General features: G+C 32.3%; 4 protein-coding genes across 7 annotated transcripts in view; all 4 read right to left on the bottom strand.

Annotated features, from left to right (window-relative positions):
- Nucleotides 1-3,035: 3,035 nt before the first annotated feature.
- Nucleotides 3,036-7,847, bottom strand: LOC127735137 (uncharacterized). The gene is made up of 3 exons (XM_052245226.1): nucleotides 7,183-7,847; nucleotides 5,363-5,463; nucleotides 3,036-3,383 (listed from the first exon to the last, which is right to left on the bottom strand). The coding sequence occupies exons 1-3, from the start codon at nucleotides 7,801-7,803 to the stop codon at nucleotides 3,170-3,172; spliced, it is 936 nt and encodes a 311-aa protein (XP_052101186.1). The 5' UTR covers nucleotides 7,804-7,847; the 3' UTR covers nucleotides 3,036-3,169.
- Nucleotides 7,848-14,925: 7,078 nt separating this feature from the next.
- Nucleotides 14,926-16,357, bottom strand: LOC127735141 (uncharacterized). The gene is made up of 2 exons (XM_052245229.1): nucleotides 15,792-16,357; nucleotides 14,926-15,068 (listed from the first exon to the last, which is right to left on the bottom strand). Exons 1-2 carry the CDS (start codon nucleotides 16,317-16,319, stop codon nucleotides 14,985-14,987), a joined length of 612 nt encoding a protein of 203 aa, XP_052101189.1. The 5' UTR covers nucleotides 16,320-16,357; the 3' UTR covers nucleotides 14,926-14,984.
- Nucleotides 16,358-21,725: 5,368 nt separating this feature from the next.
- On the bottom strand, nucleotides 21,726-65,081 carry LOC127735131 (uncharacterized). 4 transcript variants are annotated; one of them, XM_052245211.1, is made up of 16 exons: nucleotides 65,003-65,075; nucleotides 59,713-59,777; nucleotides 54,495-54,573; nucleotides 53,750-53,835; nucleotides 49,218-49,288; nucleotides 44,474-45,305; nucleotides 43,207-43,310; nucleotides 41,574-41,641; nucleotides 41,047-41,129; nucleotides 36,414-36,480; nucleotides 35,787-35,928; nucleotides 35,349-35,505; nucleotides 30,995-31,058; nucleotides 30,456-30,584; nucleotides 29,075-29,173; nucleotides 21,726-26,539 (listed from the first exon to the last, which is right to left on the bottom strand). In XM_052245211.1, exons 3-16 carry the CDS (start codon nucleotides 54,561-54,563, stop codon nucleotides 26,324-26,326), a joined length of 2,187 nt encoding a protein of 728 aa, XP_052101171.1. In that variant the 5' UTR covers nucleotides 54,564-54,573; nucleotides 59,713-59,777; nucleotides 65,003-65,075; the 3' UTR covers nucleotides 21,726-26,323. The 4 variants fall into 4 exon arrangements, with proteins under 4 accessions (XP_052101171.1, XP_052101170.1, XP_052101173.1 ...); XM_052245210.1 differs by lacking the exon at nucleotides 59,713-59,777 and having other exon boundaries at nucleotides 65,003-65,081; XM_052245213.1 differs by lacking the exons at nucleotides 49,218-49,288; nucleotides 53,750-53,835; nucleotides 54,495-54,573; nucleotides 59,713-59,777; nucleotides 65,003-65,075 and adding an exon at nucleotides 46,689-46,773.
- Nucleotides 65,082-70,195: 5,114 nt separating this feature from the next.
- LOC127733655 (solute carrier family 22 member 15-like) overlaps nucleotides 70,196-72,089 on the bottom strand; it is a 14,275-nt gene continuing 12,381 nt past the window's right edge. The window contains exons 7-8 of the mRNA XM_052242971.1: nucleotides 71,882-72,026; nucleotides 70,196-70,459 (exon numbers count right to left, since the gene is read on the bottom strand). Of these exons, the coding sequence (XP_052098931.1) occupies nucleotides 70,256-70,459; nucleotides 71,882-72,026 (349 nt within the window). The 3' untranslated portion in view covers nucleotides 70,196-70,255. The remainder of the gene's footprint in view (nucleotides 70,460-71,881; nucleotides 72,027-72,089) is intronic.

The raw sequence follows: 72,089 nt of genomic DNA, 5'->3' as shown, positions 1-72,089 counted from the left end.
TACATCAAACAATTTAACAGCTCTTCTAATATCCCAAACAATAAATTCCGCGATAAAATTATTGAAAAGATAAATGCCTTATTTAAAAAAGACACTAAATACATGCAACTTCGACAACGAATTTAATCAACCAATTCAGCCAGTTGAAATTCTAAAGGCAGTTAAAACACTTAAAAATGGTAAATCACCAGGTGGTGACTTAATTTCTAATGAAATGATAAAATGTGGTATGCCAGTATTATTAGAACCCTTATCAAAACTTTTCAACCTGGTATTTATGAAAGGCAGCTTCCCAAAATTATGGAATAAAAGTCTGATCACATTAATTCATAAAAAGGGAAACAAATCTGACCCCTCAAATTATTCAATAAAATCATACACACCAGACTTATAAAGTTTATTAACACCAATAATTTGACAGCAGATCATATCTTCTCATTAAAGTTAATTGTTGATAAATATAAGACACAAAAAAAAAGTTTTTGCAGCATGTATTGATCTACGAAAGGCCTTTGATACTGACTGGAGGGAGGGTTTATTTTATATTCTACTCCAAAACAGACTTTCAGGCAAGCTTTATAATGTCATTCAATCAATGTATAATGAAAATAAATGTAGAATTAAATTTCAAAATGGTATTAGCCATGAATTTATATCAACTTGTGGAGTAAAACAAGGTGATGTACTTAACCAGACTTTGTTTAATCTCTATGTAAATGGCCTAGTAAATGACCTTGATCATACAAACACTCAGCCAATTGTAATAGGGGATGTTAAACTAACATAATTATTATATGCAGATGACATTATTTTATTATCAGAAACCCAAGAAGGGCTACAGAATACACTTAATGAGTTAACTAAATATTGTTCCCTCTGGAAACTTGATGTAAACAAACAAAAATAATAATATTCAATTCTAATGGGAAATCACATTGTAATTATTTTAACGTAGAAAATAAGCACCTTTGAGACCGTTAAATCTTATTGTTACCTTGGAATAACAATAAATTATTCAGGCAATTTAAGTCCTTCCAAAAAAAATCTTATGGAAAAAGGAAGACTGAAGGCTTGGTTTAAAATTTAAAAAAAAACAGTATCTTTTATTATAGATAATTCTTGCAGTATGCTTGAAAAATTATTTGATACTTTAGTTGTCCCAATCACTCTTTATGGAAGTGAAGTATGGGGTGTAAGCAAAGTGTTCAAAGATTCAGATCCATTTGAACATTTACATATAAAATGTCCTAAGGAAATTTAAGGGGTACAGTGCAAAACAACAAATGTAGCTTGTCTAGCTGAGATAAACAGAACTCCTTTGCACTTAAAGATTCAGCTTTTAGCTATAAAATTTCTAAACCATATTGTAAAGAAAACAAGTAAATGGGTTAATATTGTAAAAGACTGGTTAAATAAATTAGGATTTGGGCATCTTACTTTTGACCCAATGAATATAAAATATTATATAAATACTGTCCAACAAAGAGTCGTTGACCAGGCTTATCATATTATGAACTGTTCTATCCTTAAATGTGAAAAACTAAATTTCTTTTGTAAGACTCAAAAAATTGGAAAAAGGCCCCCGTATATCGATATACGGGGGCCTTTTTCCAATTTTTTGAGTCTTACAAAAGAAATTTAGTTTTTCACATTTATTTATGTAAATTATAAACTGACAGATCAGTTTTCAGTAAATTTAAACTCAGTGTCCATTCAATTGAAAGGGGGCGTTATATCAATATTGAAAGAAAACAACGCATTTGCCTATCCTGTAATAGGCAAGAAATTGAGGATGAATACCATTTCTTCTTAGTCTGTCTATCAGCTATATATCATTGAGGGATACCTATATACAAAAAATCAATACACACATTTTTGTAGTCTTCTTTTTCATGTGAAAATCACTGTCACTCTAATTTAATTATTGTCAGTTTATTATTTCAATTGTACTATACTGTATGCCATAACTATTTAATGTAAATGTGTTTGTGCTAATAAATATTGTCTATTGTCTGTTATCTATATAAAAGCGCTCAAACAACCAGTCTCATATAGGTGGCGTATTTATTAATATTAGAAAATGATTTTTTAAATATTAGAAAATAAGACCATTTATTAATATTAGAAAATGATTTTTTAATATTAAAAAGGACCTAATCAAAATTGTTCAGGTTTATAAGTAACATTGTGTCTGATCCTGTTTATATCACTGATCTCAAATAAAAGAATCATACTAAACCAAGTTACTGAAATAAAATCAAGTGAAACACCCCTAATATCCAGATTTAAACTAGGTGTAAGCTGGGACATAATATATTATTATAGTCCAAGGTGCGAGTGCTCTTATGATCAGATAGCCGTGTTTACAGAAAAAAGGGTAATCATTTTTTTAATTTTTGTAATAAATCATATTTTCACTGATTTTACATACACTCTACAGATTGTGCATAGATATTTGGAAAAATTAATTTAAAAAAAGAAATCTTTTAGTCTTTGATAAGGTCAAATATGACTAATGAAGCAACTTTTTATGTTGGATTTTTTTGTGTGTTAAATTCATTGCAATTTAGATATAAAAGAAATTGTATACAGAAAAGGATTATATGTTTTGAAAGAAAAGAAATCCTTTTAATAACACAACAGTAGAATTTACCACAAAAATGTTCGTTGACATAAATTAAAAGTAATTTTTACATAAACAAGTTTTGTATTTCAAAACTACCAGGAAATGTTAGTACTGATATACATAAGACTAACTAAAAGTTTGCAAACCTTCTTTCTAAAATTTTAACTGCTTAATTTTTTTACAAATAAAATCATGTTACAAAATATTGTCATGCAACTTACACACACAGATGCAACTCACAGACACACAAACATACACACATGTAAATATTAAAGATCAATGTACAAATGCTACACCATCAGTAGATTTCCTGGGTTGTATCACACACAGTGTTGCATTTTTACATCTCCTTCATTTAAGGTCCTAAAATTAAAATAAATGGTACAAAATACACACAAATAAACACACATTTTTGTCATCAAATTTTTCCATTCTAACATGCCCTGAACAAATGAACATTAAAGTAGATAACATTTATGTTAAAAAAAATCACAATTCATCTTAACCCACTCTAAAAAGACATTTATATATTTTGTGTAAGTGTTATTTACTCTTGTTTTTACTGCTAGTGGCCGTTTCTTTAGATGACTCTACTGAACAGTTGAGTAATATACTATCCTCTAAAGAGAGGGAAGTCCATGGTGATCCACATGGTGTAATGTCTAATTCTGAAAATGAATCATGGACACTTGGTGTAGAATCCCACGATGATCTGCTATTGTCACTGTATTCTGTAATTATTTCATGCGTTTTCGATCTAAAAAGAGGATTGAAAATTGCATGTAATACGTAAAGAGCTAAAAATTTAACATGTAATGTTGAACGTAAACTTAAGTGGTTAATCCCTTTGTACCAACTAAGTTGATCATAAATCTACAATTTTCACTTCTCAATTAATGCAGGGATATATATATTTTAAACCTGTCCTGCTAATATGCATGAAATATTTGCAGCTGAACATTAGGCAAACACCAATCAATAAACTGTATTGTAGATATCGAATTCCAATTCCAACATTTATAAAAAAAATCTTTGGACAGATACTTCACTGATCAAGTCTTAAGAAATCAATCACAATTTAAAGTGGCATCATGCATCTCAGCAAAGAAAGTTCCAAGATATAAAATCTAACACCACACTGAATAATCTGGTTTATGGTTTACATATTTCCCTGGGTTTTTAACTTTATTTGGACTCTTGAAAGAAAACTTTGGAGATTAGTACATTGTTATTTTTTTTTTATATCTTATTACATATAAATTTCATATCAAACATCCTATCTCGTGAAACCACATCAGACAATCGTCACCTGACACCACAGCAGACATTTCACCAACTGAACCCACGCCTGACATCCAATTATCTGATATCCAATCCTAAATTTCACCACCAGAAATCCCAACAGACATTTCACTTCCCGAGATATCGTATCACATGAGAATACATCAGCCACACAATTGCCTAATTAAGAACGCATCATACATTTCACCAGCTGAGTTCCTATTAGACATCTCACAATCAGAGTCCTGGGATCACATCATATATCTCATCACTTCACACTACGTCACACATTGCACTACACGAGACCCTATCACACATCCGTTCACCTGACACTACACCAGACATCTCATCACTTGACACTACATCAGATATTTCACTATCCGAGATAATCTCAGACATCCTATCACCTGATCAGGTCACAGCAGATATCTCATTACCTAAGACCACACAAGATATCTCATCACTTGACACTACATCACACATTTCACTGCCCGATATAATCTCAGACAATTTATCACTTGACACTGCATCAGATATTTCACTACCCGAGTTAATCTCAGACATCCAATCGCCTGAGGTCACACCAGATATCTCATTAGGCTAGCTAAGACCACACAAGATATCTCATCACTTGACACTACATCACACATTTCACTGCCCGATATAATCTCATACATTTTCTACATTTGAAAATGCCTGTACCAAGTCAGGAATATGACAGTTGTTGTCCATTCGTTTGATGTGTTTTGTCATTTGATTTTGCCATGTGATTAGGGACTTTCCGATTGAATTTTCCTCGGAGTTCAGTATTTTTGTGATTTTACTTTATACATCTTATCACTTGCGACCACTTCAGTCATTTCTTTCCCTGAGATCACATCATACATCTCATCATTTGACACTACATCAGATATTTCATTACCAGAGACCCTATCAGACATCCGATACATGACATCACATAAGACATCAAGAGATGATCTCTTGACACTACGTATGTATCAGATCAGTATTTTACTACCAGAGATAATATGGGAATCTTGTAACCTGAAACCACATCAGCCATCTTATTTCCGGATACCACACCAGACATATTGGGTCAAAATAAACATCTGACCAGACTACTACAGATCACATTTTCAGAGATAAAAACGCGAATCTCTGAACCTGCCATGATTATGAGATAACATTAAGCATTATAATCAGGTGTCTACCTCTAAGATCATATAGCTGACCTGAGACTACTATAACACACATGTGTTATAGTAGCATCAGAGCTGACATTTAACAAGTTAACAAGTTGAGATAACGTTAGATTTCTGACCTGAGTCACCTCATATATGAGAATATATCTCATCTACCACGATAGAAAACCACAGACTTTAACCGATTTACTGAATTAGATCAAACCATTCGCCCTTTCATAAGTATTCAAGCACAAGTCTTATCTTAAGGTACCTCTTTATTGGAATACACGGAGGAGCCAAACTTTCAGAGGCCGGTGTTGTAGTTGAGCCATCTGATAAAACGAATTTTCCATGCCTCCAGATGCTGTTGTCCTAAAAATAAATCAGAAATGACACCTTTATTACAATTCTTTCGTAAAATTGGGCACTGATAAAAGTGAAAAATCCATAAGGAACTCGGAATGCCGAATGTGGAGAAATGTTGTTCATTGGTAATTGTACACTTAACTTGTAAAGAATGCACTGTAAGCCACCGAGTAAGGGATACACCGCATTTAAAACATTACTTAATTTAATGGCATTAACATAAAAAAAGATCTACGAGGTACACGATTTCGTGCAGGAAAAGTGCCATGTTTGCATGTTAAACAACCATTGCGACAACTCTTTGATGTTTGTTAAGTGGCCTGTTGCAAGGCAAAATTTCTGCCCGTATCCGACACGCCCTTATTTTCCAGAGGCAATCGACATTTCTCCCCCTTCATCTCTGCCGACCAAGTTTGCATTGAATATGCATGAACTATTTTCCACTTGACGTCAGGCAACTGGCAAACATCAATCGAGATGGAAGGTCTACACCATACATGCTGTCTACGAATAAGGATACTGTTATAACTTATCATTATTAACATAATTATTATGATTAGTTTTATTAAGATCTGAAACTTTAGATATAAAAGTCTTTCTCACTGGACATATTCAGTTGCAATATCAATGTTCTATGATGAAGTCTTTTCTTTACTCGCTTAGAATTAGAATTAAGCGTAATTGGTAGTGTTTGAATAAGTTCACAATATAATTACTTTTATCGTGCAGTATAAGCAACTTTAATTTTTTTTAAAGAATGGTATAAATCAAAGAAAGACTTATTCCAATGCAGAAAACAAAATTGGAAATACAAAAATTCCTTTCGAATCCTGCGTTGAAGATTTACGGACGCCATCATAATTTGGATGACCGTCATGAGGGTCTAGGTGGGGGCCTTCATGTCTGTATTCTTTAATTTTTTAGGCCATTATTCTCGTTAAGTAATCTCTATTCTTTTTTTGGGGGTCTATTTTTTTCTATTCTTTATATTTTTTGCCCACTATTCTTTATATTTTTTGACCATTATTCTCTATTCTTTATATTTTTGCCCATTATTCTCTATTCTGTAAACCCCCATCCACACCCTCCGTTGTGGAATATCTGTGTCACTTATGACAACGGATAGGTTAGACTTGTCGTTCCGCTTTTGTTCTTGCCTAACTTACATTTCAATAGTGGAACAGAAACTGCACACCCTCTTGAAACACCCGAATTCACCCCTGATTTTGGTCGGGCTCATGTTGCTCAATATTTAATTTTTCATTTGTGAAGTGTTTTGTGGACTGTTAAAATTGTTTGTCTTTTCTTCTGGCATTTTTTATTTTGGCCATGGTGTTATAAAAATAAGAAAATGTGAAATGATTGCCAATGAGACAACTCTCCATAAGAGAACAAACGACTAGAAATTAACTATAGGTCACCGTACGACCTTCAACAATGAGCAAAACCCGTACCGCATAGTTAGATATAAAAGGTCCAGAAAATGTAACTTGTAAATGCTGTATATACAGCAGTAGTGGATTCAGTTTGGGGGGGGGGGGGGGGAGGGAGGGCGTAGATGTCTATACCCCCTTTGATTGAAAAATATATGATTTTTTGCATAAAATCGTTCACAAATATCTTCATCTCGCTCCACTAGGCAGTTTGTAAACCGTTTTATGGATTTAAGGCCCCCTTTTGGACAATCCTGGATCCGCCCCTGTACTGTTATTATCATATAACTACCTCACTATTCCATGCTAAGTTAGTAATAGTATTGGTGCCTGTGTATTCGGCATCTGAAAAGTTAGAAACACCACCGTTACTTTCACCATTTGTACTATGACAAGACGAATATTCTGATTGCGAAACTGGTCTGAAACTATGGCTCATTTGTATAAAATGTCTTAGTTTATTTTCCACCGAATCGTTGAAGCGGGCAATATGTTGTTTTCCAGTTGACGGGGATACCAGTCTTCGTTTATTTTTACGCCTGAACATCTCCGGACCATGAGCATTTTCTTCTACGTTTCGTATGCAACATTTAATTGGTTTGGTCTGCGTATCCTTTGGATAATCCATCTCTAGAAATGACTTTAAAAATGACACAGACTTGCGATGGTTTGTTCCATTACAGCTGTCGGGTACATCATTTCGTTTAACGATTGCTTCAATTGGTTTTTCTGTAGTTTCTAAACCTTCATCTGGTTCATTTTTGTTCGTTGACTTGTGAAGCCATTTACGGGAATCTTTTTTGAATCGTCTACCATTGGATATGATTGGATACTTTTCACATGGCAATTCCTCAGTTTGTTCTTCTTTTATTGTTTTACATCCAAAATCATCAAGATTCGGGAATTTAAACATTGTCGCTTTGCATCTTTGCCGGTGCACATAACGTTACTTTTAGAATGGCTTTAATTGACGTGCGTTGTCAATGCGACGGGGAAACGTCATAAATAACTTTTACATCGGGATAGTCTATATGGGATCAGTCATGATTTGATTCAAGTTTTTCTTATCAACAAAGGGTGTAGGTTTACATCAATGAAAAATGTTAAAAACAAGAAACTAAACAGGAGGCTACCATTTATCAAGGATTAATTGATGTTTACAGGTTTTTTTTTTTTATGTTGTTCTGTTACAACATCGTCTCAGGTTAAAAGGGGGCGCTAAAATGATGTTTAACTCGATCACATTCTTTTTGTCCGTATTTCAAGTTAGGAGCCTTTCTACCACATCTGTTTTAGTTTATTGCTTTATCAGGTCTAAAGGTTTTTTCGTTCGAATTGTTTAGATCACGTTTTGTCATGCCGGTGTCCTTTATAGCTTACTATACGGTACGGGTTTTGCTCATTGTGGAAGGCCACATGGTAAACTTCAGTTGCTTATACCCTCGTCATTTGGTCTCTGGTGGATAGTTGTCTTATTGGCAATCATACCACATCTCCTTATTTTTTGCATATTCACAGCATAATTTCAACGTTATGATATCTTATTTGGCGTAAAGACAATCATGCAATTTGACGAGTTACTTTGGAGGGGTTATGACACAGGCACTTGTCACAGAAATTTTTTTTCCTATATTAAATAGGAAATTCTTTTTCTGAGACAAGTGCTCGAGGGTTATGAATCTGTGGACAAAAAAATAAGTTCAATGGTAATTAATGTTGAAATCAGGACAATGCAGTATAATGACGGGGGAAAAACTGGATCGAGATCCAATTTTTCCGGTGGGAAAAATTGGCATGATCCCACTTTTCCCCTTCAGCGTGATTGCGGGGAGTGGGGGGGGGGGGGGGGGGGAGGGGTGAACTAGGATCAGGCCTATTTTACCCCTAGTAGCACGAGAAGCTTTTTTTCCCCTGGTAATTTAACGTCGGCGACGTCAGTTAGACATTTTTATCCAAAAAAAGAATAGTGACTTTTTTTATTAGTTTAGCGGTACCAAACCTTCTACGTATTAATATACATTTGATATTATTAGTTACATAGTGTGCTAGAGACCCTAATACGATTTATATGGGGTCAGTAAATTCCATATGGGGTGACTTTAACCGAAAGGAATGGACAGTACATCTAACAGTTAGATGGCCGCCATTAGGAAAGGCTACAACTAAAAGAGAGACCTCAAAGTAAAAGAACTCATCGAAAGCACGGACAGACAGAAATTCTTGCCGCCTTAAAGCTTTCATTCAGAAGAAGAAGTCCGTCCGATACGGATGAAACTTCATCAAATCCAGAGGAGATAGGTACACTCGCTCCAACCAGCATGGGAGACGTGGAAGTACAGGAATTACCGCATCAACCGAATGCAGAAATATACCCCCATCAGTTGGAGCTGTACAAAATCTACAAAAAGATCCCATCTGCCCTAAAGGTGCCGAGGGTCGACCACCATCCAGCACAAATGAGGCAATATCCACCGGAGTTACATTCAACAATGAGAAAACCCTATACCATATAGTCGGCTATAAAATGCCCCGACAATAAAAATGTGAAACAATTTAAACGAGAAAACTAACGGCCTAATTCATAACAAAATAATTTACGAAAAAAAAAACATGACCGACATGAACCAACAACAACCACTGTACTACATGCTCCTGGCTTTGAAATGGCACATAAAGAATGTGGCGGCTTTAAACATTCAACCCTCCCCAAACAAACCTGGAACAACACACCATAAGAAAAAAACTCTAAAATAGCAGTTGCAATTGGCTTCACTAAAAATGTCGGTACGGTGCAAAATAAATCATTTTTTACATAATAAAAACAATTCGCAGTTACTGAAAGCTATTTCAAAGCCAATTACAACTAATAAAAATCGTATTCTCCCAGACTGGTTTTTCTTTAATAACGAAATAACTACTAACGATATTTATATCTATGAGACAATGCTACATTCATATAAAAAAAAGGAAAACAAGCATGCAGAGACGTACATTAACTGCGAAAACATGTATATTTATTATGGTTGTGAAACGACAGTTTGTCAACCGGATATAGATAAGACTATTAAATTTTCAAGCTTTACTTGCATCATTGAAATACAAGTTAGAGACGTACATTAACTGCGAAAACATGTATATTTATTATGGTTGTGAAACGACAGTTTGTCAACCGGATATAGATAAGACTATTAAATTTTCAAGCTTTACTTGCATCATTGAAATACAAGTTTACTCGTCATACTAGCCTGTTGTCAGAAAAACTAAACTTGCAACGTGAATTGTTGTGGCCATACATATTAAAAATGTTCCTTGGCTTATAATGAACCCAAACGAAAGCTAATTGGCATTTGAAAGCATGAGGGTACTAGTATGGAGTATACACCTAGTAAGTCTTCTGGTCAAAAGAATGCATGTAAATGTCATCATATTGAAGATTCGGACGATCAGACAAAACAACACAACAAAATGCAATTACAGACGGATAAACATGTAGACGGACTGATGAACATGAAGACAGACTGATGGACATGTAGACATAGTATGGTAGACATATAGACCGACTGGTAGACATGTAGACAGACTGGTGGACACATACACAGACTGGTGGACATGTAGGTAGACTGGTGGACACGTAAACAGACTGGTAAACATGTAGATAGATTAGTGAACACGGAGACAGACTGGTGGACATGTAGACAGAATAGTAGACATAAAGACGGGTTGGTGAATATGTAGTCAGACTATTTAACATGCAGACAGACCAGTAGACATATCGACAGACCGGTGAAAATGTAGACGAACTAGTGAACATAGACAGACGACTGGTGAACATGTAGACAGACTTGAGGACACATAGACAGACTGTTGAGAATGTAGACAGACTAGGGGACACGCAGAAAGACTGGTGAAAATAATGACAGACTAGTGAACACATAGACAGACTGATGAACATGTAGACAGACTTGTGTAAATGTAAATGAACAAAACATTTGTCAGCATAAAAATCTAATTCTAACACTGTTGGGTTTAATTTTCAGAATTATATATATATATATATATATATATACAGTGAAATCTATATTATGGGGGGAAAGATTGGCATGGGGGAAAAGTGACTACATGTATACGTATTGTCAAATTTCCGCGGGGGAAGAATGGCAATGATCCAAAATTTCCCCGGGGGAAAAATTGGCATGGGGGAAGAATGCCTATATAACACCGGCTCAAGAGGTAATATATAATGTCCTAAAAATTATTAAAGGGTTCCGCAGAAGCCCGTTTCTTGCATGCGATTGCTATTGCCAGTATTATAGTGTAATATTGACTGTAAAGAAAAAAGAGAGTCAATTTGTCAGTAAAATACAGAATTAAAAAAAACCAATCTTTTTCTTTAGATGCTTTATCTTGATCGTTAATATTAGCTTATCTCCAAGTTTCATAACAATCCATGGAGGTTTACACATTTATCAATTCAAAACATGTAATCTCAGACTGTCTGTAAATGTGCAAAACATTAATTAAGTCCAGCTATCAGTAAACTACTGAAAAATGAAAGAAATATATGCGCTCGACTCCAATCTATATTGACTAGGATTATCAGTTTTCCTACCGAAAGTCGGTGGTTCTATACGGGCACTCTGTCTTCCTCCACCGCCACGAAATAGCACAATAGTGCTAAAAGTGGTGTTAAACACCAATCAATCGGTCAATCAATTAAATGATTTGTAATAAATTTTCTCTAATTCTTACTCGATTTATCCTTTTCATGAACTGTTGATTATTTTTATTTAACCAACGTGTGCTTCGTTTGATCCCAGTTCTTCATTGGTCAAAGTTCGATTATGACGTCAAATTTTCTTGCTTTCCTCTGAATAACATAAACGGTACCAATTTTTCTGCACCAGATGCGCATTTCGACAATCAATGTCTCTTCAGTGATGCTCGAGGCCAAAATATTTGAAACTCTAAAGCTTATTAAAAACATGAAGAGCAATAAACCAAAAAGGACAAAAAGTATAGCCAAAGCTGGGCAAGGAATCAGAGCTTTGCATGAGGAGATACATTCTGAAAATTCCTATTGTGACGTCATGAAAAAAGGCGACCATGCCTGATGACATCACGTAGAAAGAACATATCTTTTTGCATGTCGTTTGAAAAGAAGGATTAAGATTGTCTGCATATCGTCTAAAAATCATAAGAGAAACAGATTCCACCACCAAATCTCGTGCAATACGATATGTATCCACTCTCGAAAGTTAAATTTTAAATATTTAAAACGCTCGGCGAGCCTCGCGTTTTAAATTTGAAAATTTAACTGTCTCGAGTGGATAAATGTCGTATCACACTCGATGCAGTGGTAGAATCTATATTTAATTTTGGATGTAACAAGTCTTCTGATTGGCTGAAAGTTTTTTGTCTATCATCTCATAGACATAATTTTGTCATGTGACCGTAACGTCATCAACGTTTTTTTCATGATTTACTCCTTAAAAACGGAATTTAAAATTAAATTATAAGGAATGATTATAATATTTTTTTCTGTCTATTCGAAATAACCTCAAAAATGTGGTGCCCACTTTTGAATAACCCGCTACGCGCGTTATTTAGTGTGCACCACATTTTTGATGTTATTTCTTCATAGACAGAAAATTGATAAAAAAAAAATAAATTCTATACAACTTCACAAAGTTCTATAATGGTTTGAAAAAAGTTATTAATGACGGAATAACATTTACCTTAGACTGTATTATGTTATAATAACGGTAAAAAATAAGCTCATTTATCAGTATGATAATATGGAGAAAATTTTGTTTTGCTCTGGATACTGTCTGTTTGTTATAGAAAAGCTTCTATCCAAATTATATAAAATTCCATAATGGTTTAACAAAGTGATTGTTGACTTTAAAACTGTAACCTTAGACTGTATCTAAATGTTAACTTAAAAAAAACCTATTTTATTTCAAGCTGTTTACACTTGTTTGTTAAAATAATGTCTTGAAGGATATCTGTTGACAAACGAAGAAAACCAGATTGTGTTCTCAATTCTTCAAGCAAATGTGTTCTCCTTAAAATCAGTAAAGATATTTTCAATGTCTACAGTGCTTTTAGATGAGACGAAACATGAGCTATGACAGTCAAGGAACACCTTCCATAGGTTTGGTGCAATACGTTTTATACAGATCATGTATCTGAATCAATTGTTTTAAATAATTTTGGAACACCAAGATTAATCTGTTCGCAAATAAGAATCTGTTTACGAGCATAAATTCTATTCTAGAGTCAAAACATAAGTCATTTGTTGTTGGGCAACAGCATACAATTGCAGATTAAATGTTTGCTATGCATTTTGCAGAGCATACCTTGTTCCTTCATATGACATCTTTGGATTCTGCCTATTTTCAAATTTTCTAAGCTAGTGTTATATATCTTCGTATCTCCGAGTATGATTCACTAAAGCCATGGAAATTTTGATTGTCGACCATATTTTTTTATCCATGCAAACTCATGGTACCGGTGTTGTAATGCCAACTCAAGATGAAATGGTATAAAACAAAATTAGCTGCTTAATATAACTATACATCTGCTACTGTCAAGATTTTTCACATTTTGTCGTCAGAAGGTTCAGAAGCATTGCCATCACCATTGTAAGCTTAGGAATCAATTATCCATAACAAAAACTTCGTAAGTAATCAAGGAGTGTGTTGTTGGGAGTATGAAATAGATATTCCAGATGGTGTTGGATAGGCCCCATTTAATATATCTAAGGACTGCATTAACTAGGAACCGTTGAAGTAGCTGCATGTAATGTTTGAAATTCATTCATAGATATTCAGTATCAGTTTCAATTTCTGACAGTATTAATCCAGATTTTAAATGGCAAGCTGTTTGAATAGTTTCAAACAATTAGTTTGAACTACTGAACCCTACATTTGATTCTTCCTGTCGTTTCTTTTTCCGTGAGGTGATAGTTTTTCCGTGAGGTGATAGTTTTTCCGTATGGTGATAGTTTTTCCGTATGGTGATAGTTTTTCCGTGAGGTGATAGTTTTTCCGTGAGGTGATAGTTTTTCCGTATGGTGATAGTTTTTTCCGTATGGTGATAGTTTTTCCGTATGGTGATAGTTTTTCCGTGAGGTGATAGTTTTTCCGTATGGTGATAGTTTTTCCGTATGGTGATAGTTTTTCCGTATGGTGATAGTTTTTCCATAATTTTGTTCTAACCTACACTGTAGTTTGGCTGAAGCGAACGTTGTTTTCAGTTTGTGAAGTAGAAAGCAGCAGTATTTTCAAAAAAGAAAAAATATGACATAGGCTTTTTGTGGATGTCACCAATTAGGCGATTGAATCCTTCTCGTTAAACATACAACTCGTCATTTAATTTGTTTTTTACCGGAATTCTAAGAAAAAAAGATAAGCATAAAAGTATTGTAGTAATGTGCCTTTGTTTCAAATTCTGGAGTGATTTTGTTTCTAAATTTAATGTTTTGTCCGACACTAGTATTTCTTTTATGTTTTGGAGTCCTTTGTCTGTTTCAGTATACATGTATGAGGGGCCTGATGGGTTATTTTCGTTCTTCGTGATCGGCGCATTTTCGCTATCGTGATTCGTTTTCTACAGATTTTTTTTTTTTTATATTTTCGTGATCCGTGATCATGGAAATTTATTTTCTGTGAATCGTGATTGACAAAAAAATCAACTCGTGAATCGTGATGAGCCCCCCCCCCCCCCCTCATCAGGCCCCTCATGTATCGTAGATGTGTGTCGCGTTTCTAGCAGAAAATGCAATCAGTCCAGTCAATAGGAGTGGACATTGATCTGGTCAGAAAAGACTAACAGGTTAACAGGGCATTTATACAGGGCCATCACAGAAACCTGCAACTGAGTTATAAAATAAAGTTCTGAAAGCTACGTGTCTGACCATCTATCAAAGGACAATTAATTTGACCGTTTATGACATGTCTGTTATAAAAAAATCATTTTCTTTTTTATTCATGAAATCAAAATAAGGTCAAATTAAACAAAAAATACACTCTACTTTTCGTTTATTATTTTTTCAAACCAGATGCACAATATATGCCGGAAGTCCAAAAATGTTTACGTTGATCCCCAATGTCTGTAGTTTCTCATAACCTTGTTCTGTTCTGTCATAAAGTTCTGTGTTCTTTGTAGCTCCTCCATCTGAAAGGATAATTCACGATTAAGGATAAGATCAGATAAGAAAACAATTTGATTATTTTGATTCGGGGATCATAAAACAATAAATAACAAGCTCTATCGGGCTTTTGGTCGAATATACAAAATATATAGTTTACATTAAAGCAATAGCTCGTGGAACCCACAGATTCAAAGTACATGACAGCACTAATAATTAAGCAGCTAAGTTGAAATTTAAACATATAGCATAGCAACTGCTACTACACATTAACTAAGAATTAATCTCATGTAAACATAGGTTGTGGATCTGTACTTTTACCCTATCCCCGTGTTACTTTTAATCAAAATTACCCCCCCCCCCCCCCCCCCCCCCCCCCCCCCAATACGATAAACACTTTAGCTGTTATACTATGCTCTGGCATTTTACAAATAAATTTTCATTTGTTTGTATTTTTATCTATTTATATTTACTGTCTTATTTAATTTGTTCAACTTTTTAAAACTCTTTTTTTTACATTTTTTTAAAATCTCTAACCAACGCTGAAACCCAAAATAAAAAGTACTGATATGCTTTAAGTACAGGAATACCATTTAAACGAATGCGCTTAACTATAAACGGACGATTTAACCATAACTTAATTAAATAGAGCGAGACTGAAACGATAGTCGAAATAGATATTTGTACCACGCCTGCATGATGGGTAAAGTGTAACGTGATACCAGTCCCTCTTAGTAATGTATCCTTACTTTCTTGGTATTTGTTGTTTGTTCATTGGATGATGTAGAGTCTGCTGTTATGTAACCGCTCGAGCTTCCATCAGAAGGAAATCCCGATTTGTCGGTCTTGCTTGAATCGTGACTCTTAGCAATCAAAATTTTCAGTTTATCTTCGACAGCATCATCAAGTTCAAGCAGAATGTTTTCTGGGTCACGAAATGGTGATCTCTTTCTCTTAGTTTCACATACGAACATTTCCGGGCTATTTGCGTTTTCCTCCATACGGATATTCCCGGCGCTACATTCCATGCTTGTAGTTGGTAGCTCTTCGTCAGGGGTACATGTAAGCAGATACTTCAACATAGAAGGACTTTGACGGTAAGTCGTTCCGTTACAGCTGTCTTCAGGAATTACATCATTAACGGTGGTCTCCATTACCTGAAGACATTCTATTGGTTGTGAATCTCTTCGAAAACGCTTTCCATTCGGCAACACTGAATATTGGAAACTACTGCCGTATGTTGACATGTTTCCGTTTATTTTGCCGAATTTTGTCATCTGCGTTTAATTCCCACTCCCTTGTAGTAACGAGCTGATTGTTGCCAACTGATACGATAACGTCATAGAGCCGCTGAACACAGACTTCCAGTACGTTAACATCGGCCGAAATACCTCGACTTGAGAGTCGTGCATCTTTCACCTAGGTTGTATTTTAAAAAATGTAAAAAACGTAAAATAAATAAAACGGTGGTTAATTAAGAAATAACGTGAAATTCAATGAACAGTATGAAACAAATCAAAACATTCCAAACTTGTTCGCTCCGTCACGCAACTGAAACTACTAAAATACTAAAGTAGTATCTGTTGATCTGAACACAATAACTATGTTTTTCAAGTTACGATCTGCAGGCTTCTTTCTAAACCAAATGTGAAAACAGTCATCAAATCTTTTGTCACAATGTCCATGTTTGTGCCGCTTATGGAAATGGATGTGTCAAAGAGACAACAAACCGACCAAAGAGCAGAAAACAGCCCAAGGCCACCAATGGGTCTTCAACACAGAGCGAGAAAATCCCGCACCTGGAGGCGGGCTTCAGCTGGCCCCTAAACAAAAATGTGTACTAGTTCAGTGAAAATGGACGTCACACTAAACTCCGAAAAATATAAATGAACTAAAATTAAAAAAAACACATACAAGACTAACAAAGGCCAGAGGCTCCTGACTTGGGACAGGCGCAAACATGCGTCGGGGTTAAACATGGTTTGTGAGATCTCAACCCTCCCCTATATCTCTAGCCAATGTTGAATAAACAAACACACAATAATTAATACGCACAGTAAAACTCCGTTAAAAAGAATGCCATTTTCTTTTTGCAGATACTTCGTTGCTTTCAGATTTAATTTTTCCACCTTCAATTTCGAAATCAGACCGGAGTATTCAACGCTAGAAAAAATAAATATCTTACATTCTAAATAAGCATGGGATATTGTCTTATCAACACTTACCAGTTTAATGTCCTAGCTATCAACATTTACCAGGCTATTGTCCTATCTACATACATATTTGAATGGTTGGCAGAATCTATGCATTTATAACAAACTAGTATGCTGGGTCGAATCTATGCATATATGACTAACTAGTAAGGGGTCAGACTCTATCCATTTATTTCTAACTATTATGATTGATAGAATCTATGCATTTATGACAAGCTAGTACAGGGGTAGAATCTCTGCATTTATGACAAACTAGAATGAGGGCAGAATTTATGCATATATATGACAAACTAGTATGTTGGCAGAATCTATGCATTTATTTCAAACTATTATGCTGCATAGAATCTATGCATTTATGACAAACTAGTAGGGGGCAGAATCTATGCATTTATTTCAAATAAGTATGCTGGGCAAAATATATGCATTTATTACACACTAGTATGCTAGGGAGAATATATGCATATATGATAAACTAGTAGGGGGCAGAATCTATCCATTTTCTTCTAACAAGTATGCTTGGTAGAATCTATGCATTTATGACAAACTAGAATGGGGGCAGAATCTATGCATTTATGACAAACTAAAATGGGGGCAGAATATATGCATCAATAGGACAAACTTGTATGGAGCAGATTCTGTGCATTTATTTCAAACAAGTATTCTGGGTAGAATCTATACATTTATTTCAAGCTAATATGCTGGGCAGAATCTATGCATTTATGAGAAATTAGTAGGGGGTAGAATCTATGCATTTATTTCATACTAGTATGCTGTGCAGAATCTATGCATTTATAACAAACTAATATGCTGAGTAGAATCTATGTAGATATGATAAACTAGTATTGGGGCCAGAATCGATGCATTAATCAATGCATATATGACAAGCTAGTATGCTTGGTAGAATCTATACATACATGCATGACAAACAAATATAGGGGACAGAATCTATGCATTGTTTTCAAACAAGTATGCTAGGTAGAATCTATTTATTTATGACAAACTAGTATGAGGGCAGAAAACATGCATATATATATGACAAACTAGTATTGGGGCAGAATTAATGCATTTATATAAAAGTAGTATGCTGGGCAGAACCTATGCATTTATGACAAACTAGTATGGGAAGGGGGCAGAATTTGTGCATTTATTTCAAACTAGTATGTTGGGTAGAACCTATGCTTATATGACAAGCTAGTATGGGGGGATCTATGCAATTATTACAAACTAATATGCTAGGCAGAATATATGCATTTATAACATACTAGAATGTTGGGCAGAATCTATGCATTTATTATAAACTAATATGCTGGGAAGAATTTACACATCTGACAATAACAAACTAATATAGTAGGCACAATCTATGTTTTCATTAATAAACTGTTAACACAGAGATATGTCGCCTATTCGATAATTTGATTATGCAAGTGTTGAAATTAAAATAGAAATACTTTAACATGTAAGTTATGCAAATATTCAAAGTCAATGAACCATGACTGAAGGTACAGGGCTAAAAAATCTCAATGGAAATCAGGTGTGCCAATGTTAAAACAACTGCATACCAGATACCATCGACTTTTCATAAGTCGTTCCCTTTAAACAAACCTAAACACAAACATTAACTTGAAAGCTATGTAAAAGTTTCAAAGTCAATGAACCACAATGAAGGGTCCAATACTATTAATAAATATCATGACTTAAAATTAGTGGTTCATCTTAAACTGACCATATCACAAACTAATACATGAAAGCTAAGCAAAAGTTTCAAAGTCAATAGACCATGACTGAGGGGGCAGGGCCAATTAATATCCATGGAAATGAGATGTGCTTATACTTATACAACTGTATACCTATCATCATTGACCTACCACTAACTGACCTAATCACAAACTAATACATGAAAACTAAGCAAAAGTTTCAAAGTCAATAGACCATTACTGAGGGGGTGGGGCCAAATAATATCCATGGAAATGAGATGTGCTTATACTTATACAACTGTATACCTATCATCATTGACCTACCACTAACGGTCCCCTTAAACTGACCTAATCACAAACTAATACATGAAAACTAAGCAAAAGTTTCAAAGTCAATAGACCATGACTGAGGGGGCGGGGCCAAATAATCTCCATGGAAATGAGATATGCCAATGCTTATACAACTGCATACCAAATATCATTGACCTACCACTAGTGGTTCCACATAAACTGACCTAATGACAAACAGGTTCCACATAAACTGACCTAATGACAAACTAATACATGTTAACTAAGCAAAGTTTCAAAGTCAATAGACCATGACTGAGTGGCGGGGCCAAATAATCTCCATGGTAATGAGATGTGCCAATGCTCATACAACTGCATACCAAATATCATTGACCTACCACTAGTGGTTCACCATAAACTAGACCTAATCACAAACTAATACATTGTTGACACCACCGCCGCCGGAAACAGCATACCTATATCTTGCTTTTTGACTCATCAAGACGAATAAAAAACTTGTATAGTGGACAGAATCAATGCATTTATGACAAACTAATACAGTAGACAAAATCTATAGCTTCATAATGAACCGTCTCAATGGTCTTGACTCTTGTGGTAGCGTGTTTGCCATGAGTGTGGGAGGTCGTGGGTTTGAACTCAGGCTGGGTCATAGTAAACCCCTATGTTCTATTTTTAGCTATGGCGGCCATGTTGGTTGGATGGCAGAGTCATCGAATACATTTTTCAATGATACCCTATTGAAAATTGTGGCTAAGTTTAATTCTATTTGAGACAGTAGATGAAGTGGAGAAGATTTTTGTAACACAATTGGACACATTTTTAAAACTAGATACCCCAATGATGATTGTGGCCAAAGGAGTAGGGGCAATAAGGCTCTTATTTGGCCCAAATATTCAAACAACTTCATATTTGGTGAGCTTATGTCAATAGTTATAATAAAGCTTCTCTTAAATTATTTTGTTGTTTCTTGGCTGCGCACGATGTTTCCGCAATGGAAATAATGATGGAAAACTTCATAAATTCTGTATTTTTCATTGTTTTCATGAAAACAGTACATATAATGACGTAATTTTGGCGTCATCAGATAAAAAAATCTCATGTTTTTCATTTATATCTCTTGATGTTATGCATTTCCAATTATTATGTGCAAATTTGAAACAATTGTTAAACAGTTTATTTTATTGGGCCAAAACCGTGCCTTAATGCCCCTACTCCTTTGGTAAAATTTGGCTGGGTAGTTTCAGAGGAGAAGATTTTTGTAAAAGTAAACGGACGCCAAGTGATGAGAAAAGCTCACTTGGCCCATTGGGCCAGGTGAGCTAAAAAATGATCAGATTCATACTCAAATCTGTCCAAAAGTGAGAGAAAATCTTCGAGCAAGAAATTGATATATGCATAAAGACAGATGCTTAGAGAAGCACTCTAAAATATTGTCTAACATTGTTATATAATATATGTATCTTAGAGTAGCCAGATATGTGTACTGAATATTGAATTTTGGGGATTCTTCACCTTCTTTTTTCACTCATACCAAACAAAACACCTTTCATCTGCAGCTAAAGCTTTTTAAAGCAAAATATAGAATTTTTTTTGTTGTTATTGATAAAATTTCAATCTTTTCTCTGATACCTGTGGCAATGAAATAAAAAAATAAATGTGGATAGTGTCCACATGTGGACACAGATGATGCCCCCGCTTGCATATCATATAGTTATAAAGGGACATAACTGAAGAACAGTAAAAGTGACGCTACCCAAATTTGAACTTGATCTGAGTTTTGTGTGCAAGTCTCATAACATTTGGTTGAGGCTAACTTAAGTAGAGAACAGAAACTAAAAATTCAGCAATTTTTCTATTTATAAAGGGGCATAACTCAATAATGGTTAAAGTGACACTACCCAAATTCAACTTGATCTGTGTTTTATCAGTGGAAGTCAAAATTAAACATTTCATTGTATAAAGCATTGATTGTAGTTGATTCATTTATAATCATGGACAAAGGAAGATAACTCCAATTTTAAAAATAACTTGATATTTAGAAGAAAATAAAAATTTTGCAATTTTTTCCATTTATAAAGGGGCATAACTCTAGAACGGTTAAAGTGACGCCACCAAAATTCAAACTTGATCTGTGTTTTGTGGTAATAAGCATTGTGTATAAGTTTCATAACATTTGGTTGAGGCAAACTTAAGTTAGAGAACGGAAACTAAAAATTTTGCAATTTTTCCATTTATAAAGGGGCATAACTCTAGAATGGTTAAAGTGACGCCACCAAAATTCAAACTTGATCTGTGTTTTGTGGTAATAAGCATTGTGTATAAGTTTCATAACATTTGGTTGAGGCAAACTCAAGTTAGAGAACGGAAACCAATTTTGGGACGTACGGACGGACGTACGTACAGACGGACAAGGGTAAAACTTAATGCCCCCACCGCTACGGCGGGGGCATAAAAACAAACAAACAAATATAATTTCACATACTGTTTATTATATAAACAGGACAAAAAATTACTACTAGTTACATTTAATAAACAAGTGTGTATTAAACAACAATAAACCAAAATTAATTTCTAAAAAATATTTTAAAAATCCATATTATGTTCTCAATTCTATATTACAAGATGCCTATATCAACATATGCTTATATATTCACAAATCAAATAAAACAATTAATAAATTGTAAAATAAAAAAAGTAAACAACATATTTATATTAATTGTATGTCAATAAAAGAAATTATCTGTATTATCTGTACTAACAGTTATTTATCAAACATGATTTATAAAACCAAAAACAAATGTTTCAACAAGTCATTCTATGTTGATTAAAGGTGGTCAACAACCTATGATTGCATTTTTCTGACCGCAAGGTATTCTTCAAGAAAAGAAAATATTTTATTCACCTCAGACATTAGAGTGTACAAGAGGACATAAACAAACATATATAAAACATGACAGACACGCAACTCAGTACATTAATAAACTGACGTTGACATTTAGTACACTGTTTTAGTAATCAAACAGACCCAGAAATTAATAGACACAAGTCCTTCTTTGGGTAAATGGGGGAAAAAAATAAAAAAAATGCTGTTATAACAAACGAAACAACTTCTAATTAAAAAAAAAAATAAATTCGTAAATCCATACTGAACACCGCCACATTAAACTTTTCATCTTTTAATTTCTTATATATTTTTGGACAAATGACAATGACAGCACATTGCCATTCCAATGTTAATGAACCAAAAAATGTTCAGTTGTTTAAGAACAACATTTATTTTCAGTATGTAGTGGTATCTACTAAACTAAAATATAAATTTATAACTTTAATTATGAAAATTCTGCAGAAAATAATATGTATAATGTACAACAATGATATCTGAACACATAATATATGTAGAGTATACTTCACTACATCTTCAATGACAATCAACTACTGTGGATTCATTATTATTCGTTGGATACCAATTTCCGTGGGTTTCGTGGGTACAGGTGAACCACAAATTTTAATGTTCAACGAATAACATATTTTCAATAGGCTTTGTATATAGAGATTGGCAAAACCACGAAATCAAATATCCACGAATATGCAAGTTTTCAGCAATCCATGAAAATTGATACCCACGAAAATAAATGAATCCACAGTAAATCTGTTTATTTCAAAATTTATTTTTTTAACAAAATGGACAAGGATTGAGGACAAAATAAAAAAAAGAATGTGTCCATCAGACACAGATGCTCCCGTTTGTAAATATGAAAGAGTAAATGTACTAATTCAAACCTATTGTTGTTTTGTTTTCTTTGAAACTTAATAAAGGGGCATAACACAAGAACAGTGAAAGTGGTGCACCCATATTCGAAATTGATCTGTGTTTTGTGGTATTAAGCATTGTGTATAAGCTTCATAACGTTTGCTTGTTAGAGTGTGGAAACGACAAATTGGCTAACTTTTTATTTATAAAGGATGAAAGGTGAAAGTGAAGAATCACAAATTTGACCTAGATCTGTGTTTGGTGGTAATTAGCATTGTGTACAAGTTTCAGAACATTTGGTTAAGGCAACCTTAAGTTAGAAAACGGAAACCAAGTTGGGGACATACGGAGGTAAGACAACCAATGGTAATCTGTATAAGATTTATGTTTGATAGGTATAAAATACCTTTTGAACCTATTTTATCAAATCGAAATAGCAAAAATATTTTCTCACAAAATTGAAGCAGATTCAGTGACTAGTTCAAAGACAAATGAACACAATTATTAGCTAAATATATTAACAATGTTTTTAGGTTTTAGGTTGTAGGAATTTTTTCCCCAAATGAACAATAATCAAAGAAAGAAGCTGTTCACTGAAAATCAGAAATCACAGACAATTGTGGGACTTTATAACCCAGTTTAGAAGAAAATAAAAGACAACACTTACTGGTACTTTCATAATGACACCTTTAAAGCTAAATTTACAGGGCTGCTTTAAAATATAATTTTCAAACCAATATATCTGAAATGCTGTGTTAAAATAATAATAATCCTGTCTTAAATATGATATCATTAAAATTGCCTCTTTTTTTTTTGTAGTTGTAACGATGTCGACTTAATTCAATTTCTAGTCAATACAGTTGATGACGGTAATTTACATAGCCTACTTTCTAGAAAAAAAACTATGCAATTAAGCAGACTATGTTTATAAATAATAAATGGGGAATGTGTCCAAATGCCCCCGCTTGCATATCATATAAAGTTATAAAGGGACATAACTGAAAAATAGTAAAAGTAGACTCTACCCAAATTTGTCCTTGATCTGAGTTTTGTGGTAATAAGTATTGTGTATAAGTTTCATAACATTTGGTTGAGGCAAACTTAAGTTAGGAACGGAAACAAAAAGTTCAGCAATTTTTCCCTTTGTAAAGGGGCATAACTCTAGAACAGTAAAAGTGACATCACCAAAATTCAAACTTGATCTGTATTTTGTAGTAATAAGCATTGTGTATAAGTTTCATAACATTTGGTTGAGACTAACTTAAGTAAGAGAACGGAAACTAACTTTGGGACGTACGGACAGACAAGGGTAAAACTTAAAGCCCCCTCCTCTATGGCAGGGACATAAAAAGTCATGGATTTCAGAGTCAAAAGTAAAGGAAATCCCAGAAAAAGACAATCTCCTATGTATATATATGTACATTATCGAAAGTCTAAGACTGTTTATAAAATCATGGATTTCAAGATTAGAAATAAAGAAAGTCCCTGAAGGAAGACAAGAACTTAGGTATATACATGTACATTATTGAACGTCTCAAAGAATATACATGTCTGGAGTCAGTTTCACAAAAATACTTATGACTAAGATTGATCATAAGTCATGAACAATTCAGTATACTTACGATCAATGTAAGTCGTAAGTTTTTTTTGTGAAACCAACTCCTGATGTTTAAGTATTATGTTTTAACTACAGTCGATCTCTGATCTCAAGGGACTGTAATACAATTTTGAATTAACCAAAGTTCAACCTGAAGAGGGATGAGGTGATTTTAATGAAAGGGACTTGAATTAGCACGACATAAATCAGTATTGCATATCCTGTAGATCTTATACATTGTATGAGTGGACATTGATCCAAATGAAGTTTAACATTCCAGAAGGTGTTTTTGTTTCCTGTAGTTGTTTAAGTACTGCATTTTTCTAATTCTGCAACTTTTTATATTTTTGAAGCGTGAAAGTTCGATTTGATGAACCCATTTGTTGTAATTTGTATTTAATAACCATTTTTGAGTTAATATTTATTTTGTTGCTGTGTCTGCTTATTGAATAAAACTTCTTGGTCTAAATTTATTTATTTTTATCGGTCTGAGGATCAAAAAGGTACAGTGTACCAGGCTTAATTGAACACTCCATTCTTTATACTACCCGAAGTGTATCATTATGCACATGATGTAGGTTATAGGTGTATTGTTAATTTTTTTTATGCTAGTGGTGATTTTTGATAGGTGTTAAAAATTTGAATATAACAAATATAATTTACAAACTGCAGATTAAGTTCAGTCAGACTCAATAAAATTCAACTAAAATTGAGCAATTTAATAAAAATTAATATAAATTACTGTGTTGCAACTTTGCACAGAAAAAATATTTCGACTCATGTGGAATTTCCAATCACCAGAGATCAGGACATGGAGATCAACTGTACTTCAATTTATAAACAAAAATTGTTGTTTTGGTTGTAAAATTTCTTGTACTGATGAAAAAAATAAAACAACAAGTGTTATTGATCTAAACAGATTTGTTTTCATTGACCTATATGTAACATGAAACATCGTACATCTTTGTTGAAGAAAACTATGACTTTTACAAAAATAAGTCAGAAGTGATTGTCATCATTATGATAATAAAAGTGTAACTATGTGCCTAAGCACACTTTATCAATGACCTTGACATAGTTTCCAAATGCAAAGTAGTAAAGAGTTTCCTCACGGGGTTTTATTTGATACTGGTCTGGAACTTGAGATAAAAAGAATTAGAAATAAATGGAGTTTTTAACACACCACACAAATAAATCCTAAAAGTCTACAATCAATTTTCAAACATTTTACTTCCTGGTTTTAAAGTTAAAGCTATTTTCTTGTTTAGATTTCTAGGATTTCTCATAATATGCAGACTCTTCTATCAATTCATACAGATATATACCAATTAATGTGGACAGCAGACGTGCTGTATGTTATTCTTACAAAAAATGTATCCCTCCCCACTCTGATCATATACGATATGTATGTATCAGTGATAATGGGATTTATTGATTTGAGTCAGCTATACTGTAAACCAACTTATTTTCATGCACTTTATTTCGTGTTTAGCCCTTTCCAGCCGACTTCTCTGTGATTTATTTTCACAATTTTCACAATTTCCTGAATATCTTGATGTAATCATATAAGGGAAGACCCAAGTGTTACATATTCAAGACCATTTATATTTGAGTTATTTTTCTAATCTGGAAAGTAGTGAAAATAAGTTGGTTTACAATAATTCAATGATAATTTGATAAAATTTCACAAAGAAAAGACAACTTGTTTCCACTGTATCTATGTTAAACCATATTTGTATTTAAAGGTTTCCATTCTTTGCTGTGACTTTTGTAAAGCTTCTTGTTTTTCTTCCTCTGTATAACCACGAAACTCCATCAATGATTGATGTTGTCTCTCTCTCTCTCTCTTTGTCATGTAAACACCTTTATTGAATTGTTCCCAAGCTTTCTTTCTTCCATAGGATTTCGTTTTGATAAGTGCATATACAACTGCCTAAAAACAACAGATACATGACTTATAATCATTTCAGAGTTTAATTGAAAAAAGGTTTTGAGATCAAATAATTAGACAATAGACCTTCAGCAAGTATTAATTTAGCATGTTTGGTATATATGTACAATCATTTACTAAAAACTTTCAGATTTACTTTTTACACCTTTACACAAACTTCAAAGACTGATCTTAAAACATCTTTTAGATTCCTTAAAAATGGCAGTGCTGAAAGTTTAGGTCAGTTAATATTTCTGTAACTAGTTGATAAATTTTTTGGAAAATTTTCGACACATAATCCCTGCTTAACATACAAATCAAACGTGGAGAATTGTCAAAAGCATTTCATTTATTGAAATATTGAAATTATATAGATGACGGTATAGATTTCCTTGGTTTTAATTTGAAAATAGTAGTGTGTTGTATGACCATGATATAAACAACTTCATGTCACAGCATCTTACCTCAGGTATCCATCATCCAGAACATAGGAAATATCCGGGATATGCTACCTCAGGTATCCAAACATCCAACACATACGAAATATCCGGGATATCTTACCTCAGGTATCCAAACATCCAGAACATAGGAAATATCAGGGATATCTTACCTCAGGTATCCAAACATCCAGAACATAGGAAATATCAGGGATATCTTACCTCAGGTATCCAAACATCCAACACATAGGAAATATCAGGGATATCTTACCTCAGGTATCCAAACATCCAGAACATAGGAAATATCAGGGATATCTTACCTCAGGAATTCAAACATCCAGAACATAGGAAATATCAGGGATATCTTACCTGAGGTATCCAAACATCCAACACATAGGAAATATCAGGGATATCTTACCTCAGGTATCCAAACATCCAACACATAGGAAATATCAGGGATATCTTACCTGAAGTGTCCAAACATCCAGAACATAGGAAATATCTGAGATATCTTACCTCAGGAATTCAAACATTCTGAACATAGGAAATATCAGGGATATCTTACCTCAGGTATCCAAACATCCAGAACATAGGAAATATCAGGGATATCTTACCTCAGGAATTCAAACATCCAGAACATAGGAAATATCAGGGATATCTTACCTGAGGTATCCAAACATTCTGAACATAGGAAATATCAGGGATATCTTACCTCAGGTATCCAAACATCCAGAACATAGGAAATATCAGGGATATCTTACCTCAGGTATCCAAACATCCAACACATAGGAAATATCAGGGATATCTTACCTCAGGTATCCAAACATCCAGAATATAGGAAATATCAGGGATATCTTACCTCAGGAATTCAAACATCCAGAACATAGGAAATATCAGGGATATCTTACCTGAGGTATCCAAACATCTAACACATAGGAAATATCAGGGATATCTTACCTCAGGTATCCAAACATCCAACACATAGGAAATATCAGGGATATCTTACCTGAAGTGTCCAAACATCCAGAACATAGGAAATATCTGAGATATCTTACCTCAGGAATTCAAACATTCTGAACATAGGAAATATCAGGGATATCTTACCTCAGGTATCCAAACATCCAGAACATAGGAAATATCAGGGATATCTTACCTCAGGAATTCAAACATCCAGAACATAGGAAATATCAGGGATATCTTACCTGAGGTATCCAAACATTCTGAACATAGGAAATATCAGGGATATCTTACCTCAGGTATCCAAACATCCAGAACATAGGAAATATCAGGGATATTAACATCCAGAACATAGGAATTATCAGGGATATCTTACCTGAGGTATCCAAACATCCAGAACATAGGAAATATCTGAGATATCTTACCTCAGGAATTCAAACATCCAAAACATAGGAAATATCAGGGATATCTTACCTCAGGTATCCAAACATCCAGAACATAGGAAATATCAGGAATATCTTACCTCAGGTATCTAAACATTCTGAACATAGGAAATATCAGGGATATCTTACCTCAGGTATCCAAACATCCAACACATAGGAAATATCAGGGATATCTTACCTGAAGTGTCCAAACATCCAGAACATAGGAAATATCTGAGATATCTTACCTCAGGAATTCAAACATTCTGAACATAGGAAATATCAGGGATATCTTACCTCAGGTATCCAAACATCCAGAACATAGGAAATATCAGGGATATCTTACCTCAGGAATTCAAACATCCAGAACATAGGAAATATCAGGGATATCTTACCTGAGGTATCCAAACATTCTGAACATAGGAAATATCAGGGATATTAACATCCAGAACATAGGAATTATCAGGGATATCTTACCTGAGGTATCCAAACATTCTGAACATAGGAAATATCAGGGATATCTTACCTCAGGAATTCAAACATCCAGAACATAGGAAATATCAGGGATATCTTACCTCAGGTATCCAAACATCCAGAACATAGGAAATATCAGGAATATCTTACCTCAGGTATCTAAACATTCTGAACATAGGAAATATCAGGGATATCTTACCTCTGGTATCCAAACATCCAGAACATAGGAAATATCAGGGATATCTTACCTCAGGTATCCAAACATCCAGAACATAGGAAATATCAGGGATATCTTTCTTTGGTAATTCATAAAGCCAATCTTTTAATATTTCTACAATTTCTTCTTCCTAAATGACAAATGTGTAATTATAAATATCTTACTTTTACTACACATTTATATATTATATAATTTTAGATTTTTCCATTATTTTAAGTGTTAAGTTTTGTCAATTAACACACATTGCAGCTCTGGAAAATCAAGCTTTCTTGTTAGAGAAGAAATTTAAATCCTGGGCCCTCGGTCATAAAACTTTACTCAGTACTTAAGAGTACAAAACATGTGCTCATAAGACTAAATCCAGTATTTTGGTTGAATTCAGAGTCCGAGTACGATAACCTTACTCCAAATTTTATGACCGCAAGACCTGGTACTCTGGGATTTGTCAGTGAAAGGGTTAATTGTATTGAATTAACAAAAAGCATTTAAGTGTACTTTGTAATGCATCAGTTAATATTTGAGATATTTTAATCTTATGATTTCAAGGTTAAATGATATCAATAATTACTTAAGGTTTGTAATACTGTCAATATATAATAGGGAGATGTGGTATGATTACCAATGAGACAACTATTCACCAAAGACTAAATGATGTAGGTGTTAGCAACGATAGGTTGATGTATGGCCTTCAACAATGAGCAAAACCCCCACCACATAGCAAGCTATAAAAGGGCCTGACATAACAAAATGTAAAACAATTCAAAAGAGAAAACCAACAAATAAACTGTTGACACAGAGATATGTCACGTCTGTCAGCATAAAATTCAGAAAAAGACAATCTGATGGACAGCAATATTGCTAATTAACTGAAAGTCACTGGACCATGAACTTAAAGGCAGGTCCTAGAAATGGTCAACAAACTGAGATGTACAAACAGTAATGTAACTTTATAGAAAATATCGTTGTCTATTGTAAGTATCAAACTAACTTAAGCAGAAAACTGAACATTGAAAATTGCTAATTAATTAAAAGTCACTGGACCATGACCTAGGGAATATCTGATATGTACTGATAGTAATGCAACTTCATACAAAATATCATTGATCTATCACAAGTAGTTCTTATCAAATTAACTTAAGCAGAAAACTTGACAATTGTTGACACCATTGTCGCCGGAAAAGCAATATGTATATCTTGTCTTCCTCGACTTTTGTCTCAGGCAAGACAAAAACAACAAACGAAAAACAAATATCATATACAGTAACAAAAACAACCACTGAATTACAGGCTCCTGACGTGGGACAGGCACATACAGAATGTGGCTGGTTTAAACATGTTTCTTGGTGCCCAACCCTCCTCCTAAGTGTACATTATTATTTTTTTGTTTTCTATATTTTAGTATTATAGCATACCTGTTCTTCATTGTAAATTGGACCAAACCCTGCATACCGTAGACTATTTTTTTCCTTTACTGTGCCCCGAACAAACTTTTGATGTAATTCACTCTTCCTTTTTCCATAAAAAATATCCAACAGATAATTCTGAAATTTCAAATTGTAAAACAAAATTATTTCACTAAACCTGCTTTCAAAATTTTCTTGATTAGTTAATTAAAGTATAAATAGCAGCTGTAGAGCCTCAAATATATATTCTTGTCATTACATGTTATTTTTATCTAAAAAAATTCTCAAGTTTTAAAAATGATTACCAGCCAAACTTCTATCTGACTTGATCACAAAAAGTAGCATATACATACAAATACATGTAAATTATCACATTAAATCATTTCTTTACATATTTTATTGAAGACAGTTGTTGGAAGCATTCTAATATTAAAACGCAAAACAAATCAGGAAACTTGCATTTAAATCAGGTATATATTTCTGTAATTGTAACTAATATTTTCATTACTTTTATCTCCATTTTGATTTTTATTAAGAGCTGTTCATACCTTCATTTCTGCAGACTTTACAAAGTCCACCAGTTTTGATTGTTTCTCTGTCATTTTTCTTAATCTGCAACAAGATATAAATTATTATGTACATTTACTGTATAATATATTCAAACTTAATATTTCCTAATTTGATTTTCTTTACAAATAAAATGCTCCGCTTGGCGCAGCTTGATACGACCGCAGAGGTCGAACCCTGAACAGTTGGGGCAAGTATGGACACAACATTCAAGCTTGATACAGCACTGAATTTGGATTGTGATTAAATATTTGACACAGCATAGGTTTCTGACACAGAATGAATGTGGTCTAAGAACTTAAATTTTTTTAATTTACCTTTTCAAACCATATCATTATTATTTGCTTTTATATATCAATCAGAAATAACCAGCTTAAAATGGAAAATTTTAAAGAAAAAAAAATGAAAAAAATATCCCCCCAAATTTTTTGAACCCCCTTAAGATTCATCATCCCCAACCTCAATCCCAGCCTTCCCTTTGTGGTATGGTACCTTGTAGTACAATTTCAGAGAGATCCATACACTTGAACACAAGTTATTGTCTGGAAACTAGAAAAATGCTTATTTTTGGCCCCTTTTTCCTAAACATTTTGGGCAATTACCCCCAAACTCAATTCCAGCTTTCCCTTTGTGATATGGAACCTTGTAGTACAATTTCAGAAAGATCCATACACTAACACACAGCTTGATACGACCACAGAGGTCTAACCCTGAACAGTTGGGGCAAGTATGGACACAACGTTCAAGCTTGATACAGCTTTGCATTTGGATTGTGATTAAATATTTGACACAGCATAGGTTTCAGACACAGAATGAATGTGGTCTAAGAACTTAAAAATTTTAAATTGGACATTCACCTATTATGGTCCAATATCCAAAATCTAAATACATGGTTAGATTCAGCATATCAAAGAACCCCAAGAATTCAATTTTTGATGAAATCAAACAAAGTTTAATTTTGGACCCTTTTCACCTCAATGTGGACAAAGTTGATAACTGGGCCCAAAAATCAAAAATCTAAATACATGGTTAGATTCAGCATATCAAAGAACCCCATATATTCAATTTTTGTTGAAATCAAACAAAGTTTAATTTTGGACCCCGATTTGGACCAACTTGAAAACTCAGCCCATAATCAAAAATCTAAATACATGTTTAGATTCAGCATATCAAAGAACCCTAAGAATTCAATTTTTGTTAAAATCAAACTAAGTTTAATTTTGGACCCTTTGGACCTTAATGTAGACCAATTTGAAAACGGAACCAAAAATTAAGAATCTAAATACACGGTTAGATTCGGCATATCAAAGAACCCCAATAATTCAATTTTTGATGAAATCAAACAAAGTTTAATTTTGGACCCTTTGGACCTCAATGTGGACCAATTTAAAAACGGGGCCCAAAATCCAAAAACTAAATACACGGTTAGATTCAGCATATTAAAGAACCCCAAGAATTCAAGAATAAAACCCCATTGAAATTGGTCAAGAAATAAGCAATTTATACGAAGTATCTTCTTTTGCACAATACTGTGCAATTAAATATTTCTTGCTATTGCGCAATACTGTACAATTGACAATTTCTTGCTATTGCGCAATATTGTGCTATTGGATATTTCTTGCTATTGCGCAATACTGTGCAATTGAAGATTTCTTGCTATTGCGCAATACTGTGCAATTGAAGATTTCTTGCTATTGTGCAATACTGTGCAATTGAAAATTTCTTGCTATTGCACAATACTTATTATATAATAATTTACACATCCTGTTTGGTGTGTTTCTCCTACCATATCATTATTATTTGCTTTTAAATATAAATCAGAAATAACCAACTTAAAATGGAAAATTTTAAAAGAAAAAAAAAAGGAAAAAAAGAAAAAAAAAGGGAAAAAAAAGGGAAAAAAAAAAAATCCCCCCCCAAATTTTTTGAACCCCCTTATGATTCATCACCCCCAAACTCAATCCTAGCCTTCCCTTTGTGGTATGGTACCTTGCAGTACAATTTCAGAGAGATCCATACACTTGAACACAAGTTATTGTCTGGAAACTAGAAAAATGTGTTTTTTGGCCCCAAATTCATAAACAAGTAGGGCAATTACCCCCAAACTCAAACCCAGCTTTCCCTTTGTGATATGGAACCTTGTAGTACAATTTCAGAAAGATCCATACACTTACACACAAGTTATTGTCCTGAAACTAGAAAAATGCTTGTTTTTTGCCCCTTTTTGGCCCCTAATTCCTAAAATATTGAGGCAATTACCCCCAAAATCAATCCCAGCCTTCCCTTTGTGGTATGGTACCTTGCAGTACAATTTCAGAGAGATCCATACACTTGAACACAAGTTATTGTCTGGAAACTAAAAAATGCTTATTTTTGGCCCCTTTTTGGCCCCCAATTCCTAAACGTTTCGGCAATTACCCCCAAACTCAATTCCAGCTTTCCCTTTGTGATATGGAACCTTGTAGTACAATTTCAGAAAGATCCATACACTTACACACAAGTTATTGTCATGAAACTAGAAAAATGCTTGTTTTTTGCCCCTTTTTTGGCCCCTAATTCCTAAAATTTTGAGGCAATTACCCTTAAAATCAATCCCAGCATTCCTTTTGTGATATGGAACCTTGTGGTACAATGTCAGAGAGATCCATACACTAACACACAAGTTATGTCTGGAAGTTACAAAAATGCTTATTTTTGGCCCCTTTTTGGCCCCTAATTCCTTTACTGTTGGTACCATAACCCCCAAAATCAATCCCAACCTTCCTTTTGTGGTATTGAACCTTGTGGTAAAATTTCATAGAGATCCATTCACTTAAACTAAAGTTAGAGTGCAAAAACCAATGTGTCTTCGGACAACGCCGGATGACGATGATGACGACGACGCCAACGTCATACCAATATACAACCACAAAAATTTTTTTGCGGTGGTATAAAAATGCTTATTTTTGGCCCCTTTTTGGAATTTTGGGTTCACAATGCTCTTCAACTTTGTACTTGTTTGGCTTTATAACTATTTTGATCTGAGCATCACTGATGAGTCTTATGTAGACGAAACACACGTCTCGCATTTGGCCCCTAATTCTTTAACTGTTGGTACCATAACCCCCAAAATTTATCCCAACCTTCCTTTAGTGGTATTGAACCTTCTGGTAAAAATTTATAGAGATCCATTCACTTAAACTAAAGTTATTGTCCGGAATCTAAATGCGTCTTCGGACAACGCAGACGACGACATGATAGCATTATACAATGCAAAACATTTTTTGCGGTCGTATAAAAAAAATCAAACAATAAAGAATTGAATTTTTTAACATTTATCTCAACCTAAGATAAGATCCATTATCAAGTACTAGTATGGTTTAAAATTCACGATTTCAAATGACCAACTCTTAATTTTCATGTCCTTAATCAAGACTTTCCATGAAATTAAATGTATGTAAGGGAAATTTTTTGTGTTTTTATTTTAATTCCAAAAGTAGCAATAAAAACCCCTCAAGAAAATTTGCCCATACAATAAAAACAGAAAATACTAAAATCAAACAAGTGATGTGAACAGGAGATAGGTCTATTTCACTCACTACAAGTTTTAGAGAGAAATTTGATCTTTCATCCTCTGATATGCATTATTTAAAAGATTAGTAAGTGGGAAAATTTAACTCACAAATCTTTTTCATAGTCTGATCACTGCCATAATTATGGCCAGCTGAAAAATTCTTAACAAAATAAACTCAACATTTTGATGCAAGTGTTTGCCTATGAAATACATTTACTTCATTTCAGTAAATATAAGAACAGTACCAATTTCCCCCATGTTGCACATATTTTATCTGTTCAAGGGCAATAACTATTTAAAAAAAAGTTAATGGTTCTTTTAAACTTTTTATAAATATCTTAAGAGAAATATAGGCTTGAGAGAACTTTCAATGCAATTTTTCATAAATTAATATTTCCGAAGGGGCATAACTCAATAATAGTTGATCTGCACTAATTTTTCAAACAAATTCGAGACATTTTGATATAAATTTCATAAATATCTGGCAAGAACTGTACAAGTGAGATCACCTACAATGCAATTTTCTATTGAACTTATATTTCCAAAGGGCATGCTGAAACATTTTCCATATAAATATTTCCAAGGGACATAAATCTTTTAAAATTAGAAAAACAGCACTGATTACTAATTTGTCAGAGACATTGCTGATATAAATTTCTAAATATATGCAAAGTATTATACACTTGAGAGCACTTACGAAACTGGACAACGCCCAGTACTTCTATCTCCCCTGCAATGTCCACAGGGGACAAAATAGTACATCAATTTTTATTAAGAAATACCTCTCTATTTCTTTTGCTGAAGGTTCCAGAGAGTGATAATTTGGCAAGGGACTATTAGATAGTATATCTTCTGAGTCACTGAGTCTGTTTTCAGTATCAGATGAGTTTGGTCCACAGTTTATCTGCAAATTTGAATCACTGTCTACCTCCTCTTCATCTGTAATTAAAACTTTTTTTTCAAGGATGTTTTAAGTCTACTGTTTCTAATGAATCACTATTTTAGATGGTTTTCAAAATCTGTATAACTCTACCTTTATGCTTTTTTTGGTATATTTATACTTTTTCTGTTATTTGAATTTTGACCTTCCTGTTTTTCAACTTTATAAAAGTTAAATGTTATCATTATCATATTTATTCAAATAGAACAACATTTTAGAAATATTATTCCTGTTGCATTATATTTACAATTAGTTTTTACAAAATTTCTTTTATACAAACCATCGCTTTCTCTGCTGAAAAAGGAGAATTCCTCTTTGTTCAGTGATGACAATGCCCTCTGGTGGAGAAAACTCTCTGCCTTCTCACATGCTTCAGTAAACCTCCTTCTCATCTCAGGATCAGGTATACTCTCTCCCTGGTCCTGTAAAATGTAATTCACTGTCTTAATTTTCAATTTGATACCATATTTAATTTTTAGGGAGGAAAAGGGGGGGTGTCTTAACCTTAACTGGTACAAATAATTCAACTTATTTTCAAATATTGTTATACATTTAAATAATAGTTTATGGTAGTATTTTGTTAAATTTTATATTGGATACTATAAATATTTGATTTACCAGTGAGGGTTAACCATCTATAGATTGAGATGGATAAGAACCTCTATTTTTATCATTGTGACTTTCATCACATTCAATTAAAAAATAGGGTATGCATATCTATGAACATTCTTCTTGCAATCATTATTTCCTTAGCTCAAAATCCCTGATGAAAGAAATATTTTTGCTTGGATGTTCAAAGACAAATATACCTGAGACCTTACATGTTAACCTATGAGGTATATTTTTTGTGGCGTCAGAGGATAGTACAATAGCAAATCACATTTTCTAAAAGTAAGAAGCAACTTACAATAAACTTTTGTTTCTGTTTATCGATGAATGGAAGAACAGTCTTACATCTATATGTTACTCTCAGTCTAAAAAAGAAAGATGAAATAATTTTCAGGAGTTACATAACATATCTTTTAAATTTTTAGGCACTTTACATAAAACAAGAGGCTCATGAGAGCCTGATATCACTCACCTGTAATTTCAGTTTCAGGCATGTGACTTATTTGTAGATCTTACTTTGCTGAACAATTTTGTCATTTACACTTTCTCTCTACTATAATAATATTAAAGATAATACATAACCCAAAACTGAAAAATTTCATAAAAATTAACTATTTCTGGACAGTAACCCTACAATAAGTTGTCCTATTGGTCTGAAGATTACTTGACAGGTAGATCTAAACCTGTTTAACACTTTCACCTATGTCAGTTTTGCTCTTACTGCTTTAGTTTTTGAGATGAAAGCCAAAAACTTCATTTGACCCCTATGTTCTATTTTTAGAAACTTCCGCCATGTTTTTGAATGGATCAAATCCCTGAATACAATCTATAAACTAAATACCATAAGGAACATTCAATTGAAGTTATTAAGTATTTGGCCAAGTAGTTTCAGAGAAGAAGATTTTTGAAACAGTAATAAGACTTTCACAAAAAATATAAAAAAAAAAAAGTTTTAAGGGCACTTACTCCTTAAGGGGTGATTTGACTATTGATCATGCTGACTTATTTGGAGATCTTACTTAGCTGAACATTTATTGCCATTTATAATTTCTCTTTATCTATTATAATATTAAAGAAAATAACCAAAAACAGTAAAATTTAATAAAAATAAACTATTTCCAACAGTAACCCAACAATGGGTTGTCGAACTTGTCTGAAAATTTCATAATAGATAGATCATGACCCATTTATCACTTTATCACTTTAACTTCCTTTCACTTTTCCTGTAACTGTTGTAGTTTTTTAGACATACCCAAAATCTGCTTTTGTCCCCCTATGTTCTATTTATAGCCATGGCGGCCGTGTTTGTTGACGAATACAATTTATAAACTAGATACCATAAGGAACATTCAGTTAAAATTTGGAAGAATTTGGCAAAGTAGTTTCAGAGGAGTAGATTTTTAAATATTAGCAAACATGATGAACAAATTGTGTAAAATTGTCTTTAAAGGGCAATAACTCATTAAGGGGTCAATTGACAATTTTGGTCATTTAACTTTTTTGTAGATCTTACTTTGTTGAACATTTTTGCTGTTTATAGTTTATCTGTATCTTCAATAATATTCAAGATAATAACCAAAAACTGCAAAATTTCCTTAAAATTCCCAATTTAGTGGCAGCAACCCAACAATGGGTTGTTCTGTTCATCTGAAAATTTCAGAGCTGATAGATCTTGACCTATTGAACATTTCCACACCATGTCAGATTTGCTCTAAATGCTTTAGTTTTTGAGATATAAGCCAAAAACTGCATTTGCCCCCTATGTTCTATCTTTAGCCATGGCGGCCATGTTTGTTGATGGATCAAAACTTCGGATATAATTTATAAACTAGATTCCCTAAGAAACATTCAGTTAAAGTTTGAAATTATTTGGCCCGGTAGTTTCAGAGGAGAGGATTCTTAAAATAGTTTACACCAACGACAGACGCCAAGTGATGGCATAAGCTCACATGGGGCCCTTTGGGCCCGGTGAGCTAAAAAGGTTTACAGAAAAAAATTTGTAATGGTTTCCGCGGAATCCTGTGTTTCACCTGCGATTGCTGCTGTTAGTGTAAATGTGTAATGTTGACTTAAAAAAAATATGTCCATTTATCAGTAAAATACAGAAAAATGAAAATAAATATTTTCAAAATTGTGTTTGGATACTGTACTTTGGTCATAAACAAGCTTCTGTCCAAATTTTATAAAATTCCAAGTAGGTTTGACAACAAGGTTGGGCGGTAAATACCACCCCCGGTATTTACCAGTGGTATTTACCGGTATTTACCGCCCCGGTCAATACTCCTCAAGTGGTCAATACTGGCAAATACTGGACAATTGAAATTTTCATGGTTCTTTTGACAGATTTTACTATCAATGTTAGTTAAATCTTAGTTGATAGGGGAAATTATTTTAACTTTATTCATATGGCATGATTCAGTTTATAAAAAGGATTGATATTGGTATGTTTTATCAACTATTAGCATGAATAATGACTTATTCAGTTCTTATGGATAATGATATAACATAGTTTAGGTATGGATATAAAATTGCTATATCAGTTATTTCAACATGTATAAAATATGTATATTTTTTTCTTGAAAAGGTTTGATTTTAACAGGTAAATAGAATTACAGGTGACTAGATTATCAGGGCATTACCTATTATATGGCAAGCAGGTGTCAAAAGTTTATTCAATATTACAACTGTCCCCTAATAAATGTTGACATAACAGGAAAAAAGTCATAAAAGTTATTTTTGAAGACTGTTTAAAACAATTATTTTATTCCTGACTATTCAACTGCATGATAAATATCTTCTAAAACCAAATACAGAAAATGGAAATTTTGAAGGATCTATACTTTGGCTGCTGTTTTTCTTTTTTTTTAATTTTATTCTAATAATCACTGTCCATGATGTGTTCATGTAAAAACAGTAAAATTTCAATTTATGTAAGAAAAGATAACATTAAAAAAGTCTAATTTTGACTTGAAAACTTTCATATTTTCATGACTAACAGTTATTGAATGTAGGGCTAAATATCACAGGACAGAAAGTCAATAAGCAATTTTGAAAGAACTGTTTCTTTGATTAAGAAAAGACTAATTTTTAAGACATTGTTTTGTTAAATTTGATGAAATTACTGTTAAGAAAACAAGCTGTCATAGTCTTTTTCTTGACTGGCTTCATGGTACCAAGAAATATCCTTTGTAGGATTAATATTTAATAAATCTTCATTTAACCATGTTCATTATCAATCTCATAAACATTACAATGAATTCATTTCAAGGATTTTCCCTTACATATTAAAAAACTTGTTAACAAATATTAATTGTGACTTTTTGTCCTTTACAATGTAGTAAATAAGTGACTTTCTGTCCTGTGAATATATTTGTCCATTTACCCTGTAGTTGACCAGGTAGGGACTGTATTTAATAGTAATATCTTATCAAAATTTCAATCGACCAGTATTTGCCAGTATTGACCAGTATTTGCCAGTATTTCCCAGTATTTACCGCCGGCCTGGTCAATACTAGTATTGACCGCTTTTTTGCCAACCTTGTTTGACAAAGTTATTGATGTCTAAAAAAAATTAAACCACAGATTGAACTTAAATGTTGACATTGCAGCTTTCGCAAAATAAATTTTTCAAGCTGGACAAAAATCATGTAATTGATAATTGATAAGTATGTGAAAAGTTCAACCTGTAAGATCTTTGAAATATTACAAATATTTACAGAAATTTTACGGTCTAAAGATAGTTAAATTTCAATTTTACTACATAAAAAGACAAAATCTGCATATTTTCACACTCATTTAAGAGAAGGTAATATTGAGTACATGTAAGTTCCACAACAAAATTAGCACGAAATGTGTCACTCAAATAGACAAACATTGTGGTAAATTATCAAGTGGTTTATTGCATGTGCTCTTCATTTGCAGGCCCAAAAACTGTCTGAAAAAAGATCAAAATTTATGCATTTTTCACAAAAACATGTAGAAAGGCCTTTTTAGTGATGTCATAAGGCCTGAGAACACAGTTATTTTGTAGTGCATTTCTTTTAGACAATAAATTCATAATAAAAAAAATCACAGCTGCTCTATCTCAAAAAGATTTTTACAGTGTAGTGTACTACTTCTGGGACAAATAATAATAAAATTATAGATGAGTCTGCCAGCTCTAACTCAAAATATGGACAATTCTATGTTAAGGGGGTCTATAATTCAGTTTGACAGCGTCAGACATACTAATTTTTGACCTTTTTTAACTGGACCAAATCACTTCTTTACATAAAAATTCATCACCCAAATTTTTTTAACATGTATTTTCATCCCCCTACTTAATATTTCATGCATAAAATATAAAGAAATAAATTTGGAAAGTGTAAGAAAAAAAGTTATACACTGTCCACACTAGGGACTTTATTTGTAGACAACGAAAATCAAAGGACGATAATGTGTCCTCAGACCATAACTGCATTTATTGTGACAATTTGGATCCAAAACTACTCTTTTATGAATTTATTTTACCTCAACCTTAAAAACAGACATGAATGGAAATCTTATATCAAAGTTTCAAATTTTAGTAAAAAAGTAGGCTGAATAAGGCATTTATTGCACCATGTCCTTACACCTGATGCTAGACCCCATATACATATATATCTCACACAAAAATTAGGCTAACATTATTTCAAATAAATGTATGTTGACAACCATTTCATATGACTTTTAAGGGAGTCCATATACTTCTATTACAATTACTTTGAATGGCAATGAGTAGAAATGTAACATTCCAAGATGTTTTTCATTCTTACTACTACAATGTAATCTATTTCATTTAGCCAGTTAACACTTATAAGCTCAAGTACCACTTAGCAATGATCAACCATCTCATTCGTTCAATAACCTTGTAACCTAGATATATTATGTTTCTAAATTAACTAACTAATTACCTATTTGGCATTTTAGTACATCCTTCAATGAAGGTAAGAGACAGTTTATGGATTCTCCGCTTTTTTCTGTAGACACGTCTGACCTGGAAGGAAAGAGCATGGATTTCTAGTTTCTACCATATGTTAGTTAGAAAAAAAATATGCAAACACAGAATAACAATGAAAAATTTATTGAATTTAGAGCTATTTCCAGTACTGCTATAAAACAAGGCAATGAAGTCTAGATTAACAGACCTCTGGCTTAAATCATGAACTTAAGTAAAACCAAAATAGAATTTTTATCGGATAGCAACAATATTAACTCCTGAACATACACCTAAATAAAAACCATGTTACCCTACATTCCATATTTACAAGATATTAAGCCAAGACAGAAGGGCAAACCATTAAAGATATCAAAATTTTCCTCTAGGGACAATATGTCTGTATTGCTGTCATGTACTGTTCCCAATTTCAAAATTTCTATGGTGAAAATATCAACAGATAACAAAAAGCATTAGAATGACAAATATAAAATAAGTACTTACGAAAGCAGGCCATGCTGGAAATTTAGACCATATCAACCAGACAATGTCCTTCTCAGCTATAGGATATTCTATAAAAATAATATATATTTTATGCATTTCTATTTTCATTTAATTCTAATTCTTAGGAAATTAAGACCATCATTACATATATAGTATAAAAACATTGTGAAGATTTACTATAAGAAACAGAGGTCAAATTAATTAATACCGTCTATGTAATGTTATAAAAAAAACGTCTATTAATAATAATAATCTATAAACATTTTTTATGCAAGTTATAGTCTACTAAATTGCAGTGTAATTTGTTTGACTATTTGGTTTTTCATTTTAAAACATATCACAAACATATTCAGATCTTTTAATGCTACTTTCAGAGACATTGGTTTTATCATGATGGTCAGTTTTTATTGGTGAAAGAAAGTGGAGCACCCAGAGGCAAACACATACCTTTAGCAAGATTTTCTAATTTCAAATGATTGTTTTTTTACTTTGAAATGTTACTGAACAGAAACCTCATATTTGCCAATATTTAAGAAAGATGGAACGGTAACCATGGTAAATAAATGCAACAGTAGTATACTGCTGTTCGAAACTCATAAATCGATAGAGATAAAAACAAATCCGGGTTACAAACTAAAACTGAGGGAAACGCATCAAATATAAGAGGAGAACAACGACACAACAAAAACACAACATTAAAATGTAACACACACAGAAACAAACTATAATATAACAGTGGCCATTTTCCTGACTTGGTACAGGACATTTTAAGAAAAAAATGGTGTGGGTTGAACCTGGTTTTGTGGCATGCCAAACCTCCCGCTTTTATGGCAATGTTAAATATAACATTAAAATGACAACATTACATGACATGACTACAATACAAATAAATGGGAGAACATATAGGACAATGAAACACACGAATAATAGCTAACAAAAGGTACTAGGTTTAGAATTGGTAACATTTATGCACTTATTACCCTACTGTTGTGGTACTGTAAATTCATTATTATTTGTGGGATACAAATTTTCGTGGATATCGTTGGTACAAGTGAACTCATGTTCAACAAAACAAAAATTTTCTATAGGCTTCTATAAATACATTTTAGATTTTATATCTATAAACAAACAGCTGTTTCTGATCTAAATATAAGTATATTAAGCAAAAATTCATTTGAAATCAATATTCCGCAACATTAGATAATAATAAATTCAAATTCATAAATAAATGCTCAACAATTATGTAATACAAGCATGTATGTGTAATTTGAGATGAATTGTTTGATTTTTACAAAACTTGGAAATTTATGTTCAATTGTAATAAAATATTCAATTGATGTTGGTATCCTTTTGGTTTTATATTAGAAAATATGATGAATGTAGAACTTTTTGCATCATAATATCTACCTAGCACGATTACACTGTTAAATAAGGAATAAGGAGTACATGCACAAGAGACAATAAATCCTTAAAAAAACTAAAGAATTCACAATTTAATCAAAGTAACCTAAAAAAAAAAAAAGACAAAAAACTTTCAGAAAGATTTATATACATAAAGGAATAGCCCTCAAGAAGATCTGTATCTGATGCTATGGCTGATAGGGGAGAGAAGATGATCTATATGAACGCTTACCAGCACCTGTTATAGGTGACAGTCCTTCAGGAAGATCTGTATCTGAGTCTGAACTTGAGTCACATTCATCTTTATCTAAGTTTGGATCAAATCTAGAAGTTGCTCTATAAAAAGAAGATTAAAGATCAACAAATAATTTGTAATAGGGAAGAGTAGAAATATAATTTATTCAATGAAGCATGTGCTACATTATATCTACCATCTACAAAAAATATTAATTGAAAATAAATAAGAGAAGTGAATATCTAAATTCTCCAGAGGAAGGCGGCACCCTTAAATTAAATTTTAAAAAATAAAATCCCATGGAATCAATCATGTAGTTCACTTGCTTCAGAGATATAAACCAAGAATGCAGGCTTGTTGTGGTGCTCAGCATATCCTTACTCTTAATTCAAAGTATCAGACAACTGGAACTAGGTGTCTGACAGATCTGAAAAGCGCAATCACTTTACAACTTATCACTGTAAAGCTGCTGACCAAATACACAATGTATGAAGTTATTCTGTTTGGTAGTATAAGAGAAATGTATGTCAGACGAAAAATATTTTAGGTTAATTAAACATACTGAAAAATTCAATGTATCGACATACCATGCATACAGGAAGTAGGTATCTGAAAGATCGGTAAAGTTCTCAAACATTACAATTGAATGTGCTGACGAAATATGAAGCCATTCTGGGTAGTCATGGTAGTACTTGCTGAGAAAAGTGTGACAAAAATGTAAAGAGGGATAGAAAACGTGATTGCAATTTAGCCCCCACTCCTAGAGTATAATAGGTGAACCATCTTTTGTAGTCCTACGTTTAACCATTTTCTGTGATAGTAGCCATATTGGAAGTCATACAGGGTCATCAGATGAATCAGCCATCTAAAATATTCCTGCCAAAATCAGAACAATTTTTCAGATTATCTGTTACTACTTATAATTCATAATGCAACCCATTGAAAATGCAGACCTATACATGTATAAGTACCCTAGAATTGCAATAAAATAAAAGATATGATATGATTGCCAATGAGATAACTATCTACCAAAGACCAAAAACAGCTGCAGGTCAACAATGAGTTAAAGTTATAATGTATAATAAGCTTAAAAGGGATGACAAAATATGAAATGATTCAAAATAGAAATTTTTGTTTTCTTACTCAATTATTCAAAATCTCTTGTGAACATATTTATATTTGGTGATAATGTACTAACACAAAATAAGACAAAATTGTATAGCAGTTCTAAATAAATTCTTGAAAACATAAAAAAAATACTTACAAGAATGAAGTACAAGTAGCACTCTGACTAAGGCTTGGTGTAGGCAATTCAAATGAATCCTCCCATTTTAAACATTTAGGTGTCTGTGCATTTTCACTTTCTGTTATGGCATCTGATTTAGGAAGTGACTTAGATTTTGGTCGTCCTCTTTTTGGTTTCACATTTTCATTATTTTTCTTCTGGGACAGTTTAGTAAAAGTTTTGATATTATTTTTTGATTGACTAGTTCCAGTAAAATTCTTTTTAATATTGAGCTTTGGCGTAGAAGTTCTGGACAAAACTGGTGGAAACTCTGATTTAAGTACAGTCTTTGAAGTCTCCTTTTTATGCTGCTTTGAATGTTCATTTACATTTTCGTCAAATGTCAATTTACGTTTTTTACCTGGGAAACTTTTTGTCACTTTTGTTTCTTTAGTCTTTATTTTAGCACCATTTACATGAACACTTTTACGTACAATACCTTTTGAATTTTCACTACAATGCAGATTTTCATGGTTAGTAATTCTTGCATTTTTGTTTTCCTCACTATCTGGATTAGGTTTGTCCCAGTTAATTCTTTGCTGTAGTTTTATTGTTTTAAAGGCTTGATAGCATGACTGATTTCGAATGGGCGATTTCTCTGTACCTATTTTATCATGATTTAAATTTTCGCTGGGAACTACTGAAAGACTCTTCGATAAATTTGCATTTGTCAGTTTACAATCACCTTCACTCGGTTTATCCTTTGATGGTGATATGACAGACGCTTTTGTATTTCCATTTACTGCATTGTATGCCATTTTCACAGCTTCAGTAAAAAGATGCTTCCTTTCTTGGTCTGTGATCAAGAGACCTGAATCAGAAATAAAGAAAACTTTTTTTCATCTAAAAATATATAATTTGTACATTAGATTGCCATGTAAACTATGCTGTTTTTGTTTAGATTTTTTGTTGTTTTTTGTTTGGGGGGAGGGGGAAGGATTATGACTGAAACAATACTCTTGAAGTGCCAGTATTCTCAAATAGCAAAGAAAACCCCCATAGCAAACTTTGACAAGAATATACCATTATCAAACTAATGCTGAAATCAAATACACATGTAATGTAGATAAATATTCAGAATTCTATTAATGAAGAGGATAAATATGCTATAATTCATATACATAATATGTTTCATATACATAATATGTAGTAATGTTGCAATGAAAGTTTATTACTGTTTCATTTAACTTGAGCATGCTCAGCCAAAAGTTTGAATACATGTATTATTTTACATATTACATGTATATAACAATTAAAGTATGGCAATACATTAACTATGTAAGATATCACAGGGTAACAACATCACAACAAAATAAGTTAACTTGAAAAACCCCTTCATTTCTATCTAACAACAAGAACAATGTCTACCATGACAGTTGGAACTGATGATCATGAAGGTTGTATGATTTCAGTTTTATGGATACCCCATACCTTTTGTTTCTCTATCATTTATAAAAATTTAGAAGTGAAAGACTTTCCCCAATGAGGTTTGTTTTCATTTGTGTAAGAATAATACTGGGATATAGTGATACCCCTTAACCCCTAAAAGGTTAAATTATAAACATTTTAAAGTAAGCAAAATCATTAGAGAATTTGTGGTTGCAAGTGACTATGAACCCATACACAATTATTTAAAAATTATGAAGTGTCAAAAGCATGAAATAAATTATCCTCATAAAAATTTAATTTGCCATTTCTTCTATCCAAGGTCCAGTTGCTGAAATTGAAGATGTCCTTTTTGGCATGATGATAGAGCTGACAAATATAGATCCAAACTAGCGAAATGTTTTGGGGTTACCCATATTTTTTTGCAATCCAGAAGCATTTCTAGTCTTGATCTAAATTGAAAACTGGATTATCATAGGAGAAAATATAAATATAAATGAATTTTATACAACAAAGCAAAAATGGTATGTCTTGAAGTTGTAACCAACATACTATATTTGAATAATTGAAAAAAATAAAATAAAATAAAACCGTGAAATTCATCTAAAATCAGTATTTCAAACTTTTCTATCAAAATCCTTTCAACCATACCAGAAACTAAATAATTGAGTGGTTATAAATTTTTTAAGCCATTGTGCATTCAATTAAGAAAATTGTTTTTTACAGAAAATCAATCAATTTAACAAATGTAAATAATTAAATATTAATGACGACTAACCAATGCCTTAAAGTTAACTCCCTTACTTACACGACAGAGACAATAGCCACAAAATAGTTTTTGCTAAAACACTGATATTAAATCAAAAATTTCTGACAATTTTCCAACAGTGAAATAATCATACCTTTCCGATAAAACAAGACAAACAAAATATTGAAATATAGGGAAAAACATCTGTCGCGTATCAAAATCTGCTGACAACTCAATATCTAGCTATACACATATATTTCTCTTTATCAATTTGCCTTTTTTCATTTCACTGAATTACAGAATCAATAATACCTCGTACAACAATCTATATCTGCATTAAATAACTGAACATATTAAATAATGATTATGTTAAACCCATTATACTATATTATTTGGGCAGAATTCTTAACTTTGATGTGTTTTCCTGTACTATTGTATTGAAAATAAATCTTATGAAACTTTGGCTTTGATATCTTTATATCAAAATAATCGTACATGTAATAAAAAAAATGAAAGCAAAATCTTATTGAAAATAAATTAAAAAAAATAATCATATTCATTTTTCATCTACATCTACATCTACATCTGAATAATAAAAAGAAAGCACTCACTTATGACAGAAATCCTATAGTAAATTTAATCTTATTTTCCAAGTGAACACCTCAACATAAAAGCAGATAATGTTTTTCGATTATTATATCTTGATGAAAGGAGACAAATGATACATATATCTATCTGTAAGTTAAGTGGTCTCTCAATTAAAGAACTATATATTTCATTGACAAGTATATCACTCGTATCACCACCATTTAGCTATGTCAGACCTGTTTCATAGAGAAAGAATATCATGTCTAAAATAATTGGAACAACCAATTAAAAAAAGTTTTTACTGATTAGTTTTTGATGAGGACCTGTGTTCCTCTTTGAGCTGGTACTGGAGCAAGTGATCTTTCAATGAGGTGTTAGCTACAATTTCAACAGAATAAGATGAAGAAAAAATTATATATATGTTTTTTTTTAATTTTTTTGCTAACATTTAACATTTACAGGAACAGAATACTGAATAACAATTTACTATTTTAAGTCAATTTGGTTCAATTTTGTTAATTGAAGCTGTTTTTCATTCAGGCTAGTTTAAACATGGCTGCCATGGTAAAAAAAATTGAACATAAAGGTAAAATGCATTAAATGTCATATATTTTGAAAATCTGAAAAGGGCAAAAATCAACCTACTTCCTATTTTCACCAAAATTATCAGTTAATGCCCTTATATGATGAACTTTGGCTAATTTTCATGTTTTTGGGCCCATTATCTCGAAAACTATGTATACACAAAAGCTGTAAAAAGCAAAAATGATCAGAATTACAAGATATACAAAAATCCATTTACAACCAAAACCATAGGTCGATGATGATGATCGATGGATGCTTAACGTCCAGCGGCAAATTAATATGCATATTCAGGACAAGAACATGTTAATGTTATATGAATATTTACCCTGCTTTGTACTATACCAACACGCTGAGCCAGATTTTTAATGTGCTAGTTCACAAGGTAACAGTCCGCAGGAAGACATGTCACCTTACCTGGACACATAATTCAGACTCTGAGCTGCCAAAGTCTTTGCTCTTACTCCTTAATGCAGCGTGCTTAGCGGAGAAGCAGCAAATACTAATTTTAAAGTCTTTTATTTGACCCGGCCGGGGTTCGAACCCACGAACTCCCGCACTCGAGGGGAACACACTACCACGAGACCACCGAGGCGGTTCAAGTGATTCGATACTGACATGATCTTTAACATACTTTTTTTAATTCTCTGTTGTTAAATTTAGAAATTATTAAGAATCTAAGGTTCAAACTCCCTTAGAAAAACTTGACCTTAATGAATTTGGCTATTCTTTTTAGGTCCCTTTTGGTCATATGCCCCTCAATTATTCAGGTATTATATATGCATTCTTGGCTTTCAAATTTTTGTGTTAAAGCTTTCCTGATGATGGTATATCCGAAATATAAATAGACATTTTCATATTTCAGACCATAAGTCTTACACCTGTTGAGGAAAACAGAAATGGGTACTTTATTACATCACTGCATTAAACATATCTTTTCATGATATATAAACAATTATTTTTCATAATTTTTTTTGGACATATCCTGCTTTACAATTTCGGATTCTAACTTTTTAAGGAAGGCTGTTACGTACATGTACTTCTAATTAACAACTTGAATATTTTTTAAATCTCCTATTACAAATTTTTGTTTTTGAGTATCCAACCAGAATGAGGAAATCTGTTGCTGTCTCATATTCTATTTCCTTGAAATGTTTGAAAACTAATATTCTGGGAAATCTTATTGGTTTATACTGTATGATATTGTCTATATTGTCACTGAACTTTCCGTGTATACTTATTTTCACAACATAATTAGCATGCTTTCAAATTATCCATTCTCATTTATTTAAATTTCAAAATTAATATTTTATGCTTTTCAAATTTTCAATAAAAAGAATCTGCTCAAATTACAGTTTACCTGTGTGTGAGGTAAAAACATACTGTGAAAACCTATACCAATTAAGTACTTATAATTACCTTTAGAAATGAAGCTATCTTTTTCGACACATTCAAATTTTTTGATTTTGGATGGATTTGTAACTTCTTCTCTGCAATAACAAAATGCATTATAAAATTTATATTTTTATAAGTGTATTTGTATTAATCTAAAAAGAATTCTCTCCCCTTCTTGGGAGCATAGGTTTTAAAATATGATGATCTGAGACAACAATATTTGGTGTCATTGAACAAATTGACATATGACCCCAGTGAAATTATGTAGTTAATGAACACAAAATAAATTTATATGTATAAAAATGTTACCTGTTTATGGCATAACTCCATTAAATATGCTCATACAAAAGCTCTGATCATCTCCACATTGTAATTAGCAGAAGAGCACTTGAAAGTCAAGTTTTCCTCTAATCAAAATTTCAAAGGGTCATAACTCCCATTTAAACTCCCAAAAGGACCAACCAAGGGTCTGAAGGGGTAAAGACAAGGAATGACAAAAAATGTCATGTTTTAACTTATCCTGTATCAAATCAGTCCTAACAACATTTCCAAATGTCAATTGAGTTTGGCAAAGTTCACTTGAAGTTATTAAACAGAACCATTTTGTGAGACAAGGATTAAACCCAATATACATTTCTAAAAGCATAAAACATTTGCTTTGTCTGATACGGCAAATAATCTCCATTGAAATGTGATGTGCTTATTCTAAGACAATTGCATACCAAATATCATTTACTTCATCATAAGTGGTTATCTTTAACTGACCTAATCACAAATTAACAATTTGTTTATGCTGGCACTGCCATTGCCCCCACCCCAAACAAAAAGCATACCTAAGTCTTGCCTATACAACTGGTTGAGATGAGAGGAGAGAAAATTGTACCGGAAAATATATATATTACTTATTGAAAGGGAGACATTTATTGAGTAGCACAGGCATAGCTACTTTGTGAAGATAACATGCTACATTATATTGTATTTAGAATTAAGAGTACCAGAGTTCTCAAAAAATAGTGGTCCAAAGGTTTTGTATACCAGCATTCGCAAAAGACCCAGATATTTTTTGTATTTTGCAATAGAAATAATAGTAAGGACTAGCAAATTTTCCTCAACGACCACCAAGGAAAAAAAGATTTTTGAGAACTCTAGAGTACGACTTATCCTGATTGGTTGTTGTGAGCAGCTGATGTTTATTTATTACTAGACACCTTGTGGACTCTTCCGTATACGAAAGGCATAATATTATATCTGTTACTGTAACTGACATTTATTTTTAAGAGCAGAAATGATAGACAATGGAGAAAACTAAACAATCTGTAAAGAAAAGCTACATGACCCCACACATGTATTTTTGGGATTGAAAAACATTTACCAAATAGGTTTTCTTTATTGATTAAATAAGATTTCATTAATAAACCCACTTTAGAGAGATCGTATCTTAATAAGTGTATTCATTGATACTTGCCTAAAGGATAGATAATTGTATTTTGCATTCTAAAAATCTGCTGTCCATTCTTATGAATATTAATACAAGAAAATTCGTAAGGGTTCCGCGGAACCCAGTGTCTCGCCTACTTTTGCTGTTAATTGCAGGCTCAACAAAAATGAGGAAAAAAATTAATAAAAATATTCCTTTCTATACCATCTTTTGATTGTAAGTAGCTTCTGTCCAAGTTTGGTACAAATCCAGGATAGTTTATGAATCTAATAAATGTTTTAAAAACTTAAACTGCAGACTGTATGTAATGTTAACTGGAAGAAAAACTAAGTCCATTTATAAGTAAAATACGGAAAAAATTGAACAAAATTTTAACAAAATTTCCTTCTAGATACTAGCTTTTAATCATAAACAAGCTTCTGTCCAAGTTTGGTACAAATCCAGGATAGTTTAAGAAAGTTGCTAAAATTTTAAAAACTTTAACCACAGAGTGAATGTAATGTTAACTGGCAGAAAAACTAAGTCCATTTATAAGTAAAAAATGGAAAAAATGGAATTTTTTTTTTACAAAATTTACTTCTGGATACTATCTTTTAATCATAAACACGCTTCTTTCCAAGTTTGGTAGAAATCCAAGATAGTTTAAGAAAGTTATTAAAATTTCAAAAACTTTAACCACAGAGTGAATGTAATGTTCTTGGCAGAAAAACTAAGTCCATTTATAAGTAAAATACAGAAAAAATGGATTTTTCTTTTTACAAAATTTACTTTTGAATATTATTTTATTATCATAAACAAGCTTCTGTCCAAGTTTGGTAGAAATCCAGGATAGTTTAAGAACGTTATTAAAATTTCAAAAACTTTAACCACAGAGTGAATATTTGTGGACGCCGCCGCCGACTACGCCGACGCCGACGGAATGTAGGATCGCTATGTCTCGCTTTTTCGACAAAAGTCGAAGGCTCGACAAAAATGATCTATTTAACCCTTTCCTCTATGAAGATTTTTTTTTACATGCATACTTTGTTTCTTGTAGGATATTGCAATAAAATGTTGAAAGTAAGCTTACATTAATGAAATATTTACTGAAAAAAGTCGCTTTTTTCTTTACTAAAAAATAAGCAGAAAACTGATAATTTAGCTTTGATGAAAATTTTCATTCATCTGAAACAGTAATCAAAGGAGTAGAGCCAGTTACACCAATAAATGTCCCTGAAAAGGTATTTTTCAAACTTCAGTTGTTTGAATAAATCAAATGTGTATGTGTTGCTAAATGTATTATGTTTTAAAAAGTAAATAACAAAAAAACGAACTCCAAGGAAAATTCAAAACGGAAAGTCCTTATCAAATGGCAAAATCAAAGGCTCAAACACATTAAACGAATGGAAAACAACTGTCATGAAAGTATAATAAGAAAAAATTATATATCTGCTTCATATATCATATAAATATAAGCCTGAAATAGAAATTTCTTTCTTTCTTTTTTACTCCATTTTAAAGAAAATTGTCACTTTTTTCTACCTTATTTCATAATTTTTTATGTTGAGCCACTCCTCACCCATTGAAATTATGCAAGTTATTTATAAATTCACCTACATTTATTGGTTGGTTGGTTCAAATCTTCTCTAACATACTTTTTTATCAAATTTTCACAACATTATCACAGTTAAAATTTTTCAGATTTTTAGGGCCAAAATTATGACTGAGTGAACCAACTCCTTAAGCTGCCTATTAATTGACCTTTTAACAAGTTTGAACAGATTTCAATACTTGTACCAACATATGTTGCATAACATAATGATAAAAAGCCTACAGATCAATATAATGAATACCTTTCTGACCTTCACATCTTTCAACAATGTAAAACAGCATCAAAGGTCAAGTAAAGTATACACTACATAAATTATGTTTCTAAGTGGTTTTTTTCAGATTAATTTTTGCAAACACATTTCTTTTCCCACTTTGCTAACATTTTTTATCATTATTTTATATATTCATCTGGTTTCTCTCCAAAATTTAATAATTTTTAAAAATTTTCTTCATTCCAAAGTATTAATGAGTAAAAACAAGTGTGCAGATGCTGAAATGTCTCGCCTGTTTTACCTATCATTGAATTCATGTTGAAAGACTGTAATATGAAGGTTTTGCTAAAAGTATCACATAAACTTAACTTTATCAATATTCTAGGAAAATTAAGTTCACGGTCAGATGAACCATGACAGACAGACATGTACACCTTACTTTCATTCAAATGTTAAAAACTTGAGATGTATTTCTTACTTGTATTTTATTTTTATTTTCATTTACTCATTTTTCAAATGTTAAAATTTGTTATAATTTGAGACGATTTCTTACTTGTATTCTATTTTCATTTTCGTTTACTCATGTTTCAATTACAATTTAGGCATATTAATTATTCTATTGATGAAATGTACTAAAAACAAAGAAAAGTCCGGCACACTGTTCACTAACATGGTAACACCCCTTTAATTTTTAATACATTTTCAAAAAGCCTTTGATGACAGAATTTACTAGTAGGCATACCTTACAGTTATCTAGGGAAATTAGTTTTCAACCTCTAAAATTTTTTAGTCTGCCCTTCCATAAATTATTTAAATACATTTTTTTTTGTATTTTTGAACAAATATCCCCCTGAAATACAATCAGACAATAGTTGTAAGTTGACAAAAGGCCTTAAAGTACTTTAAATTATGCTTTATAGCTAGTAGATACATTTGTCATGTTAAGATCATAATGATGACATGCAGATTAATTTATTCAATGGCTTCCATTTTCACAATTGAAAAAATTATGTGGTGTCAGGGGGGGATAATTTTGACAAAGTAGAATTCTGACTATTCTCACTTTTATTTTGCATAAAAAAAGGAAAAGTTTCTTAATTTCAGCACATAGCACATGTATATATACATGTTTATTTATACAAATCACAGTTTTACTAAGCTTTGTCTTAACAAGCTCTTATAAAGAATTTATACATACTGACTTGAAAGCTCCTTAAAATAATTGAAATAAATCTTCTGGTATTTACTTTTTATCCAATAAAAATGGCAGCTCATTTCAGTTAGTACCAATAACAATAAATCCAATCTATACTTACATATACTCTTCATTAAAAAATTTGACTGACAAGACATTAGGCATCTTCTCTTGGTCTGTACTGTCTGGATTGTCATCTGTAACTACCTACAATAGTACAAAGGTACCCGGTTATTTATATGAAACTTTAGAGATAATAAGGCATCCATACCGTTATAGATCATGTGATCTCTTCACAGACCAGAAAACATGAAGTGTAAATTTCTGTTAACTTTGACTAATTATGGAAAGAGTAGTGAATACTGTTGATTCATTTATTTTCGTGGGTACCGATTACAAAAATTGTATTTTCGTTGATATTTGATTTTGCGGTTTTGCCAATGTCTTCATACATGTATAAACCTATAGATAATTAGTACTTCATCGAACATTGAAATTCGTGGTTCACCTACAGCTATACCCACAAAATACATGAAAATTGGTATCTCACTAACAAGAATGTATCCACAGTAATCAGTCTATTAAAGTTTAAACTTAATCCAGGGGTTTATAGGGGCGTTTTTGAAATGGTCCTTTTTTGTTACGTCAAAACCAGGTCATTTGGAAATAAAAAAATTGTCGAGTAATGTGACAGTTTCAGGACTTATTGAATTTGATTATGGGTCCTCTTAGCATATTTAGCAACAACTTTTGAATACAAGAAATTCCCATGTAATTTATCGCTACCCAAATTTGAACTTGATCTGAGTTTTGTTTTCAAACAGTGTCCAATCTAACAGTGTAATGGGTAAATTATGAAAATTTACCTGTGCTGGCCACCATGGGAACTTTGAAATCTTAATCCACACCACTTCTTTGTCCTTGTAATCCATCATGCCATTCAGCCTAGATTGATAAAACATGTTAGTATAAGTATTGAGCTGATTCACAAAGTAGAATTCTAAGATAATCAGCTAAATTAGAGGTGATGTAAAATCCTACCAAGGTAACATTTCAGATCAAATTACGTTGTGATTTCAAATTATCAGTGAAAATTTCACAAAAAAATAATGCTAATGTATTGACCAACCTTTTTGTAGTTAAAAATGTAAGGTGAAATCAACAGCATGTATAAACTCACACTGAGAATTTGAAACTCTCTACAAAATTCCTTCAGACTGCCATTTCCATATTATTGAGTTTGTAAAATGTATATCTAGGGAGAGATGTCTATGTCAATGTATATAGGAACCATAAAAAGGTATATATTATGTATATATAAATCTCTCATGAGAGGAACATTGCATGTGAAGTAAGATGATGTAGACATTTAAGACTATTGAATACAAATTAGCGTTACAAAGTATACATGAAAAATCTACACATGACCAATGCAAAATTTCGCAAAAAACTAAGCAAATGTATTGACCAACCTTGACAAGGGATTGCATTTTATAGTTATTTTTAATCCTTGGCCATACAACACACTGTACATGACGAGAATAGACATCTGTATCTTATTGCATTGTATTCTATTATGGGATGAGTACAAGTCTTCTTTCCATTTCACATTTTTAAAGAATATCAAACAGTAGATAAACATTTATGTATAGATATTTTTTAACATTACACTCTTTGTACTTGTAAATTATTGATGACATCCTTATTCGGTAAGGAATAATGTTGTATATCTTCAGTTTAAGTAGCCATAAAATTCATGGACAGATCTTCAACTACATACATGTACTTTAAAGGATTTCATATTTACTTCTGGGTCCACAAATCAACTTTTAACAACAGTTTTCTGTACAATAATAAAAGAAAAACTGTTTGAAATTTCTTCAGGTCTAAGAAGAGATTAAATTTGAATCTATTACCAGATTATTATTGTTCATGTATCAATATTGTAACAATATAATGAAGAGCTTAAGGCTAAGTGTTTACATCTATATATCAGTTTATCAAAAACAGAATAGTGCTTTGTTTGTAATCAGTTTTTTTGCTATTATTGCTCATAAATACTTTTAAGTATTATTTTTATAAGTTTATAAATGTATTTTAACAATTTTTGTTTGTAATTTATTTACATGTAGAGTCATCCATCAGTCCATCTCAAATTTCTCATTAAAAAAACAACAACGCCATATATAAACACAATATAAAAAATTTCCAGTTAATTAAACAAATATTTTGTCAATCCAATATAGAAATCAAATTCTAAGTCAGATTTATATTGATTTAAAAAGTGTAAAAAAAATACCCTGACCATAGTGTTATAAAAAATACAGGCCAAACGGTCACCTATAATTGCTTACATCCACTTCATTTGAACTTTGGTGGATAGTTGTCTCATTGGCAATCATACCACATCTCCTTATTTTTATATAAACAGACTGTTAACTTCTTAATTAAGGAAAAGTTGAAATTCTTAGCATCAATTCACAACATTTTCCATGTATATCTAGGGAGAGATGACCATATTGCAACCATAATAAGGAAATATATAAAATGTAGATATAAATCTCACATGAGAAGAACATTGCATGTGAAGTAAGATAATGTAAACAATCATTAAACATTGTGTGTATATGCAAATATGCATAAAAACTACAAATAACAATGTACCAATGCAAAATTTCACAAAAAATGATGCAAATGTATTGACCAACCTTGACAACGGGTTGCATTTTATAGTTATTTTTAATCCTTGGCCATACAACACACTGTACATGACGAGAATAGACATCTGTCAATGTCACTGATATATATATGTATAATAAAAAAACATCTGATAGATCAGATAATATTATACCATTAATTCACATGTGACCATATAAAACCGTAAAACATGCCTGTAAGCCATGTATTAAGGTAAGTCCCTTTATTCTCAAATAATTCTATTTGACAGTGTTCAGTGTTTTCTTTCATTAATTAATAAAAATTAAAGTTTCTTGACTTTAAATGGCTTACTTCATATCCTTCCAAGAGACTAAAAACCTGTTGTCATTCTCTCCCTATTCAACAAAAGAGAGAAATATTTGAAAGTTTGGATAAGCTTGGATGCAATACATTTTGTACTCATGTTAAAAGTAGGACAGGCACAATGAAACTGTTTAGAATCTGTAACTACATGTACATGTAGGTATTAATTTGTTACACATTTTCATGTACAGTGTATACAAATAATTACCATATCGACTGCTATTGCAAGGATCTAATGGCCTACTTGATTTAAACCACTGCAGGGTACATGTAACTTAAACACAACTCATTTTAGAACTGTAGTTAAGAATTAACTGTACATGTACAAATGTACATCACTTGAAATATCTGCAAGAATGGCTATTTATATAGATATAATGCGTTAACAAATTAATCAATAAGAACACTGATTCAATCTGTAGCTATTCATTACATAATTATATATATTTATAAATGTTAACTCAACATCTGTAAAGAAAGACCGAAATCAGAGGAAAACCCTATGATTTTCATGTCATTTTCTAAGTCCAAGGTTTGTGTTTTTAAGTCCAAGGTCTGTCCTTAGGTCTAAAGTATAACAGCTGTTACAAAACTTATAGGTAATCTGTATTTCTGATACAGATGCATACTTATTGCTATTACAAAATTATATCATGTCACTTTTTTAAAACTATGTTTAAAATACATTGAAAAGGATTCCTGTTTGACATGTTTGATGTCCCAGATATTATACATTTGTTAGCCTGATACCCTCAATGAGTTTTTAAACAACTATGTTCTAATTATAGTAACATTGCCATTGGCCAAATTGGTTAGACAGTAAAAGGCTATAAAATACACAATAAAACAAAGCAAATTGTGGTAAAAGTTCAATCTAAATGAAAGAAGATTGTGTCCATGTAAATATACAGCAACTTCAGCATTTTTCCATTAATAAAGGGACATAACTCGAGAACTTTGAAGTGAAGCCACACAAATTTGAACTTGGTCTGGGTTAGGTGTTAATAAGCATTGTGTATAAGTTTCACAACATTTAGTAGTGTGGAAATGGCAACTTCAGCAATTTTTTCCATTTTTCCAATATTTTTTCCAATTATAAAGGGACATAACTCAGGTATAGTGAAAATGACCGCATCCAAATTCAAATTCATCTGTGTTTAATGGTAATAAGCATTGTGGATAAGTTTCATTACATTTGGTTGAGGTAAACTAAAGTTAGAGAATGGAATCCAATTTTGGACATACGTTCAGACTTAGGTATAAATGTATGAACAGGCAAGGGAAAACCTTAATGTTCCCTTCGTCCCTGACAGGGGCATAAAACATATTTAGAAAGATAACATGCTTATGTCATATGTATATATTGATGAAAGGAGAGCTGGGGTGTAATTAAATGAGACAGCAAAACAACTACTAAACTACCTAAAAGTCATCTAGAAGGCAACATATAGCCATCAACAATAGACAGGTGTCTACACAATATGTGAAGCATTGAATCATCCCCAGTCTATAAGGGATATGAAGATTTAATAGAAAAAATTGAAGATCTCACATCAACACCAAATTCTACAAATAACAAAAATCTGAAATAAGACAACCACTGACAAGGTTCGTTCCTAATTTCCAAACTTGGGACAGGAACATGAGTAATTGGTGGGTTTAAACTTGTTTTTGTGAACTCATCCCTCTCCTGGTAATATAATTCACAAACATTTTAAAAATCTGAACACATTTCATGTGTCCATGTAGGATCTTTCACACACTACATTTGTACATGTCTAAACACACTACATTTGTACATTTCTAAACACACTACATTTGGACATGTCTCAACACACTACATTTGTACATGTCTACTCTTAACACACTGCATTTGTTCATGTCTTAACACACTACATTTGTACATGTCTACTCTTAACACACTGCATTTGTTCATGTCTTAACACACTACATTTGTACATGTCTACTATTAACACACTGCATTTGTACATGTCTTAACACACTACATTTGTACATGTCTACTCTTAACACACTGAACTTGTACATGTCTTAACACACTACATGTACATTGTACATGTCTACTCTTAACACACTGCATTAGTACATACATGTATCTTAACACACTACATTTACACATGTCTATTCTTAACACACTGCATTTGTACGGGTCTTAAAACACTACATTTGTACATGTCTACTCTTAACACTCTGCATTTGTTCATGTAAGATCATTTATGCCAAGCTTGGTTTCATTGGTTCAGTTGTTTCAGTGTTCAAAATCTTTTAGTATTTCAAAGTTCAAATACATGTAAAAGGTAAAAATTTCCTTTGAAGGGCAATAAGACTAAATTGAATTTTACAAATCTGTCTGTCTTTTCAAATGCCTCAGGGTGACAGCACAAAAAGAGGCAAAATTTATCCATAATAAGATAAGCTCCTATAACATGCATAAGGAGAAACTTTATTTTCATTTGCCAAACAGTCATCTTGGTTATAAATTTATCAAAATAAAATTAAAAAGTAGCAAACTATAATATACAATGTAGCCACCCTCAGGATAAAACATGTTAAGATTTATTCGAATTGATTCAGTGGTTTTGGTTCTTTGTAAATTTTCAGACAATGGACAACAAGTGAAATCATATTCATACCGGCCTTCAGCTAGATAAACTATAACTGCATATAGTAAATACCAAATTTCAAATCTTTTGTTTGACCCTGCACAGATGATAAATCAATGACCTCTGAGAAGACCATTCTTTGCTCTTATTCTTAAGTAATGCTACTGCTAACTTATGGGAGAAGCAATTAAAATACTAATTTTCAAATTTTTGGTTTCACCTATCAAGGGCATGAACCCAGGACCTTCCACACTCCAGGTGAGCATACTACCACGAGACAAGAGGCAGTTTAATTAAAAAAAGAATTTCAAATATAAAAAAAAAAACAATAAGCGTGAAAAAAAAGAAAGAATAAATTTCAATATTCTATATTATTATTACTACATGTATATATCATTGTGCTACACAAAATTAAATATTATACAAATATGTAATAACACACCTTATGTACTCCTTGTCCAGAATAGTTCCTTTTTTAAGTATCTTAAAGGATCTGATGTAGTGATACTGTAAATTATGAAACATAAAAGTGTCATGTAAGCAGTGAGGAGTAAAAGAATGCTTTCAATTTGCATTGTGAACTTAAGATTACACATTGCTTTGTACTAAGCATAAAATAAAGTTAGGCACTAGTCTTAATTGAGTTATTTCCCTTTGTCCATAAAAATATGTACATGCATGTGGAAAACGTAAATTCATAGTCTGCATAGTTTTCTGCAATTTTCAACAAATAATTTTTCCTGAGAGATATGGTAATACTTTCACATGTATTAATCATTTTCAATTAGATACAAATGTATCTTAGTAAGATTTTAATAAATAGTATTTAATGTCCATGAATATGCTCAATAGAATGTATGCAAGGACGTATATTACACAGCAGTGTTTTGTAGAATGATTTTTTTTCATTAGTGAAATGAATTGTGCATGTCAGTTAAAATACAATACTAGATCTGCAATACAGTCAGGAACAATACCTTACACTTTCTCCAGGGACCAACCTGGATCCCAAAACTTTTTTCCAAGGGCCCAGTAGAAATTTTAAGGCCCTTCCAGGGTATTTTTACTCTAGGTACATACTTATTAATTGTCTTGAATGTTCTTATAAAGGCAATGATATACGTTTGAAATACTTAATACATGTAGCCCAGTGTTTCTGATTATGATAGAAATAATAAATGAATTATAATAAACCACATTGAGTTTTTCAGAATTAAAATCCATTTAACCATGTCTTTTCAGACTGTTTAACTTATATTTGTAATATTTTATATAAAAAATATATAAAAAATCCCCCCCTTTTTCCATTTTACACACGCCTAGATGTAGGGTATTAAAGTATTATCAGTTTTACCATGTTAACCCCAAGATAGTATTCATTTTTAATGAAATAATCTTAGCAGTTAATCAAAATGAAAATCTTACTGTCTATAAATAACAATGAAATGTAACTGTTTCTTGTTAAAGGGGTTATCCGAATTTTCCCGCCAAAAAAGCACACGGCTTTCAACAAATGTAAACAAAGCAGTCAATTTGTGATCATGGATTACAGCTTTAATTAATTTGATTTGGATATAGATATTCAATGAAAGGTACAGTCAAGCATTGTTTTTACTTTCTTCTGGATTAAAACTAGTTTAAAAGATCAATTTAAAAAAAAAATCTTTTGACATAACAACAGACGATCTACGGATCTGAGACTACTATAACACATGTGTTATAGTTGTCTCAGTACGGATACATCAAAAGCAAATTGTCATCTTTTGAGAAATATTGAAATTGAAATGCCTACTGACCGAATTTAATGAGAAAAATTATTACAATGGTAAATTATGAAGTTTAATTAACAGATTAATGACCCATCCGATGTCGATAAGCGGATTATCTGTAAATACAACTTATTACACCTGCTGTAAATGTTAATTAGCTGAGGGTCATAAACTTGTCATAAATATGAAGACAGGTAGAATAATTGTATTTTCATCAAAATATTACGGCAATAAAGGCATGGACTTACGAAAAAGGGTAGGGCGTCTTAAAAAGGGCGCAGGGCGCGCTCGGGAAAGGGCAGGCGGACCACCCTGTGAAAACGACCTAGCTGGAACACTGCCATATAAAGGGATATCAATCAGATAAATAAATTTTATAAAGGAATGTATAAGTAATTTTCCTATTTTGTTGAGTGGCAAAAAAACAAGTATAGTGACCCAGATTTTTTACCCATAATTTAAAAGCCTCTATCACTCAGTATCAGAGCTACATGACCATTGTATCTTCTCATATTCTATTTCTAAATTTCTATTATTGAGTCTTTCAATTCACTCAAAATTGGTTTTTCCATGCATAATCCTGACAAATTTGCATAACCTGCAACTTGAAATCAAAGAGCTGAAAGCTCTGAGGAAAAAAGACGCCACTGTCTCTAATATTGTGATATTTTTTATGCAAGTCTTGATTTTCACATACCGTAATAAGTTTAACATTGCAACATGTCTCGTAAGCATATAATTGATATTCGTATATGTGTCTGTTTTTTCAGTACAAATGAATAGGTCAAGACTACCTGAATGATCTACAGTATCCAATTACTACTGGCTGTTTTTTTGTATAAATAATTAGGTTTAGACTACCGGAATGGATTGATCTACAATATCCAATGACTACTGGCTGTTCTTTTGTACTAATAAAAAGGTCAAGACTATTTGAATGATCTACAATATCCAATGACTACTGGCTGTTCTTTTGTACATATAAATAAAGACTACCTGAATGATCTAAAGTATTCTAAGTAATGTGATTTTTTTCTTGCAATTACATTTTTCTAAATCAAGAATATAGACTACTAGTATCCTTTTCAAACCAAATGATTATGAAGAGCCTGTTGTTAGCAAGCTCTTATACCCCACATATTCATTAAATAAGTTACTAATGACCTAGTTATTTCTGTTACTTGAAGCAAATTATATTTCTGTATATTTAGACAATAGTATAATATTGTTTTACTAGTTTTATTTCCCCTTGAAGATTAGACAAATAGGGATACTCCTTCGATTTTTATTTCATGTCAGTCAGGTCGCTTTATATGAAACTTGAAACCACTTCTCTGCCATATTGTTATTTTATAACAACTCTGCCCTTGACCATGTTGACCCATGTAATTGATATTCATTCTTTAACCATATATCATAGTCAGTTAGTTTTTGATTTTGCACTCCCACACCACCTTTTATGTCTTTCAGGTCAAATGTCTGTCTCCATTTAAGTTAATGACATTGAACAATCATGGTATTAAACACAATTTCAATAGTGATAATGCTGTTCTCGTAGATCACCATATATTCAACTTGGGTAGCATTCCAGTTATTGAAATTTGTGTCAGATTAGAACAATGATCTAGATCTTTAGGAATGGATCTTATAATTTAATATGGAGCCATAGTATGGGACCCATACACGGTAACAAAAAAAACAAGCTTGAAAGGATACAATGTCAAGCGGCAAAATCTATCACCAGAGATTACAAGTCAAAAGAGGATGGACGGGATACGTCTCTAAAATGCTTGCTGAACTGGAACTACAGCAAGATCTCCAGACAAGACGAACAAAGCGTTGAAGCCAGAAGTTAATATTTATGTAAAAAGTAGTTGAGGGGCTGATTCCCATTATTGAACCATACTGTCATTCTATAATATCATTGCGTAAGTATTTCTGTATTGGCCTTGTTATTGGTCCATGTCTTGGGTGTATTGGTCTGAGGCGAAGCGGAAGGCCAATACTGCTGGCCAAAGACCAATAATAAGGCCAATACAGAAATACACGTAATAGTATCTTTATTAATTAACTACAGTGTTACAATATTTTTTTTATTTCATTTCACAAGAGATAAACATTTTTACCTTGATGTGGAACTATCCAAATCTCAGTTTCTTTTTATAAGATGCAATATCTAATGATTCGGTGCCGTTTGAAGTATCTTCAGCCTTTTCTCATCTGATGAATTTTTCTACCCTTTCCAGTCACTATAAAGTGTTACAACTTTAATTTAGACACAACACATAAATAGTAATTGGAAAGGTACTGCCATTGCATGTGTAATGCAAATATATTTAAAAAAAAAAAATAATGTAAGAGTTGAAATTGATACAACTGTCCATAAGCCAATTGACCAAAGAACGAAGATTTGCACAATTACAGAATGCATATGCCTGGTTCGGGTTTAAAAATAAACGACCGTTTAAATACAAAACATGAGAAGCGACAGAAAACAGTAAAAATTGATTTGTACCATCGACATGATGAAATTATGAGGGTGTCAAGAAATGAACTTTGTGATAATTTACTTGTTCCCCAAACCTGAAATAATCCCATCGCCTACTTTCAAAATGCTTTTTAAATGAATGGGACCGTCTTTAACCTAAAATATATGCCATACTGAACGTTTCAGCTTGTTTATGGCGAGTAAACCTGCGTCTTACAAACAACTGTTTACTTTCAGTTAGCCTGACATCCTGACCCAATCTAATACTTCCCCGATACTGTCAAGCAGTGAGCCAGGATCGCAGGCTAACTTTCAGTTTGAGTTTATCGTGACTTACGATCTAAAAACTAGAGACGTTCCGAAATCCTGTTTTGCAAACAAAGATTCATACGCACCGCGTGGGTATAACCGTATTACTAATTTCCGATTTTTAAAATCTTCGTAAATCTGGATAAAGACCACTTTCTATCCAATGGATATCAAAATGATTCCGATTTTCACTTTTTTTAATGATTGTAAAGTTGAAATGGCATGAAAGGCTGACATTATTTAGAACTAGTTTGTCTAGCGATTGCTGATCATTGGAGGGTAAAAAGTCCAACACCATAACAAAACGGATCTATTTATCATGTATACATACCGATTGTTTATGATTGTAAGACATGTGCATAAAAGTGAAAGCTCGAATAAATATGAAAAATATAACAAAGGGATAGCTCCAAATACCATTTAATAACAAAAAAACATATGGACAGGTCAAGATATCTTTTTGGTAAATAAAATAAAGTATGTAAACTGGTTCCCGTCCGACTACAACACTTTGTTCAAGTGTAGCGGAATACAAGCAGATTCCAGTTAGTATGTAAAATAGTAAATATGAAACCGAGTGCGGTAGGCGGAGGCAATAATCGACTTCTGTAAGTTCTGGTCAATGGTATCGGAAACATGCCGCTGATAGCTTTAGTTTTATTTTTGAACATACATGAAAAGCACAATATAAACATCATTTTGGCAAAGTATCAAACAATTCTATTAATCTTAATTTAGACCCCACATCCGACCCCCATTTACCTGAAAAGGTGTATGGCACATAAAACTTTAAAAAGTTATATAATTTTTTTTTATTGATGGATCGATGGATCACACTCACAGATGTATGAAGAGTCCGAGAGTGGCTCTTGCTTTTTGAGCTATATCATAGTACAATAGATATATGAAGGAATCCTTGTTTCTGCAGTTTTGTCTTCCTGTTGTATTGTGAAACCAAAAGCTTAGGAGACTGAACAGGTCAATGAAAGAAGTTTTGCGCTTTTGGCTGTTGACAGTGTTGGGGTCACAGTTTAATGAAAACAACTTTAAAAAGTTTAGGATTTAGTAGATGACACGTGTTTTACAGAATCAAACGGAAATATTCTACGTTGATTTCCCCTGTTTATGCAGCTAGTGGGGTAAAGCTTCGTTTTGTAAAACATTACCTAGACTAGAGCTAAGTTTGAAGAGGGACCTGAGTTGTTTGGAAACCCAGCCATTAACAGTGTCGCCCTCTGTTGATCATGTTTAGAAAATCAAGACCGAAAACTCTAGTCTAGAACTTGCTATAATAATACCAACACAACCCGGTAATGATAAATATTGTTCGCTTTATTAAAGGTGTTGGACCAGGTTAAACCAAGTTTCAGCATTTACATACCTAAAGGTCCAATGTTCTAGTAGTATCAACAATAACTTATTTTTTTCAGTGTCCCGGAGCAACTTATTGACTTGTAACTTTCGATATTCGGAAATTTAAAAAAAGATTAAAAATAAAATGCAAAGTTAGGTCAAGGATTTGTATAGAATCAAAATATCCTATACAAATCCTTGGTTAGGTTTAACTTATTTGTAAAACCAGTGCTATATTGGCAGTCTGTAATCTTATTATTAATTGGGTAAAATTATCAGTGATTCACCAAACTTGAACAATGAAGCAAAATTGCACAACTTTAGCTTGCAAATTACCCTGTCATGATACACTCAGCAAATTACAACAAACTTGTATAGTAAGTAAGCAAGCAGAGACATATATACATGTATATATGTCTCTGAAGTAAGTAAGTAAGTAAGTAAGTAAGTAAGTAAATAAGTAAGTAAGTAAGTAAGTAAGTAAGTAAGTAAGTAAGTAAGTAAGTAAGTAAGTAAGTAAGTAAGTAAGTAAGTAAGTAAGTAAGAGTAAGTAAGTAAGTAAGTAAGTAAGTAAGTAAGTAAGTAAGTAAGTAAGTAAGTAAGTAAATTATTTATTATAATGTTGTATGTAACTATGTACAAATTAATGTATATGTTTATTCCCAAATTGAATGCCCTTGGGTGTCTTCGCCTCGTTTTATTGCCCATTTAACTAGTATACGATATTTGTATATTTAGATAAAGAATATGTTTGATAAGGAACAAACCCTTACAATCTTTGAAAATCATTTTTTCAATCCTTTTGTCTGGAAAAATATAAAATCAAATTTATTTAAAACACACTGCTATGCCTAGTGAAACTTCCTCTTTCCAAACTTTTAGTGATAATAAAAAACGAAAACATCTCCAAGTTTGAACAACAGAATAACAACTAAAATATGAAGTTATGGACATGCAAATTACCATATGCCATCCTGCAATCGTTCTTCTTCAATTTCATATGATCTTTAAAAATATCAATATGCATGCCGCCATCCCAAGAGGAGTAGGAAATATACCATGCAACCAATTTTTGAACAGAGAACTACTCACCAAAACAGACAGACATGTACAAATAAATTTTGCAGGTCAATGAAATTGAAAAATATTCTTAGTTACAAGTGTCCTTATTTATAGGTCCCAGATTTATGGAAGAAGATAAGACAGGTATTCTGGACACACGACAGATAATTATTTGAAAAAAACAATTTTATTTGACGACTTCTAGATAAAATAGGTTATAATAAAATAAACAGCTGCGCCACGAGCGCATGATACGCCCGTCGTCTTGTGTGTGAGGTTTTATGCAATAATCATAAATCGTTTCTGAGATACGGCGCAACATGTGAAAACCCCCCTTTTTTATAAAAAAAATCAATAACTCTAAAATAAAATTTTGAATCATCACCAAAAAGTATACAGATCTTTAGATTAATATAATTAAGAATTGGGTAAAGTTTTAAGCAATAATCATAAATCGTTTTTGAAATACGGCGCGACATGTGAAACCCCCTCCCTTTTTTTTTTACAAAAAACTCAATAACTCTAAAACATAATTTTGAATCATCACCAAAAATTATACAGATCTTTAGATTAATATAACTAAGAAGTGTGTAAAGTTTTAAGCAATAATCATAAATCGTTTTTGAGATACGGCGCGACATGTGAAAAAAACACCCCCTGTTTTAGTTACAAAATCCCGTAACTCAAAAAGTTTTAATCTTATTTTCACCAAAAAGTATACAGATCGTTTGACCATCATAAGAAACTGTGTTAAGTTTCATGAAATTTGAATAAGTCGTTCTCAAGTTACGGTGCGACATGTGGACGCCGAACAGACGGACAGACAGACATACAGACGGACGCCGGATATTTGTATACCATAATACGTCCCGTCAAAATTTTGACGGGCGTATAAAAACCTACTCTATATAGTATTTACTGATAATAATTCAACCCCATGTGGAAGATAATTCTGTGCTCTTGGTTATCTGTATATAATGTAGTCGAATGCGCTTCAGGCACGTTCTTTATTATTTAAAAAAAAAAGTGAAAAAGTTTTTGGAAATAAAGCAATATTTGGCGTATAACACGCTCTTTCTTTCAAGGAGTCTGATTTTACAGCAAAAATGGGGTTTCAATAAAAAAATTATAGAAACTACCAATGATAAAAGATGTACTGAAAATTCTTGGAGATAAATACTCGGGATTATCCCCACCTAAATCGGTACTTATGAAAGTTTTTTTTGGGTGGGGAGGGGATTATAAATTTGACAAAATGAATAGTCCCATTGGTAGTTATAATCTTATCTAGCTACAGTAACTATAATTATCGAGATAATCATTATTATAATAATGGGACCAATAGATAACTACGTTGTAGTGTCAGCTCAAAACCATAAAATTCGCTAAAAATTTACATTTCGCATACTATAATTTTCAAATATGTCGTCCTATTTTACTGAAATTTTCAGGATTGAAACAAAGACCGACGTCTTTGGTAGAAGTTAAGATTTGGAATATGTTTAGCCAGAGACATATAATCTCTGGTTTAGCTATATAAATTTCACCAGCCACTGTAATTTTCGAGATTATTACAAGAAGCTGAAAAAAATTGCAAAAATTTACATCCATTGTTTGAAACTGTTAGGTTGTCCGATCGTACTGAAATTTCTAAGGTAAATAGATCTTGCTTTGCGGATCAGATATAATTATCATCTAGCTCCTAATTTTGAAATATAGTTTGTATCTCATAACTGTGTTATAGTAGTCTCAGTTTGTATCTAGCTTCTATAGTTAGATAAGTCCCAGAAATTTCAAAATTCGCAAACCCTTTCATTTTAGGGGTCATCCAACATAGTTCGTCTGCATTTTTTTTTTAAGATAAATGGATCTTATCCATGTTGTTCATCATCTCTGTAAATTCAATCTAGCGCCTGTAAAGTTTTCGAGATAATAACCCGGAACTTTTGCTAAAAATGGATATTTCAGGTAAAATAAAATCAAAATAAGTTGTCATTTTTTCTGAAAATTTCACGGTAGATGGTCATTTTTACTCGTACTGATATAAGCCAAAAACTACCGTTCTACCTGTAAGTATCATTTTTTGCAACGACTGTCATTTTTGTTGACGAACTGACATCTTGGATACAATATATAAACTTGATGCTAAAAGTTTGATATCAAGTTTGGTTTCAATCTGTTCAATGGTTTCAGAGTAGAAGATTTAAAAAAAGTTTACGCCGACAACGACCGACGAGTGACACCAAGTGATGGCAATAGCTCACCGAAGTTCAAGGTGAGTTAAAACATATATTTCCGTGTGCACAACACGGTTTCTGCAATCATGATTCGACACCAGGAACGCTCGCTTGTAACCGAAAGTTTGAAAAACCGTTTCGTACAGCTTTAGATAAAAAGCATGAAAAAATGTGTTTATGTGAATTTTCTGTAAGATATTTTCTCAAGATATTGAAATGATCTCATCAGAATGGTTACTTTGTTTAAAGATAGACAGACCTCTTACCTTTAAGAAAAGTTCCCTGAGAAGTCTTTTCTATCTCAGTGTCCCTTGCCTGTGTGTACTTTATGAATATGTTATTATTATTTTGAGGACTCTCAGGAAGATTAGTTTAAACTAATGGGATTATCCTCTTGAAATAAAGATTATTTATCATTTATTTATTTATTGGTTTGTTTGTTCGGAGAAAATTTGTATACTCGCGAACATTTAACTGCTATGATCGTTGGTTATTATACGGTTATTGGAGAAATTTTACCGATTTGACACAACTTTAACCCACAATTACTGACTTTGGCCAACAGGAAATGGGACTGGTGTTGTAAGTTGAGCAGGGTTATTATTATCAACAAATAGGCGGTCTCAAGTTTTATTTTTATCATATTTTTTTTTATAATTTTTATGCATATAAAAGTCCGTATTGTTCATGCTTTAGTCTCAAATATCAACACTGAGAAATTTTTAGAATTTGTAAATTCATTATTCATAAATAAATAAGGAGATGTGGTATGAATGGAAATGAGACTAATATCCACCAGAGACCAAAGTACGAGCATATAAACAACTGCAATTGAGCAAAACCCATACCGTAAAGTAAGATACAGAAGGCACCGGCATGGTAAAAAGGGGAATCAATTCAAACTAAAAAAACCAAACGGTCTGATTCATGCTAAAACTTTAACAAAAACAAATCTGACAGACAGCAACCAATGACAAGAATTGAATTACAGGGTCCTGACTTGGGACAAGCTTATACAGAATGTGGTGAAGTTGAACATGTCAGACTGTGAGTACTCAATCCTTCCATAACCTCGGGACATTGGTGTAACAGTACAACACAAGAACAAACTCTAAAAATCAGCTGGAAACAGTCTGAGAAAAGCAGGACTATGTTGTCTATATTTTGGAAATATCTCAATCGTGTATTGACCTTTAGATTTTTTTGGTATATAATAATACATTTGATAACAGCGTTATTGATAAAACTACCATGAAAAATATATTTCAACTCTACATCACCAAACATACAAGAAAAAATATTGTACTGCAAACAAAATCTGAATACATATTCATGACTGATTGTCAATTCAGTTATAGATAATAATATAAAATTAATATCCTGAGTTCTCTATATATATTGCTGAGTATAATAATGGGGAAAAAACCCACACACGTATACACACTTGTATTTTACATTCATGCTTATAAAGAGTATCCAATATACTTTGCTCGAGGTATATAAATGCAACACTTGATTATTTCTTACATGAATCTTTGATCTATAGTCCACAAGTTTTGTTTTTGGGATTTTGTGAATTATATTTCTTATTGATTTATAATACACGCATCGATTGTGGTCATTGATTCCCATGGCAGGATTCACATGATCACATATATACAAATGTCATTAATTACATTTATGCATATAACTTCAGTTGAATGTTCAAAGACGCATGCTTTGAAAGCGTCTTTGGTATTCTGGCACAAAACATAGATTAAAAAAATCTCAAGTATTTGCCGTCTCAAATTTTTTCCTTTTTCTTAGTTTCCCAAATTTCCATCCAGATTGCTCTTTATTCCAGTTAACTAATTCCTCTAGCGTTTGAGGAAGTTCTCGCTGTCCTGTCTCAGGAAGTACCGTAACGAGAATGGTAACAAGAAAACAGCATACTCCAAAAACTACTCCGGGACCCCAGATGATTCTAGCAGCCTAAAGTAAACGAAATGGAAACTACTACAGAAGATAAAAATGTCGCTAAACTTTATCTATTTTTTTGTATTTTTTATTTTATTGATAGAATGATATTGATAAATCAACCAAGACAAATATCACAGTTTTGTGTGCCTTCTAAACTACCGAGAAAAACTTTAAATTGTTCCTTTTAAGTTTTTTCAATGTCTGTATTCAATGTTTCTACCGGTATCAGTCTTGTCTATCCTCTGTCATGAAAAACGTGTTTTATTTTCGAAACACATTCGGTAACTTTTTAGGGTTAGAAAATTTACATGACTGATGGTTTACGGATTTGGTGATGTCTTACTGTTAGATTAAAGTTAACTACCAATCCGTTATATCGCTTGATATAACTAAGCAACGTTTTTGAAGGAGTAACACGACGGGTGTCACATGTGGAGCAAGATCTATTGACCATTCTAGAATACCTAGTGTAACTCAGTCTTCATTTTTCTATATATGTAATGTTTTAGAGAATTATTTTGTCTTTTCATCGTTTTTTGCCATAGCGTTGTCGGTTTCTCTTCGAATTATAAGATTTGGATGTTCTCTTGTTATCTTCCGCCTCTTTTTTAATGTTCCTTATAAATAAATTGGCAATCAGTTCTAATTTTGGTCACATTTTTTTCTAATATTTAACGAAATTGTTAATGTTCCAGGATTTTGTTTTAATGTTTTTCTATAAAATTAGTAAATAGATGTTAGAAATAAGTTACTTAGAACCCGAATGTAACACTTAGTCTAGTTTTCTCTATAAAAATCTTCAAATATTCTGGAGGCAAATATTATGAAATACGAGAATATAACTTTAACATTTCTAATTATTTATAAGTGATAACTGATAACAGGAGTGAACAGATTTCCAAACTCTATCAAAAAAAAAAAAACCAAACAAACGACATCAATTTCCGTGTATGTATGTACATTTTATTGATTGAAATATTCCTTACATTTACTCGGACCTATTTTACAACGGTCAACAGGATATCACAATTGTAAATATATATCTACAGACTGTAAAATAAAATCTTTATAACAGACAAGTGAAGCTACAAGATCAAGACCTGAATACAAGTGTTTAATACAATGATTTACAGAATCAAAAGTCCATATATAGATGCAGATGTCGAAAGGTAAAAACTGCTTAAAGACAAAATGAATTCCCAAATGAAGCAGACGATTTGTCTAAATAGACATTTTAAACAGTTACACAACAAGTAAGTCGCCATTTTTTAATTTTAGCAAGGACTATCATATCATTAATTGTTTGAATAGGATCCACAAAACCTACAGCTGAAAGAAAACTACAAATTGAGTAACCCCATTTAAAAACTGGGAGTGAACTATGATGCACCGGAAATGTATTTTGTCTCCTGCTCCGAGGGTTATTTGTACTTATATTGAGTAATATGATGCTTTGTCATGCGTAAATGCAATGTAAAATGTATGATCTAAATTTATTTTGCTCACCAACAAAGAAGAGAAAGGCGCAATCATCGCACCAACTCTTGCCATGGTAGACGAAACCCCAAAGCCAGCCGATCTACAATATATAACAGAAGAAACAATTCCATGAGAAAGTGTATATTTACAGTTTGTAAATGAT

Source organism: Mytilus californianus, unplaced genomic scaffold (assembly GCF_021869535.1).
Source record: "Mytilus californianus isolate M0D057914Y unplaced genomic scaffold, xbMytCali1.0.p SCAF_3, whole genome shotgun sequence".
NCBI classification, from domain to species: Eukaryota; Metazoa; Mollusca; class Bivalvia; order Mytilida; family Mytilidae; genus Mytilus; species Mytilus californianus.
Note: the sequence above shows the minus strand (reverse complement) of the source record. Positions and strands in the feature narration are given on the sequence as shown.

Excerpts from the sequence above, each read along its gene's own strand:
- LOC127735141 (XM_052245229.1), bottom strand. The coding sequence starts at position 16,319 with ATGACAAAATTCGGCAAAATAAACGGAAACATGTCAACATACGGCAGT. Across the intron at positions 15,069-15,791 it reads AAACAACAAATACCAAGAAA|ATGGAGGAGCTACAAAGAAC; the intron begins GTAAGGATACAT and ends TTATCCTTTCAG.
- LOC127735131 (XM_052245210.1), bottom strand. The coding sequence starts at position 54,563 with ATGATGGATTACAAGGACAAAGAAGTGGTGTGGATTAAGATTTCAAAG. Across the intron at positions 41,130-41,573 it reads TTCCAGCATGGCCTGCTTTC|GTCAGACGTGTCTACAGAAA; the intron begins GTAAGTACTTAT and ends CTTTCCTTCCAG. Across the intron at positions 35,929-36,413 it reads AACAGAAACAAAAGTTTATT|GACCAGGGAGAGAGTATACC; the intron begins GTAAGTTGCTTC and ends TACATTTTACAG.
- LOC127735137 (XM_052245226.1), bottom strand. The coding sequence starts at position 7,803 with ATGTTTAAATTCCCGAATCTTGATGATTTTGGATGTAAAACAATAAAA. Across the intron at positions 5,464-7,182 it reads ACTTAGCATGGAATAGTGAG|GACAACAGCATCTGGAGGCA; the intron begins GTAGTTATATGA and ends ATTTATTTTTAG. Across the intron at positions 3,384-5,362 it reads CCGTGTATTCCAATAAAGAG|ATCGAAAACGCATGAAATAA; the intron begins GTACCTTAAGAT and ends TCCTCTTTTTAG.